The sequence below is a fragment of the Pholcus phalangioides genome, unplaced genomic scaffold (genome assembly GCF_987345545.1).
Source record: "Pholcus phalangioides strain wild (caught in Gottingen) unplaced genomic scaffold, Ppha-v1.0 ptg000008l_1, whole genome shotgun sequence".
NCBI classification, from domain to species: Eukaryota; Metazoa; Arthropoda; class Arachnida; order Araneae; family Pholcidae; genus Pholcus; species Pholcus phalangioides.
In genome coordinates, this window is record NW_028301601.1 from 11,512,300 (window position 1) to 11,570,158 (window position 57,859).

The following is a 57,859-nucleotide window of genomic DNA, read 5'->3' on the forward strand; positions in this document are numbered from 1 at the left end:
CACGTAATCCGACATTTTTAAGTTTGTCTAGCACGCAGTCTAATCTTGATGCTAATTGATCTAGAGAATTAGCCCTGATCAAAACGTCATCAAAATATGGAACTACTCCTTCCAAATTTGAAAACAAATTTTCGATCATATTTTGGAAAATTCCAGGAGCAACATTAACACCATATTGCAATCTGTTAACCTTGAAAGCACCCTTGTGAGTTACAATTGTCTGGGCCTCAGCTGAAGTTTCGTCTACACGAAGCTGTAAATAAGCCTGAGCTAAATCTATTTTAGCGTAATATCCTCCACCCTTCAGGTTTGACAGTAACTGATTAACAGCTGGAATTGGATAGGGGTGAGCATTCATGGCCTTATTCAAAGTTACCTTATAGTCCCCACATAATCTAACGTCACCTGAAGGTTTAATAACGGGAACAACAGGAGTTGACCACTTTGGGTTCGAAATAGGTTCAATAACTCCTTCATCCTGAAGTTTTTTCAAAGCAATCTCGATTTTTGGTTTCATTGCAAGTGGAACATTCCTAGCCTTGAGTCGAATGGGAGGAAATTGAGGATCAAGAGGTAAAGACACGACAGGTCCTGCAAATGTACCCAATCCAGCATCAAAAACCTCGCTATATTTTTGAATTACAAAATCCACAGGATTAGATTCAATCTTTTTGACTCCATTCAATGAAATACCCAGAGGCTCAAACCATGACAAACCCAAAATATTTGTGCATTTACATTTTGAAATTAGCAATTGTAATCTGACTTTCTTGTTCCCAAATTGTACTTCTACTATGCATGAACCTAGAAGTGAAATTAAATTTCCTTGAAAATCCCGCAACTTCACAAAAGTGTTTCTAATCTTAGGTTTGCAGCAACCAAACAAAGTTTCAAAAGTTTCTTTAGAAATTATAGAATAATAAGATCCAGAATCAATCTCCATTTTTAATGCATGGTTGTTCAATAAAACCTCGATACCTTGTTTGAAACCAGAAAAGTTAACTACAGAATTCGAATATTCATTTTCGGTTTTAATTTCATGTGTATTATGTGTGTATGCTTTTTTTTTCTGAATACTCTTGGCCCGGCATACAGTTTGTACATGCCCTTTCTTGCCACAGTGCCTGCAAGTCGCTGATTTGAAACGACAATTAGAACGGTCATGTCGTCCACCACAACCAAAACATACATAACTGTTATTAGAAAAATCATCCTTTGAAACATTTTTTTGTTTCGAATTAAATTTCTTTTTACACTTCACTTGATCAACGAAATCAGAAGTTCCTGAATTAGAAACTTGAGAATTTTGAGAATGAATTTGTTTTGATTGCGAAAACGCAGTTTCAGCTGCAAGGCAATTGGCAACAGCATCGTCAAAATTCAATTTTGGCTCTGCCAGTAACTTCCGTTGAGTTCCTTCATCTCGTAATCCACATACCAACTGATCGCGCAATCGTTCAGCAAGAGTAGCACCAAAATTACAATTTTCAGCTAATTTTCTTAATTCGGTAACGTACGAATTTACTGACTCATTGTTTAACTGTACTCTCTTATGAAATTGAAATCTGCAATAAATTTCGGAGGGTTTTGGGCAGAAATGATTCTTCAGTAGTTCGAGTATGTTATCGAAACTCACATCAGAAATCTGCTGAGGCGACACAAGGGAACGCAAAATCCCTAGCGTTTTTATTCCGCACACAGCCAAAAGAACAGCCCTTTTCTTTTCAGGAAGCGTTATCGCATTTGCTTCCAAGAAAAAAGTCAGCTGTTGTATATATAAATCCCAGGACCCCGAATTTGAGGTATCGAACTCAGGCATAGACCCAATAGTTGCCATGTTAGAATTTTATAAACATCAATATAAATAGATACCAGTGCCACGAAACTCGAGCGTGATAAGGAAAAGCAATGTCGAAATAAACATACCAGCTCTCATCAGGCATCGGTTTGGTAAACATCCCATAGTTCGTCGCCAGTTTTATGTTTCATTCTCGCTGAAACATTCGTCCGAGTGGAAGACGATAGAAGACGAAGTGAACTCTTTGACTTATTGCATTTAATACACATACACATGATATAGGATGAAGCACGAATAGAAATAGATGTTAACGCGTTGGCTACATGATTGCGAATGCTCGAGAGAGCGTGAGACACAGAAGCAGAACAGACAGCAATCTTAAATCACTTGAACATTATAAACAAAGCACAGAATAAGGTCTATTAGATGCTGCCATCTATATTAACGAAATAGATCACAGCACTAAGAAAAGGCTATGTAAGTCAAAAAAGGTTGAGAACTGCTGCCTTAATGAAAGAGAATGCCTATTGATGGAAAAATATGGTCATTATATATGCTGACATACTCAGCTTACCTTAGTCCAGTTCAACAGCAATACCTTGTAATATAACATACATCGGGGGGCAAAGAAATTGGATGGTGCAACCCATAACCTGACAGCTAATATAGGTTCCTCGAATCGGGGGGGGGGGGGAATGTATTCACCTACTCCCTCCCATCTATGCTGATAATACAATTTTTTTCATGGAACAGGGAGGGAGGGCATGTATCCACCAATGGTATAACCAATGACTTCATTTAAGTTCTATAATGTTGGTAAAATGTTTAACAACAATAATGAATAGAATATACAAAATGCCTGAATGTGTGTTATAATGAGGTGCGATGTAGCGAGGGACTATCAAACGGAGAAGGATTTCAAAAAGCCAGTCAGCAGAAAAGTGACCACAAAGGTCATGGCGGATATCAACCATCCGTATCCACCATCAGGAGCGACACGTTCACTCACAAGAACCATTGGTTCCTTCATATCGATAGCTACGGAAGTGTTGGGCACATCCGTAGCAACCGATCTGCTCGCCTTCAGCGAGATTGACATGCCAGAAAGAGGCATGCCTCTGAGACTTGCACAGTGGATACAGTGCCAATGTGTAAGTCTCCCCATATAATTTTTTTGGCCAATCAGTGTACAACAGCAATTAAAAATAAATTAAAAAAAACATCTATTAAACTCTCTTCTGCCCTAATTTGACTATATAACTAACCTCACCACCAAATATATATACGAGTAATATGAACATCAATTATTCTCAGATCCTTATGTAAATACACTATACTCTAAAAATTGAGATTCAAGAACTATCAACAAAAAACAAAAAAGGAAGACTCAGAAAGAAGATTCATAACTAGAAAAAACAAGTGTAAACATTTTCGAAAATACGAAAAACATAAATTCTAATTAAAACAATATATTAAAAAAATCATTTGAAAATTCATTGCAAAAATATATGAAGCCAAACTATTGCCAAATCATGAAGAAATATTTAATTTTAAGGGTAAGTAAAAAAAATCTGTTTTCACTAAATAACAAAAATCCATTTGACGATTTTGCCAAATAGAGTACAAAATTCGCTGCCTTGCTCTTCTAATTGGCAAAAAAATTTTCTGTCAGATTAGCTAAATGGCTTTAAATAATGAAAAGGAAATGGGACGAAACCTCGAGCCCTTGTCAAATTTTTCACTTACATTTTTATATTTGAAACATACATTTTATAAAAAAAATTAATACCACAAAGTATTCAAACATAGAACACTGGGGCTGCTAAGTTGCATGTGCGCACGGCTTCACACTCAAAATGATTTGCCGCACACAGAGCTGCTACATTGTCATATCATGCAGGGAAAAAATTCCACACCGGTAAAAAAAAAAAAATTGAGGGAATTTTGCTACCCGAATGGTATGTTTAATAATTTATACAGTGGAACCTGCTAAGATGAACCTTTTATGAAAGGAAAATCTGTTCTTAATGAGGAACCGTCAAATAGTCCCGTCAATGATGAATACTTTTTCATTACGATGCTTACCACGGAAATAGAGGCCATATTTGAGTTATGAGTAAAAACCCTGTTAAGTGGGACGATGTCTCGTCTTGTTTGCCATCCTTTTGTTAGCTACCCCATAGCTGCCACCTGTGGAGGATAAGAATTAGGAGTTTCATGCAGATTTAAATTCTGCACAAAAATGGATATTTTTCAAAAACAATGTAGGGATTTTTCCCCTCTTTCAAAAACAAACTGCAAGCCATTGCTGATAAGCGCCAAATCGCCAATTATAACTAGTAGTATTCAACTAGTAGGTTAAGTTGCCTGCAATTACCACTCAAAGCCAAATCTCACCAACAAAAAAAATTGCCATGAGGTTTGAAATGGGACATAGACATAACTGAACGTATGGTCAAAGACGAAACAAGTCATCTGGCCAATTTTGGATGTTCGAAGGCCGAATTGACTGACTGTTTGGCAAAAATTTTGCCTTCCCTCCAGAAAATTAAATATTTTTCTTGTGATTTGACACAAGGGGAGACAATATACTATATGCTTGTGACATAATAAAAATTATGACAGGTATAAAAAATGACATACTAACTGTCTTTTTTCGAAGTAAATTCATTGAGAATAATTCTCCCCCAAAAAGTAGGGATTTTTTTTACAATAATGGTCAGAATTCTGGAGATATAATAATTTTTATATTATATCCAAGAGATGGAGTAGAAATTTGGGAACCTCGAGAAAAATCTGGTGTATAATGGTTTTCCTTCTTATCTAATTTGGCATGGGAATGCAGCAAAGAGCTAATTATTAGTTAGCTTATTCGAACTTAGTGAAAGAACATTTTAGCATTTAATTTGGTGCATAAACTCATCTGAAACTGAGTTCCCACATTTTTGATTTATAGATTGCAGGAAATGAGTCACGGCAACTGTAGGTGAATTTACTCTGAAGCATTTCCATCAAATATAGGTCTCAACTATCAAAGAGCTGCAATTTGTCAGAGGACATGAGTTAGGAAAACCTTTCACATCGGTATAGTAGTTATAGGCACAATAATTCCCACATGAGTTGCCTGTGAATTGCTAGTCTGCTTCACGAGAATTCAGCTAAAAAAACCCGAATTTGTAATGGAAAAAGCAAAATTAAAGTGACCCGCAACAGTTCCAGAGCACTTAAGCTGTCTGTGGCACATTTGGAGATCCCTTGAGTGACATGTGGCAAAGTTTTAGAGCACTGGCCCCACAGTGCAGTTCTATATCACTCGTTACCCACTGCACATTCCCAAATTACTGAAGTGATCTGTGGCATAATTACAGATCACTTAAGCCGCCCGCTATACATTTCTAGATCTGGAGCAGCCTCCATTCTAATCTAGCAGCCTGGACACACTTCCAGATCACTAGGAAGAACATTTAGAGATGACTAAAGATAACTAAAGTGGTTCCGAAGAGGACTTATCAATAAGGAGAATGCTGGTTCAGGTACCCACAAACTAGTGAAAGTTTTTTTTTTTGTTTTTAACTCACAGAGTAAGACACCATTAAGAATATTTAATATTTTTATAAAGGGTGGTTGATGATGAAAGCATCATTCAACACTCCCCCCCTTCCCCCCCACATCATCAAACGTGAGCAAATCCAAAAATTTCTCCAGTTTCCAGATGTAAAAATTCCCTCAGGGTCTAAATTTTTAAAATAAATAATAAATGTATGTATCAGCTACACATATGGGAAAATGGTCTTAAAATGAAAAAAATGTGGGACAACAGAAATACGCTATCATTTCATGTGCACCTTTATAAGACAGGAAATAGTTTTAGTTTGTTGACATTCCATTCTAAGGCCAGGATTACACTATAAAAGTTTGATAAAAGATATTTTACAAAACTCGAAGAAAACAACCAATACCCTATTTGCTTACATTCGCTTTAATGTATGTAACCAATGCAATTATTATAGTTGCATTTCTCAAGTTTTATAAAAGAGCTCTTATAAACCTTTTATAGTGTAATCCCGACCGTATACAGGTTCCACTGTATAAATTTAAAAAGGGGGGAAAAAAATGTAACAAAAAACCTTGGTGGAAAAATCATTAAAGAGATCATAATAATATCTTATTTCAATAGGTAGCAAACTTTTGCCTTTATCACAGCTAGTCTAATACGTTTGATTGTTACATTGAACAAATGTGAATGAAAAAGATTGAAGGCTAATTAAAAAATCACAATGATGAAAAGAAATCTCATTTAAGGATATCTTCTTTTAGCCATTACATAGCCCATCTGGTTACATCATCCAACAGCACTCTAGGGAGCCTCAATTCATGTTTAAGAATCAATACTTTATGCAGAGGTGCACAATCTCCAGCCCATGGGACGAATTTGGCCTGTCAGTAGGGGGGGGGGGGTGTCTCCTTCGGCCTGCGAAAGTTTTCCCGGTAGAAAATTATCAATACACACAATGTGATAAAAAAAAATAACTACGCTGACTATATTTCTTTCATAAAATTACAGGATATTGCCAAAAAAAGTTATCAGGGCAAAATTGCTGAAAAAATTGTCAATCACGGAAAATGATGGATACTGCAAGTGAAAATGCAATTCGCCAAAAAAAGTATATGGTATATGTTTGACAAACATGTTAGATGAATATATTTATGTGACTATAACTAATTGTGATAATATAAGTCATTATTATGACATATATTAATTTATGCCACAAAAACAATCTTAATTGTTGATTTCAAAAATCCAACTAAGTCTTGTTGAAAATAGTGGGGGGGGGGGGGGAACAATACATTTGATAAAAAAAAGTTGGACGGCTAACATTACGGAAGTATCCCCATAGAATACTGGTTATATGGCCACCCTTCATATACAAGTTTCTGACCTGCTAGCATCAGAAATGCCTCATATCTCATACCAGACTGAAAAGGTTGTGCACCCCCCCCCCTTTACTTAAACTTTTCGCTAATAAACTTCATCACATTCTTTTTTTTTGCAAAATTGAGCATGTCAGTATATTTTTTTAATAACATGAGATTCCCCGATATCAGACCTTAAAATAGAATACCAAATTAGTTTCAATGGCAGAGCAGTTTCATGAAAAATTTGTCATTTCATCACTTCACTATGGAATTCGTCATTTTGATATCACAGTAAAACGGTATTGCAAATCATTTTTTTTTTCAAATCATAAATTAAGCACAATAAAAAAATATTGTTGCATGATACTCAAACTGCCGTTAAAAAAATATTGCCTCTTTCAGCATGTCATAAGAAACTAACAATATCGCTGTGTTACATTCCATAAAAAACTTTGTACTTAAAAAAATTCAAAAAAACTTGCGATAAAATTCATGATTGTTTGGACTCCATTTGCACATCGATAAAAGAAGATAATAAATTTTAAAAAATGGCGCGCATATAAAACGTACACTGATCTACCAAAAACACATATACACAGTGCAGTCAGATCTTCAAAGTGAAATAAAAGAATTAAAAACCAGTATATTCGAAACAAACATGTCTGCACACGCAGGTGGGTCAAACACTTGGGTCATAAAATACAATACACAAAATAAAATATCTACTACCACATCCTAGATTTATGTGAGCGAAAATGCATATTTTAGCATACTCAAGAACACCAACACAATAGTGGAGAATGCTTCGATGCCGCCATGTGATCCATTTGAAATATAAAGTTCCATTCCGCACGCAGGTGGACAAATGACATTTATAGTTTCTGAAATCAAGAAAATAACATTGATTAGGGAAAATACATATCTGTATGAAAATACACGTATAGGACATCCCAGAACTATACCCCCCTCTTAAACATACATGCACCTTGTAAACATTCCTCCTAAACATTCAGGAATCCCTAATGAATTGAAACATGACTTCTTTTTTTTTATGTTTTCCAGAGCTTAAAGACCCCTTTCCATGTTGGTGTTGACACACAAAAATTCAGAAAATTTTGCATTGTCCTTTCATTCAAATTTAGTAATACAACCTCAAAAATTTCAGACACCAGTAAAAATTTTTCAGTCATCAAGGTGACTTGGCTCCTGGGGTTTCTCAAGCCCTGCTTCAAAGCCCAATCAGCAGAGGGAACCAGCGATGCCCACACTATGTGATGTCATTGAGAGATTTGCTGAGCTCCCGCATAATGTGGGCAGAATGACAAGTTACAAGATGAGTGACAAATCAGCTACTTACAATGATCCATCTCATTTTGGTACATCAAAGAGACGTGTAAACCCTTTCAAATCTCATATAACAATATAAAATCATATAAGTACATAAGAATAGCGTTTAAAAGTATTCTAAAAATTTGTTAGCAAAGGGAAGCTAATGATACAAAAGAAACAATATAATCATACGCTCACCAAAAAATTCAATAACTTTTTCATGAGCTCCAAATTTATTCGTAGCCTTGCAAGTATAAAAACCATACTGCCGCTTCTCTGCGGTGATTATACGTAAAGTGGTATCTGTGAATTCATCTGCAGTTGGGAAAATCGAAATCTTGTAATGCTGATTGTCATTCAAAGTCACACCATCTTTGATCCATTCAACTGAAGGGGACGGAAATGCTTCGATGTGACATTCCAAGATCATATCATACTGCAAAGCTTGGCCATAACGAAGTTTGTCTATCGACACGTGAGGAGAAACTGAAACAAGGAAAAAAATTAAATTTACATATGGGATCAAAGAGCTGGCAAAGCGATGGCTTCAGACTGCGCAACGTAACAGATTCTAAATGTTTGGCCCCTTTTGTGACATCACATCAGCCACACTGATTCGAAAATCAAATTAATTTTACTTCAGAAACATCTTGAATGTCAGTAAAATTTTATGAAAAGTTTCGCTTGATGCAGTAGCAATTCTAAAAAAATATTTTGATTTCAAATGTGATAACAAAAACATAAAAAATTGGCACTCACATTCTACTTCTAGACCGATATTTCTTCGGTCTCCTTTGCCAACACCATTATCAGCTATGCAGTAGTAGGTTCCACGATCGTCCTTTGTTATATTGGCTATGGAGAAAATATGCCCTATGAAAAATGCTTGCCCATTTGGTAAGAGATCATTGTTCTCACGTCTCCATGATATTCTAGGATGCGGATACCCAGACGCATAGCAATAAAGCTGCACACTTTGACCGGTGCTGGCTATAACGGATCTGGTACTGTTATCGGAAATCACAGGCGGTACTATGGAAATAATGAAAGATGATATGGGTAAATCTATTTTCAAGTCACAAACAAGGCTGACATACATGAATAGGGGAAAAAATATATGTTGAACGAGAGCAGTTATGAAAATATGCATTGCATAAAAGTGTAAAACATGAAGCCATTTCTATATTTTTTTTACATGAACATAAATGGGGCGGGGGTGTCAAAAAATGACTGGAATTCTAAAGATTTTATTGCAGGCATATTAGCTGACACATGATCAGAAAATTTTACAAATACATGGGAAAAAATCACAATTTTTCTTTTGGCACATCACACAAGATGAATCTGAAGAGTATGGATGCCAGCAGTTGGTGCTGATCATGACTGATCAATCATATATTCAATGTGATGCTTAAAAATTCACAAAAAGCAGGATCGAAACATGGCAAAGCACCATCCTGTTGAAAGATGAAGCCCACATTGTTGGTCTTTTCCAACATGTCCAAGTACAATTGCTGTATGTAATGTATTTACAATGCAACACAATAATGTGAATAAAAAAAAAAGTAGAGTCGAGATTTTTTATAAAGTTCTCTGATATTTATTGTTCCAAATTGATGTGTTTCATTTAGAATAAATGATGAAATGATGCTGCTGTGGAATATTTCAATATCACCAAAAAAAAAAAGTGTATGTGTGTGTGTGTGTGTGTGTGTATATATATATATATGATATATATGACATACAGGGTGATTATAAAAAAACTATCCCGACATATGGGTCCCTAACTATCATACCATTCACAGAAACTGAATGAAATTTTGGTATAAGGTATTTTGATGTATGTGCTCAAGAATGATATAGAAAACAACAGTGTCACTCTAACAGTTACGGTTACAGTGAGAAAATTTCGAAAATATCAAATGGCAACACCAAGTTTTTTGTATTGGAATGTGATCTCCATTGTGAAAAACCCTAAATAGCGTTCGAACGGCAACTGTAGCATGAAAATCACCGGCGGTAGATGGGCTAAAAGTGAGGACAACCAATAAGGACAGAGAAGCAGCATAAAATAAAGCATTTTATTGTGTTTCACAAATTTTCCACATGACCTTGTGGAGGACAAATCAGGCTGGGATCTCAGCTGAAGAAACGGTGTGACGAATGAAACGAACATTAATGCTCTGGTGCACGGCAAAGTCCTTTTTACTTTTTCCTTGCCTAGCTCCGGGGATTTTCGTGCTACAGGTGCCATTCCAACGCTATTTAGTGTTTTTCAGTATGGAGATCACATTCCAATACAAAAAACTTGGTGTTGCCATTTGATATTTTCGAAATTTTCTCACTGTAACCGTAACTGTTAGAGTGACACTGTTGTTTTCCATATCATTCTTGAGCGCATACATCAAAATACCTTATGCCAAAATTTCATTCAGTTTCTGTGAATGGTATGATAGTTAGGGGCCCATATGTCGGGATAGTTTTTTATAATCACCCCGTATATGATATATATATATAAGTATATATCTATCTATATATATATATATATATATATATATATATATAGAGAGAGAGAATGTAACATTTACATGCACACAGCCACAAGTTTATTTTATGAAGAAATCTGCGGCAGTAAATACTTACACCTCATGTACACCCATACATGCGCTTTGATCTTGGAAGCCGGGCCAGTAATAATCTGACACTCATAATACCCTGCATCAATTTCTTGTAAATTGTAGATCTGAAATTAAAATCAGAATGACCTGAGACAGAAATTATTAAAAAAACAAACAAAAACCAGTTCATAGTATGGTAGAACTTGTTAAATAAGATCACTGTACAAATACAATATCAGAAAATATGAACATTTTTAAAAACCCATTTCTTTACTTTGCTGTTAGGCTACATTAGAAACGAGTGTAAAATCTGACAAACATGAGAGAATCTTCAAGTTCATTGAAGGAGTAATTATTGGGGTAAAGAACTATCGTTGATACGCAAGCTCATTTTCTTCTCAATATTTCTCCAATGCTACTTCACCACACACCCAACTCTGGTCATATCACTATACTGCAATTTACTGACATTGAGTTGGGTTGAAAATGAAGGCGTCATCTATCAGTGGTCGCCTCAAGCTCATTCTCCAATGCTGGTAGTTGCTATCATGAGGTGGTATCTAAATTGCATCATACATACAAGCTATATTGATTGTCATCGTGTAACAAGACAATTTTAGTACTTCATGTTTACGACACTGTGCCATCTGTTGACATTATACAAAGGTCAGACACTTGCTATTAGATAGATTATTTGAAACAAGATTTTAAGCACTTTCTTTGAATGTGCTGTCTAGAAAGCATTATTTTGATTTCAAATTTGACCTATTTCTTCACGCCCACCTTTTAGAACTGTCACCAAGATTAAGATGTCAAGTCTTAAGATTAAGATAAGATGTCAAAAAATAGATCTGATGGGGGAGAACCCTACTTCTATTATCACAGCATTTCTTGGCACAAGTGCCAAAATATCAATAAAAATATTTTATACAACATAAACAAGATTAATAAAACAAAGCTTTCATGGCCATCCCATAATGCAAAATTCATAGTTTTTGGGTTTTTAGGCCAACATGACAAATTAAGGAAAAAATTAAAACGTTTTTAACCTTTCGATGCTTTAATCACAGGGGCCATTCAAGTATTACGTAAGCAGATTTTTAGCCATTTTTGACCCTCCCCCCTTGTCAGCAAAACACTGAACCCCCCTCCCCCCTTGTCAGCAAAATTTCGTCAGCAGCTTAGAATATTTCATATCTTCAAAAAGGGTGATTGATGACATAAGCAACCTTCAAACCCCCCCTTGTCATCAAAAAGTTAGCAAATCCGAAACCTCCCCCCCCCCCATGCTGACGTAATACTTGAATGACCCCACACTGGTGGTGAACATTTTCAAGAAATCTTATGTAATGGTGGGAAAAAGGCTACCATTTATGTCTTCTCCCAGCTTCAGTCGCACCGTTTCATCAGGATTGGTCAGCTGCGAGAAAGATTTTCCCCATTGGCACTGAATAGTGTGTGGGTGTCAATTTCATCATCTTTAAGACACGGAATCAAGCATGTTGATCTTCATCCTCTCTATTGAAGCAGTTCTTGTGCTTTTGAATCTTGATTGCTTCTCTAAAAATGCGTAGAAAATATTTTATGCTACTGGATAACACTTGAGTGTTCGCGAAGAGAATTTTGTGATCATTGGTCAGGGCATGCTCAGCTACAGCCGATTTGGTAAATTGTAGACTGGGCCAGGTTGTAAAGTCGACCGCAGCTGAGCATGCCCAGACCAATGATAACAAAATTCTCTTCGTGAACACTCAAGTTTTATCCAGTAGCATAAAATATTTTTCATGCATTTTTAGAGAAGCAAGCAACCTAGATTCAAAAGAACAAGAACTGCTTCAATAGAAAGAAAGAGAAGATCAAGATCAACAGTGTTTCGTTTCCCATCTTAAATATGATGAAATTTACTCACCCATGCACTATCTAGAGCCTTGGAAACAACTTCAGCCAATGGGGAAATCTAGCTCAACTGACCAATTCCGGCGAAGTGGTGTGCCTCAAGCAGGGAGAAGATGTAAGCAGTAGCCCTTTTTCCACCGTTACGTAAGATTTCTTGAAAATGTTTGCGACACATGAAAATGAAATGTCGAAAAGTAAAAACTTTCTGTCCCGTCAACCTAAAAACTGAATTTTGCATGAACAAGATTTTTTATTCAAAGAATAAAATGTACCATAATTTCTGTATATAAATCAGCACTGGCATGTAATGCACAGATGCAAATTTTGCTACATTGAGAGCAAAAATGCCATAGTATAGTTTGCAATGCTGTACAATCTGAGTACAAAAATTTAATTCATCAATGATGAGATCTCAAAGAATAAAAGTGATTGAGAAATTGAATTTTATGGATGTTATACCAAAATGAATATTTGGAAAGAAAAGTGATTTGTCTCCTCCGGGAATTGAACCTGGGTCCCCTTGCATACCGGGCAAGTGCATTAACTAATACACAGAGACACACTTTTCAATTCCTAATAACACACATAATTAGCGTGAAGCAATATTCTTTCACTTTTCTCAAATCACTTTTCTTTCCAAATATTCATTTTGACATAACATCCAGAAAATTTAATTTTTCAGTATATTTTAGGCCGAAAAAATACCATCTCTTAATAAAAGTGAGTGTTTGTCATGTTTTTTATGGGGGACAAAAAAATGAAATTTTTTTGCTTCCATCTGCGAATCTTTGAAAAAATATCTTATAAAATTTTTTAAACTATTTTTTAAAAAACTCTGCAGATAATGCACAGCGATATATAAATCCGTAAATAATAAATTTCTATATATTTGTAAAGAAAATACGTTAAATTTCATATATTTTCTGTTTTTTTAGAAATTACAAAAAAATATGAAATTGCGCTCGTTATAAGGTCTCCTCCCCCGATCGTTACACAAAAAAATAAACGTTATATTGGGTGGGCGTTCCATCGAAAGGAAAATCTATAAGATAGTCGTTATATGAAAATACTTAGGACTTATCCTTCCAGTGGTCGCTACAACATGGTGCCATTCAGGGGCAGCTCGAGCTTACCTGCCAGCAGGGTGCGACCCTTCATACGCCACCCCTAAAGGCGACTCTGGTGGGAGGCTGGCAGAGCTTTAGTCAACGGGACCTCTAGATAAACCTGATTTTTTTTCAGAGGAAAGCCGCACACCATTGTTTATCCGGCAAAATGCTCATGACCATGCGTCCTGCTTTTTAAGCAGATTTTTCTCTGATACCCCTTGAACCCTCGCTTAAGCCACCCTTGGGGGCCATTATAACGAGCATTAACTGTATTTATTTTAGAAAATGAAAAACGAAATTCTGAATGATTGAAATGGAATTTGATTATTTGGTATCTCGGGATGTTATAAGATAATGTTCACACAGCCGATTTCTATAAAAAAAAATTTTGGAACCAAATTAAATGTAGGCATCACAAACCTAAAAAACATTCAATTTTCAAAAATACAAACGCCATTGCAAATAGGCAAAAATAAAAAAAAATATCCTAGTCTAAATGAAAAATTCATACTTCTAATTTTCACAGGGGGGAGGGGGAAATGAAAAAAACAAGGCATATATTACATACTGTTAATTTGTAGGTGCTCGTCTGTTTGTTGAAGTCAATGCGATGTCGCTGACCAGGCACTATCTGGTGAGTTCCTGAGGAGATGAAAACTTGATCAGATGGATCTTTTGGATTTGTCTTTTGCCATACAACCTTTAGAAGATAGGAAAAAAAACTTCATTGTTTTAATCTCTCCGCATGAAATAAAAATATATTTCATTCACTTTAACTCTTGTATCACAGTCAAAGTTAGAAAAACAGCGTTTTTCGTCATCACAATTCAAAAGCATCAAGTATAAATGTGAGTGTGATTAAGGAAAAAATAAGCATTTACAGGGATGAATTCAACAATAATGTGCTCAGCTGAACAGATACATATGTTGGACAGGAAGGACATTCCAGTACATACCAATTCATTAGGAGCGTGGTTAAGTAAAAGTAGTAGATGGCCACTGTGTTGATCGAGTGGTCATAGTGACAGACTAGCATCGTGAGAACCCAGATTCAACCCCCCCCCCCCACCACCACCGTCGTCACAGTGGTAATTGGCTGAAGTTGGTTTCCAACTTAAAGGAGTGAATGCGAGCCAATCTTCTTGTTAAAAGTCTTGCTACAGAGAGCAACAGGCCTTTAAAACGGTACAAATCTACAACCATTACACTTCGAGTTTTTCAATAGAAGTAAAATTGTTCCTAGAAATGAAACATGAAAATGTTTCACAACTAGGGCTGGGAATCGATTAAAATTTTTAACTGGTTATTCAAACATTTTTAATCAATTAATCGACCGATTAATCAAATTTTAATCAAATATTTTTTTGTGACCATATAATGTTAAGAGATGCTATAAATAATATGTATTTCATTCATTTCACTCACCTATTTCGTAAATTTAAACAAATGTAGGAATGGGTTAAGAAATTGAGGCTGCCCGCTTCAAGAAATTTAATATGCTGAACATAATTGCCATAACCTGTAATTTCTTCATTTGGATCTTGTAGTTTTTTTAAAAAAATCGGTTATCAGTTATTTTTAGTTATTACTCACTGACTTTGAAACTACTTTCAATTACACTGTTGCTTGTCTTTTTTAGAAACTTCTTCCAAATGGTGCTTGTGAGATGAACTGATGCTTCCAAGAATACAAGAAACTAATGTTCACAATGGAGACAATCAATTTTGGTCGTCTTCTAAAACTTCCATCAAACTCAATTTCTAACTGAGATCGTCAGTTTTCGTTGAATCTAGTTCGATCAAATATTGATTCAAATATTTTTAAATATGGTCACTTATCCAAAATGTTCTGCATAAAACATTATTTAGAAGACATCTAATCGATTTTTTGAAAAAAATCAAGTCAATTCACAAACTTTTAATAACAATTTTAATCAAATTGATAGACTAGATTAACTCAACTAAAATTTTCAACTGCGATTAATAATTGATCAATTAACCAACCCCATTAATCAGACCAACTCTACTAACAAAACATTTTTTTCATGTGCTGACAAGTTTAGAGTGGGAATCTGATTTGCTCAAAAGACGTTCAGAAGAGAATATCTTGAATTATTTTCCTAGGTGTCAACAGCTGATCAATAAAAATCGTGGTTGGTAGGAAGAATTAATTTTATAGCTTATTTAAACAATTTTCTTTAAATTTCCTTCGCGATTCCAATTGAACAGTTTTTTTAAATGTCTTTAACCCTTAACTGGTGTGGTGGGGTTACTTTGATCCCACGCATTCTTCATCTTGCCACCCCCTTGAGCCCCAAAGCAGAATGTTTAGTACTGTTCTGTGATGAGCCCTCGGCTGACTGGAAATGTTCTGCAGTAAAAATCCCCATACATGTAATAGTGTTTTTTGCACTTTTTCTTAAAATTCTTCCGAATTGTTCTGCAGTAGCGGTAATTGTTCTACGACGAATGTCGCAGATTACAGCACATTCTGCTTTGGGGCCCTTGAGAAAGAAATGAATCTCTGGACTTATGAAATAAAAATCTCCTTAATTTAAGTACCCTTCAAGCTAGTTGTTTATATGTGTTTGACAAACTTATGATGTTATAGACTTTTTCTTCCCTCTATATCATTGATCAAAGTTCTGTGGGATCAAACCACGCCACTTGCGTAAGTTTTTTTTTTTGTCTGACAGCAGGAGTGTTCAGATTGAAATGGCATATCAGAAGAGCATCATCAGTCTTCTCGATAACAGTTTCAAATTAGTCATGAAACATCGGATATCCGGTCATCACAAGAATAGTGTTGTTAGTGAATTACACGTAAGATCTGTGAGATCAACATGTCATGATGGCGTTTTCAAGTACTGTGTTTCCGACTTAAAATAAGACCGAGAGGGAGGGAGGGAGAATCAATTTTATATGTATAGATATTATTTTAATTTGCAAATTTTATTTTTGGAGTATATTTGAATCATATCCTGTTCATTTCTTAATCATGAAAATCGCGTTCAAAAAATTTAATATATAATTTTAAAAAAATAATTTGAACGTAGACTTTCCCTCTATTTTTTGCAAATGCATGTCTTGAAGAAAAAAAAATTTTGGGAAATAATTAAAGAAATTTTAAATTATTTAGTGAATTAATTGACAGATGAATTAAGTCATGTAAAAAAGCCCATCGCTTTTATGAAAATGCTACTTTACCGCACACTAACTCTGGTCATATATCGCCATATGGCAATGTCCAACCAGTGGAGTTGGGTGGGAAATGAAGACGGCCATCTATTGGTGATTTTTTGTGAAAATAAATCAAAGGAGTAGACTTTCTTTTTTTTGAAAAAAAAAAGATAAAAACAGAGATTGAAGGGTTTTTGTTTTGTTGTTGTTGTGTGGATGAGCGGCAATTCGTGTAGTTTTATTCCATTTTATATGTTGTCAGAAGCCTAGGAGCCGAATCATGGGGAGGGGGCCTCAAGCTAATTCTATCTGTGATCCCAAGAAATTAAAGAGTGTATGAATACGAATACTAAGGGGTAACAATACAGGATGACTTGAAATGGAATATTGTTTGCGATAAAATAACAAAAAAAAATAATAATTCAATTTTACACAGCTCTTTTGTACAAGCTCGAGTATTTGACAGGGGAGGATTTTTTGAAAGATGTCTTTTACGCAAGGGTTTTCTCAATTATAACTTATGGTTTGTGTGCGTGGGGTGGAGCATACCATTGTAATATCATGCAACTAAGTAACACATATAACAAGGTAAGAAATATGCTAACACAAGCCTATACTGGAAACGATAGAAAAATTAACTGCCATACACAAGACATCAGACAATTACATATTTACCAAACGATAAACTTTGCTACCAAACACAACTTCAGTTTCTTGCGGGAAAATTTTGTTTTTGGCACAAGATGGCACACAATTGAAGAATTTTGGTGTTTTTGTAGCAAATGAGGAAATTGTCAAAATTGTAGCAGTTTGTAGCAGATTTTCCACCCCTGTGACCCACTTATAAGAGGTAATTTTGAAGCAAATGGTCCAGTGCAGTTTGACACCTTTGCTTTAGATACGATAGCGCAAATAGGATGGAAATCAGGGCATGACAAATTTGAAAACATTTCTTAGGAGCCAAACATGGTTTTAACATAAGGAAAAACGGTCCTAATGATCCTACACTTTCCAGAACTTAATACTCCCCTTTTTGATCTTAAGGGGTGTCACAACCCCTGAAGTCGAATTTTATTTGTTTTTTCATAATAAAAGAAAGAAATAATGAATTATAGTGTAAACGTATACAAGAAAAAACACTTTGAAAGCGGTTTTCTCCGAATGCAGTTTCTGAGCTCATCCGCAAGATTAAAAGAAAAACAACTGCTCCGAAAATTCTGAAATTTCGTAGAAACGTTTATTTGACATGTGCTAGTAAAATGAACCTCGAACTTGAATATCAGACGTTTCGTTAGAATTTTATGAATTTTTTAAAGTTTGAGAAAATATATAAATTTCAAAAATCTAAATTCAACATTTTTTTAAAAATACTTTCCACCAGTCAATTGCTAAATCTGAGGTTCATTTTACTAACACATGTCGAATAAACATTTCTACAAAATTTCAGAATTTTCGGAGCAGTAGTTTTTTTTAAATCTTGCAGATGAGCTCAGAAACTGCATTCGGAGAAAATCACGTTCAAAGTGTTTTTTCTTGTATACGTTTACACTATAATTCATTATTTATTTCTTTTATCATGAAAGAACAAATTAGCCGATTGACACAAAATTTTTAGTATTTATTTGCGATTGAATGAAGTATTTTTTGAAGTCATGTTTGAAAATTCGACTTCAGGGATCGTGACACCCCTTAAACAATGCACTGTCATGAAATCAGAAAATTTCAAGTCATTCTTCAACTATAATTTAGCAATCATATACAAAACATTCCAGGCTTCAATGGATTTTCTAGTCGCCACAGAAGCAACCTGAGATTTGTCAAGCCATGATAAAAATTTTGAATTAATTTTCCAGAGAACATGGATGTTAGATCAATCGACATTGCATAACTGAATATAACTAGATAAATATGTGCATAAAGCCTTACAGAATAGTCCTCCGCATACAGCACGGTACATAGAAGCTCGACATCATCACCAATGTTCACAACTTTCTCCTTGGAAATAAAAGAAATCGTTGGGCTACGCTGTGCGAACGCTAGGAAGAAATGAAAACGTTTGTAATCACCAAGCATATTATGACAGGGATAGACTAATTGTGAAAAGATTTAGGTGTCAGAACAATTTTTCAGGAAACAAGCATTTTTCCCCCACAAAAACCGTATTTATTTATTTCTACTTTTTCAGGACATTGTTACATGGTTAGTCTTTAATATTGATAGGTATGGCGATATAAATTCAATGAAAGTCTTGGTGCAATTGCGCTGGGGTGGTGGAGTGGTCATAGTGATGAACTCACATCACAAGGGTTGAGTTCAAACCCTATTGTCCTCACAGTGGTGGTTCAGTGAAGTTAGTTTTTTGTGGTTCCAACCTTCATGGTGTGAACGCCAATCGATCTTCGTTATAGTTTTGGCACAGAAAGCAACAGGCCTACAACGATACAAATATTCAATCGTCACACTTCATTCACTTCTTAAGCATAGATGCCAACACCGAAAAATCTGACACACATGCTTACACTTCTGGCACAGCTCTCTCTCTCTAGTAAATTGCCCATGCCGATAGACTGGAGTCGTACTCTATTTGAAAGATAGCCTTGGTGCAGTCGTTGATATGCAATCAAAAGTGAATCAATGCCATAATAAGAGTGTCTTGGAAGCCTGTGTACCCTATTCCCCCCCACCACAAAAAGTGAACACATAATTATTGTAGATTGGGCAGCAACTAGATACTTTGTCAGCCGGGACATTTTGGTGCCCAAAGCAATGTAGAAAGAGCAGTTAAATGGTGAATTCTGTGCACCCTCTAGTCTAGCGCCCATGGCACCAGACTTGCCTGCTCCCCCAGTTGCGGCCCTGATATTTTACATGCTGTCACATGATTAATTTTAATTTAACTTTTACCCACTTTAATTCGCATTCTGTAGAGTATCTAGGCTTATACTACACGGCACCCGTTTCATTTACATAATGGGCTGAGAACAGTCACCTATCTCCCTCAACAGCCCCGCTTGGGAGCTATTTTCTGCATTTAAGGCTACTAATGCTTCAACTTCAGTGCCTCGCACACTTTGTGAAACAAGGACGGCAGGGTCATGTCTCCAGTGGCGTAGATCACAGAGATCTTCAACCTTTTACTAGTTGCGAGCATTGAATGCACTTATCATCAAAACAAGAGCACCCTTACAACAAGTTTGACATACGAATGCGAGAAATCACAATGATTTCAATCCTTGAATGCAATTTGTACAAGGCGTTGAATTGGAATGTTGATCAAGTGCTCACGAGCACAAGATAGGACACGAGCATCGAGCACACTGGGTACTTCAGGGAGCACCGTGGTGCTCACGAGTAACGGGCTGAAGATGACTGGTGCAGATGATAGCATACTCTTCCAGTTTGCAGGAGGACCTGGGGTTGATTCCCGGCAGAGACAGATGCCTTTTCTTTCCAAGTTCGTCCCGGCATAATATACAGAAAATGTTTCCTTGATATATTGGGTTGAAAAAAAGTCTGAAGTTAAAAGAGGCTCTTTTTTTTTTCAAACCGAGCACAACTCAGGTCTATTGCCATGGGCAATTTACTACCTAGTGAGTTGTGCCGGAAGTGTAAGTATGTGTACCTAACAGTCTGAGTGCGTATCTAGTGTTGTGTATGATTTTTTTAAGTGCTGCAATCTATATCTCAGAAGTGGAGTGAGTGAAGTGTAATGACTGAATATTTGTACCGTTTATAGGACTGTTGCTCTCGGTGGCGAGACTTTTTAATGGGGAGATCGGCTCGCATTTGCGCCTTGAAGTTGGGAACCACAGAAAACCAACTTCAGCCAACCACCACTGTGGTGACGGTGGGGCTCGAACCCGGGTCCCCGCGACGCGAGTCTGTCACTATGACCAATCGACCACCACAGCGGCTAAAAGAGAGGCTATTAATGCTACTTTCAATGTCTTACTAAACACATTGTACATTGTGAAATAAGAAAGGCAGGGTCGTGTCTCCATTGGTGTAGATCTTCCATGCCCCCCCCCCCTCCCAACTGAAGTGAACTCATAAGATCCTATGTTAAATCCATAGCTTCTATCACCCCACCCTGGACCATTCCATCGACTACCGGGGGATATTGTCCACTTTGGGAAACACTGGTGTAGATGGCAGCATGTTTGCCCGGTTTGTAAGAGGGGCCTGGGTTTGAGTCCCAGCAGAGAACAGATGACTTTTCTCTCCGAGTTCATCTCGTCAAAATATCCAGAAAACATCTGTTTCCTTCATAGCAGAGCGCTATATACCTACTAGTTAAAAAAGTACCAGTACCTGGAAACATTTAACTTACTGCTCTTAAAAATGCATTATGAAAACAATATAAGCGATAATATTATATTATTCGGTTATATTCAATCAAACTGAATACTTGATCATACAAAAAAATAAATAATATAAAAATAATTGATCTGAGTATCAACATTATAATTATAAAATCGTTAACCCATTGAATAAATATTTAGGTAATAAACAAATATTTGGATTGATCAGTATCATAAGCGTTGATGTGTATCAATTATTGATTATATTTTTTTGTATACAAGATCAATATTTTCAAGATCTTTGAGAGAGGAGGAGGAATAAAAAGAGGAATCAAAATCAAAGTTTCAAAACCTGTGCTAATTAAAGCGAGAGCTGTGATAACAAAAATGCTTGTCATCTTCGATAATGACTAAAACCTTGTTAGTAAAATTTGAATGGGTCACGCCTTAAAAAGAAAAACACAACATTGATCACAACGAAAAAAAAAACTTCACACCTACTTTATGTTGCCAAAACACTGACAAAAAAAAAATCTTGAATAAAATTCGATGACCATACGACTGATTTCCGAAGAGACAACCTTTTTTTTCGTTTCTGACCATATTTGTTTTGGAAAAATACGGGCGCTTCAGATCCCTCCACAAAAATCGCTAATTCTAGCCAAAAAAAGCTGCTGAAGAAGGGAAAAAAATTGCCAATTATAGCTTGAATTGCTAAAAACTTGCCAAATGAGTGGCTTACTACGTGGATCAGGACTTCCCGAATTTTTTATTGGGGGCCGTTCAAGTATTACGTCATCATTGATGGGAGAGGGTTTCCGATTTGCTGACTTTTGATTATAGCCTTACTTTTGATGACAAGGGGGGGGGGGTTGGATAATGCGTACGTCCGCATCCACCCTTTATGAAAATATGAGTTAAGCCGGGTTTCCCTAGGATTAGGTTTGTTGCGCAGTGTGAACCGAATTAGACTATTTCGAGTCGACAGAAACGAGTTACATAATCACGCGTTTGTGTTTTCCTAGCGAGGCGCATCAGATCGGGGTGGCTATATAAAGTATATGGCTTTGGCATCAGCTACTCTGTCGTCTGCATGCTCCGGTTTGAAGGGAAGGAAAAGAAAACACAAGAGTGAAGAGAATATCGGCAAAACCGCGGCGCACGACGCATTTGACTCCTCCAGAAGGAGTCAGCCAATAACGCCCAACGTAAAGCGCTGTCGTGAGGCGGTTTGCGCTCTGTAGGAAAACAGTCATGCTGCTTTTCTTACTGGTGAGTGGCTGGCGTGTCGCTCTGGGCGAATCACGTTGCGTGCAGCACAGGAAACCTGCTCCTAGGAATAGGTTTGTTGCGCAGCGTGAACCGAATTAGATTATTTCGTGCCGACAGAAACGAGTTACCTAATCACGCTACGCGTTTGTGTTTTCCTAGCGAGGCGCATCAGATCAGGACGGCTATATAAAGTATATGACTTTGGCATCCGCTACTCTTCGTCTGCAGCTCCGGTTTGAAGGGAAGGAAAAGAAAACACACAAGAGTGAAGAGAATATCGGCAAAACCACGGCGCACGACGCATTTGACTCCTCCAGAATCAGTCGGCCAATCACGCCCGACGTAAAGCGCTGTCGTCAGGCGTATTGCGCTCGGTAGGAAAACAGTCATGCTGCTTTTCTTACTGGTGAGTAGACGGCGTGTCGCGCTAGGTGAATCATGTTGCGCGCGGCATAGGAAATCTGCTCCTAGGAAAACACAGCTTTAAATACAGCCCGGGTTTTCCGGGTTCACGCTGCGTAACAAACCTATTCCTAGGAAAACCCGGCTATAGGATTCAGAGGGGCAGAGCTGATGACGAAATTTTGCTGACAAGGGGAGTGGGAGGGGGGTCAGAGTTTTGCTGACAAGGGTGGGGGGTCAAAAATGGCTAAAAATTTGCTTACGTAATACTTGAACGGCCCCTTGTTGAAATATGGTAATTTCACAATAATAATAATTAATACTGATTATTAATTAATAATTTAATTGCTGATCAATCTATTGTTTTTTTTTGGAAAAAAATATATCACACTCTGTAATGTGAAGCTCCTTGCAATCACGAACTGAGAGTTTTGTTGACACTTTCCCCGCAAGATATCGGGGTGTGAAAATTCATTTTTTGAATTTTTCTTATCTTTCCGGTCAGTCGTTGATTCGGTGTTATTCGACATGTCGGGGATTTGTCGGATCGGGAAACTGCTGCCGAAAACGACGGCCGTCTTCTTGTGCGACATGCAAGAGAAATTCGCCAGTAGCATCCAGTATTTTCCTCAGATCGTGAACGTTTCCTCCAGACTCCTCAAGGCTGCTAGAACCCTAGACATGGCTGTCGTGGTCACCGAACAAAATCCTAAAGGTATGTTTGAAAAAAAAAATCTAAACAATGTGGCGGAATAAATAAATTATGCTCTGCAAATGTACTTTTATCGGAAGCTAAGATTATGCATTGAAATCTCGATATAACAATACTATTTCTTTCCTTCAAACCGAGCACAACTCAGGTCTATCGCCATCTATGGGCAATTTGTTACCTAGTAATTTGTGCCGGAAGTGTAAGTGTGTGTATACCTAACAGTCTCTGAGTGTTTATATAGTGCTGTCATCTATATTTCAGAAGTGAAGTGTAGTGATTGAATTTTATTTGTATCATTTTGTAGGTCTGTTGCTCTCTGTGGTGAGACTTTTTAATGAGGAGATCATCTCGCATTTGTGCCTAGAAGTTGGGAGCCACAGAAAACCAACTTCAACCTACTACCACTGTAACAACTGCGAGGACCTCACTCTATGACCATTCTACCACCACAGCAGCAAAAAAAGTGATGCCAACAGCATGCGGTGTTCCCAGGTGGTCACCCTCCCAAGTACTAACTGCGACCGATGCTGCTTAACTTTGGTGATCGCACGAGAGCTGGTGTTTTCAGCAGAGTATGGCTGTTGGCTAACAATACTCTGCTGACCAAAAAGAAGTCTAATACATTTATAACATACACATTGGATATAACACAGTTGTGTAGTCCTTGAAATTTGGCCCATTCACTTCTATATATTTTTACCTCTTTCATAGCACATGTACTCTACTTAAAACATACACTGTGTATATGTTATTGCCGAACCCTGAAGTGTTGTCGATTCACGAATTGGGCAAAAGTTTTTGCCAAAGTCTGAATTGCAGAAATAATTCGTACTTTATCCAGCCATTTCGCAAAATGGCCAGAGATACCTTTATAACAATAGTTAGGAACCTTTGGGGATGTTGCACCTTTCCAAAGCTCAATGTACTGATGTAAAACAACCTGGTGGGAGCCAAATCCGTTTTTTTATTGCCAATGTGTGATACATGTCTGCAATGGATTGGCTCCATGTAATGAGAGAGTGAAATTTGAGAGGAAAAACTACAAAAATAATTAAATAAAAATGGTTTTTTTCGCCACATTTTGCAGGGAAAAAAACCGACTGTATCGTAACTGCAGTTTGATGGGTTCTCATAACTAACGTGGACATACTTATCACAAAAAATAAGCCAACTTGACGATGGGTCCCGAATCATGTCTTTTGTTATCAGACTTTGACCAGAGAACTCCTGGTCGAAGGGATCCCTGATATTAAACATTATCTTACCGATATTTAAAAAATTTGCCAATTTCAGGTTTTGGCAGTAATAGATATGACATACCAAAAGAATGGTCTGAAAACCCTGATTGGCGATACTAAGGTTCCAGCAAGTAGTCATAACTTGTCAACCCCCCCCCCCCCATCATTGCTCTGCTGATTCTATGAACAATAGTGCAAAGTACCATGGCTAAATTAGTTCAATGTATTGGTGACGCCAAAAGAATGGTCTTGGCGAAGAAAATAATTCGGATATAACATACTGCAAAAAAAAAAAAAATGCCTGGGAAAATATAGTGGGAAAAAAAGTTTTTTTTCGTACAACATTCATTGAATGTGAGTGATATCTTGCCATTTTCTCGCAAAGAGACCTAAATTCCTTCAATAAATGAGAAATTACATTGCCAAAATAGTTACAATTTCTGATCAACAGATGGATGGCACTTGAAAATTTTTTCAACTTTCATGCTACCTATCGGTAATAAATTTTTTTCTCCATTTAATAAAATACTGTCTTCCTGTGCAAACTGCATCGCCTATGCTTTTCAAATTATCGAATTTTTACTTGTTTTTGTCACTGTGTGATCACTTTACAAATGGCTGTGGCAAAAGAACAATTGCTGTGAATCCAGTCATTCGCTATTGAAAACCTATGCTGTTTCAAGTGTATATAGAAATGTCCTCTCCACTTGTCAATACAAGATTCATCGAAAGACTGGCTATTTGTGGAGATGAAGATTACAAGGAAGAAAATTCATCACTGCCCCCGGGCTCGAACCCCGGTCTCTCGCTTGCCGGACAAGTGCTCAGCTCTACCATCTAAGCTATGGAAGCAGAATATTTCAACCTTGGAGCGTATATATATATATGTTGAAAGGCACCGTACATGGATGGCATCAACAATCAACTAATAGCTCGTGAATGACATAGGCCAACCAGATGGCCACATGCATATAGAAATGTCCTCTCCACTTGTCAATACAAGATTCATCGAAAGACTGGTTATCTGTGGAGATGAAGATTACAAGGAAGGAAGATCTATTTCCATATCTTAGATGGTAGAGGACTCGTCCTGCAAGCGAGAGACTGGGGGTTGAGTCTCCGTGGGGGCAGTGATGAATTTTCTTCCTTATAATCTTCATCTCCACAAATAACCAGTCTTTCAATGAATCTTGTATGTTTCAAGTGTATTACTATTGACTTGTGACGTTCATATAAAACTTATAAACATCATTGGGGTTTTATTTTCTTAATAAATTGTATGCAATACTGTCAACTTCAAAGGAAAACCATTAACATAAACTCAAGAAAATCGTTAACATAAACTCAAGAAAATCGTTAACATTCTCAAAACATTTCATGTTGTTGTATATCTTGCATTTTTTTTATAAATTTTCGAAACTTTTCAGGTATCAATCAAAAACTATATTCATGCTATATCATATTTGAATTATGTGCTTCATACAGGGCCATAACTTGGATTTTTGCTGCCCTCACAACTTTAAAATTTACTAATTTTGTAATGGTGTTCTTTGTTCTCGCCTAAAACTGCCATCCCATAAATTTTGCCGCCCAGGGCAGTTGCCCTCACCCCTGTGCCCCTCTAGTTACGGCTCTGGTTGCATACGTTTATTTTGTCTGCGGCAATCTCTAATACTTTTTATACACATATGATATTGCTTCGTAAGTTAATTTCAACACATCACTTATAACACACACTTCTCGAATCACCTGGGGGGGGGGTTATGTTATAACCTGACTATAATTGTAGAGGGCTTCTCCAGAAGCGTATTTACAGGAGGGCTTAGTGGGCGGCAAATTTGGGGAATGAGTGGCTGAGAAAATCGGTAGAATGGAATTTTGTCCTCTTTTCCACACACAGGACAGATAGACGTAGCCACAGTTGATTAAGATATTTCTCTAGGTTAGCATGAGCAGGGAGGATTTGTATAATCTGTTAAATCTATTGAGTTCCCGATAATGTTTATTTTCTATCCATTGTTTGATGCCTCCTTTTTATAGTTGGCATGGAAACAGGATAGAAAGGTTCAGGTCCAGATAGCTTCAGGTTCGTTGTCTGTTTAACTATTTGATCTGCAAGTTCTTTTGATCTGCATTCCCTTTAAAATTTACTTGTCCCTAAACCCAGAAAATAATGATGTTGTCAAGTACCGCTAGGTTATTCAACAATTCTGTGCAGCGACACACTGTTGAAAGAAAGTTGTCAAAAGTCATTAATGCTGCTTTGCTATCGGAGAAGATAATGACTTGTTTATAATGAAAAATTTAACGAATAAAATAACCAGGCCTATCTGATTCATTTAACCAAAGGTTTGACTTGATTTCCAACATCAAATTTATTTCTCGATGATATGTATATTCATATTTAAACGTATGACAACCATATTTTTATGGGCATCTTTTTATCAGCCACCTCGTTGGGCATTTTGCCTGTTGTGGCGTTGTATTTGTATTTGTATTTGTATATTTGTATTTGTTATTACTTTTTCCACAGGCCTGGGTTCTTCTGTATCAGATCTCGGTTTGCACGAGTACCCGGATATCAAGCCATACAGCAAGACCCAGTTCTCCATGTTGATCCCAGATGTTATGGATCTATTAAAGACGCAAAACCCAGAAGTAAAAAACATTGTGCTTTGTGGGATCGAGGCCCATGTCTGCATACAGGGCACTGCATTGGCTCTCCTGGAGAATGGCTATGATGTTCATGTTGTGGTAGATGGTTGTTCCTCTAGAACGATGGTCGATAGGTGAGATATGTACTGACCCCTGTGTTGCGATATTGTGGTTAATAAAGTTATCAATATAGAGTGATTGTAAAACCCAAAAAAATAACATATTTATTTTAATGACATCTATTTTCATTGGCGGCACCTTTTTTGTTATTTGAAATTCTTGAGTCGAAACAAATTTTATTATAAAAGAGTTTTAGTTAAGAATTTTATCCCTGAGCATTGTGTGTTCTGGTTTTCTTTTAGGATGTTTGCGTTCCAGAGGATGAAAGACAGCGGTGCATACTTGACAACCAGTGAAAGTGTCATTTTAGGACTCGTCGGGGATTTTGCTCATCCAAAGTTTAAAGCTGTGCAGCAGATAATCAAAGAGCCAGCCCCCGATAGCGGCCTGCTGTCTCTACTTCCTATGAAATCATGGTAAATTTATAAAAAAAATTGTTTTCGATGTAAGTTATCATTCATTAGTTTTTCACATATTTTTACAATTTTCAAAATAAAATACACAATAATTAACTATAATTTTGGAATTTGTTTTTTGATGCATTTCGCACTTTGCGACACACATCTTTAGGTCCTATCTTTTACCTGTTCTGTGTGTGCAAGAAGGGCTGTTAGGTTTTCTGGGTCACATCGAGAGAGAGGGGGAGGGGGGAAACACTCAAAACTATTTTTGGCCACATCAAGGGAGGGAAAAAGACTACTTTTGGCCACACTGATAATAGAAAGAATAAGTGAAGAGATCACACATTGAAGCAAAATTTACACTTTTGTGTTGAAAAAAAAATTAGCGGAACTGTTTTGACTGGCAGAAAAAACTCAAAATCTGCCAAAAATAATATCATAGCTGCCAAGTCTCCCGAATTTCTATTCTATCTCCCAGACTTCTGAAAAATTCTTTCATCTCCCGAATTTTGCCTGTGATTCCCTACATTTAGGTAGAAAATCCCTACATTTAGGGAAAATTATTCCCTAAGAATTTATCCAAAAAAAATACTGCTTTTCATGTGTTGTGTAAATTGTCACCATTTCATCAAATCACAAAAAATATTTCATTTTTGGGGAGAAAGCACAAAATTTGCCAATCAGCCAGCGTCATTCCAGCGTTTCGAAATCCAAAATTGTCACGATCGTGTGTGTGTGCTTTATCCATATGCCCCGTTTCAGGCCCGACTGAGATTTTTTGGTTTGCAAGATTTTATTTTTGAGAGGTAATTTAACCCAGGGACTTTAACCTACTTGTTGGTCATGATTAGCGATGGCTTGCACAGTGTCATGGTTTTTGCAATGGGAAAATATTCTTAAAATTTCCCTTTACTACTGAAAAATCTTTAAAATGTTTTAAAAGATATTTTTTACATTTATTTTTGTACGGAATTTGGTTCTGCGCGAAAACCTCTCGAATTCTCATTCTACAGAGTTGGCAGCTATGCAGGTTCTATTTTATTTATTTTCTCTCTTTCCCACCTTTTTTCTCTCTTTCCACCAGAGGTATTTTGGATTCAAATATCTCGACAAATATTGCAGTTAGAAACGTGACTTTCCCCCCTTTTTTGTGGCATTAGAAAAGGCAGCGCAACAACTTCTCAATTTAGTTTTTAGGACAGTGTCCACGTAAAAAGTTAATTTTTTTCATTTTAATAATTGTACAACCTGTTGCAATATGAATGACGTATCTTAAATCTAGCAATTATTTGGATACTTTTTCTAACTAGAAATATGCCCCCTAAGGTATAGAAGAATATTGACAACGTGATGAGGACAATTGAGGAATATTGACAATTTACAAAACACCAACATATGTTTCGGCACTCATGGGTGCCATTATCAAGGTGGAGAAACAAACATGTTCTGTTCCAATGTAAAACATGGTAAGAATGGTTTTTGGTCCTCTTAGATTAACGGTGTGCCAGTAGTTTGTGGCCAAGGGATAAAAAGCATCACCCTGTATTGCGATAGTACTACACATTGGTTTTGTGGTTTTGCATTTGGAGCTAGTGTTTTAGGTGTCATTCTCTTTGGAATTTTGTGGTTTACGCATCCCATGGCTGCATTTCACATTATAGTAATCGGCTTGGATCTTTAAAGTATCTGAGCTTTCTCTTGTGTGATTCGAGCTTGCAAATAAATTTTGTTAAAGCATTTATAGGAAATATTTTTTGTTTGTAACTGGAATTAATCACTAATCAAGTCTTTTATATAACTTGGGATATTAATTGCATACGTTTTCTTTTGTTAAGGAATCAAACACGAATACTTTATTTGTCAGGAATTTTATCGATGTTTATGTATTGCTATGGCTACATTGGATATTTTTAATTCTTATTTCAGGTCGAGTCATTTATAATGGATATTTTTGTGTATCAGAATATTCAAAATAAGAAACTTTGCAGTTATGAATGAATGTTAGACTGTTTAATTATTATTATTTTTATAAATCCTGTGTTCCGGTTACAATTTTTGTTCCTTAAAAAAAAATTTCTTAAACGTTTTATTGCGTGTATTTCTTGCATGTTTGGTTTTTCTTTCATTATTTCTCACACCTATCCACATAATTATTAAAAATAATAAAATACAGTGATTCCTAATATTTTTCTTTGATAGGCTCAATCTCAATCGAACATTTCTTGAATGAAATACCTTAATGTTCGTGGCAAGAGCACTTGAAGGTGAACAGTATGAGGATGATGATGAGTGGCGATTTGATGCATGTTTTGTAACAAAACTCCATTCATTCGCAATAATATGGTCAAAATCTATAACACTGTTGGCATATATATTATCATACATGCGATATACTCTTCATTAGGTAAAAAAAAAAAATAACCATTGTTATTTTCCTTGATATAAGACACATACAACCAGTGTTTGAATCTAAATAACTTTGAAATAGCAACAAAATTTTAATTGTAAAATTATTGTGATGTATCGTTACACAGGCCGATCTTCTAACAGAAAAATGTGTGGCAACCAATCAGCTGGCACCCAATATGAATTCCACCTTTGATTGTTGTTGTAGCGCATTGGAAAAAAAACCTAAGAAAATCATCTATGAAGCGCAGTTCACAGGGCAAACTACAGGTTGACAAGAAATGGTTAGCTACTAGTGGAATGAATTAATTCTGAATTTCGCCCTCATATGGGACAATAGGAAATCTATTTTTGACTATACAGCAATTAATAGAAAATATTTTATTAACTAGATATAACGCCATCTTCATAACTCAAACTGATGATATTAATGGACCAGCAAAGGTGTATGTAATCAGGGAGAACAAAATCAAACCTGTTATCATGATGTACATAACTACAATCAAACTTGGTTAGTTCAAAGTTCTAAGGGACTGCCGATGAAAAAAAACTGAATTGAACAGTTATTTTCAATATTAAATTAAGTATAAAACTGAATGAGAATGTGTTAAAGTCAAATTTGTTATGTTTGAGTTAACGAAGTTATTATTACCCTCGTCAAGGCTGTAACTAGAACTTTTGTCTGAGGGGGAGGATAATTTTACCACCCCTCCACTGTAAAAACCTTATGACTTTTTAATGTTCCTTCTGAAGTTTGTTGCCCAGGGCCACAAGCCTCATCTGCCAGTTCCGACCCTGCACTGCATAATTTTTACGTAGCTGCCGTCTCCATCTTCCAGATACCCAAAGAATTCACATGGCCTTCGAATTCTATCAACTATTGAAAAAATCTGTAGTTTTGCTGGGGAAAAACTTTTTGATGGTGCTGTTTTTTTCCATAAAATAAATTTACTCTATCTTCGCCAAAGAATTTTCATTTCGAAAATCATCCCCAAAGAATTTACCCAGAAAAAGTGTGTTGCTTGTGTTTTATTTTTCTCTCCAAAATGATGTCACACGCGTTTAACACATTTTCGCCATTGTGCCAAATCATGAAGAAATATTTCATTTTGGCAAGAAAAAGACAATTCACTAAACAGCCACTGTTATTTCAGCCTCTTTACTGTCAGATCATTGAGATGACTGGTGTCCTGGATGACTATACGCTCCATTCAGTCTGTCTGTCCTTTTTTTGAGGCCCATTAGCTATATTTGTTGCTATGATTTTGATATTTGAGTGTAGTAATGGCAAGTTATTTGAAATGTTGGGCGATAATTGGCTATGGCTAACTTGATGTCATGTTTTTCCAAAGGGAAAAATCCCCCACACCCTTTTATTATTAGAAAATCCCAACCTTGTTTTAAAAAAAATCACTTTTTATATTTTTCTGCATACGGTTTTTGTTCGGAATTTGAACCCACTCAAAATTCTCCCTAATTGTTACCCTCCAAAGATGGCAGCTACGTTATTATAACAAATTGTAATGTATGGCAAAAATACCATTCATTGAAGAAGCTATAAAAAATATCAGCAATTTATCTTGTGGCAGAATTATATCTAGTGTATCCACACAGTGCACTTTTCTCGCAAGAGCAAACACGACACATACCCAGAGCCCCATGAAGTATTCCATTTACTTTATCATGTATTTGAATTTTTGAATAATGTTTGTAAAATTGAACACTGTGAAGAATTGTGTAAAATATGAAAAGATATTGAATCTATTTTGAAGTAATTATGCATAATTATGTATCACATAACAATACTCTGTAACAAATTCTCAAAGAATGCTAAATGGGGCCCAAATTTTCACGGCTTTAACTTCTGATACACCACTCTTTCTAAATCTGCTGGCTAGGTGAAGACAAAAAAAATTTGTACGACATCACCTTAAGAATGATGTTTTAACGACATCAACGTCATAATTTAATAATGACATCAACGTCAATTCAATTCTAGTCAATAGAGGATTAAGCAGCTGCTTCCTCCATTTTTCATAAGTTATCGGAACAGTTAGAACAATTAATCTTCAATAGTCTACGGCATATACCGAGAGGAAGGAAAGAAATTCGCCATGTTCAACTCAAAAAAAAAAAATGCTGTGGCAAAAAAAAAAGCAAGGTATTGAAAACTTATGTGAAAAAAATAAAGTCGTATTGGGAAAAGAAAGGCCTGAGTAATATATTTTTATTAGACAATTCAAAGATGCAGGAAAGATTTTAACCAAATCCTGCTGCTGGTTACTTAATGCACAAATTAATATCGTATTCTATTTACAATGTGTTAACAGGGGTGGGGGGGGGGTGGTCTGTCCAGCCAAAATTAGAGTTCATCTTCTGAACTCTTCAGAAAATATAGATTAGGGTCATTCTCAATAAATTGGACAAAAAATGAAAAAAAAAAGAAAAATAAATGCCAACCAAAAAAATTCGTAGGGACACTTCTTTACCTGCTGATAAATGGAATATAGTCAGCAGCGAAGTTTGTCCAAAATTAATGGTGAGGAAAATTCATTTAAGAGAGAGGCAAATCTGATGTGGCATTTTGCCGATTTCAGCACTTAACTTGATATTTATGTTTGACATAGAGTTGTAATATGTTCTATACATTTTGGTAGTTTGTTTTCAGCTTGGACCGATACTCTGAATAATTTTTTTGTCAATTGTATTTTTTTTATTTGCAAAAACAAACACAAAATACATTTGAAAGACAAAACATAAAACACATAGAAAGGACAAGACATGAACACATAGAAAGGACAAGACATGAACACATAGAAAGGACAAGACATGAACACATAGAAAGGACAAGACATGAACACATAGAAAGGACAAGACATGAACACATAATAATCATATTGGTCCCCAAGGGACACAACATCTTTCCATGCAGATTTCTTTTTTTGTGTTTCTGGCAGCGCCTTTTTCGTCAATTTTGTGGGAATAACAGATTTCTGAGTTTGTGTGTTTTGCTAGAGCAGAAGTTGCATTCTCAAAGCAAAGTCTTTATATGAAACATTACTGCAGCTTGATGTGCCAAAAAATAAGTTTGTATTTTTTTTCATTCTCACCGCCAATTTATAAGAGATCAAACCTTCCTTCTGGTTATCTAATGACAGAAGAAAGACATTTTTTCTTATTTCGCAACACTGATCAAAAACTAAGCATGTTGAAAACTTGCTTTTCAAAAATAATAGAAGTCTCTAAACTGAAACATGAGTTATGTGGAAAATAATTTTCAATTATACATTTCTCACAAAAAATGTAGCCAGGAGAACGACATTTAATAAAGACACTTACCTCTTTCTTCTGAATAAATCTAATTTCTTGAGAAATTCAAATTTGTTGAAGCAAATTTTAAAACTTTATTGATGAAAAAATTATAGCATGGTGACATGCAGGGCCATCTTAAAAGAGCATCATGGGGTCCCAGGCCAAGTGATTTTTCTGAGGTTCTAATTGGAAAATTCTTGAAAAATTCAACTACTTCTCGTTTTTCTCAGGCCCCCGGGCCATGCCTGGGTGAGCCCATGCATCCAGACGGCACTGGCGACATGGCAGAAATACATGTATAAATAGAAAGTGACGAAAAAAAAAATTATGTGCCAAAATATATTAAACGTGAACTGTTGGGGACACAATTTAAGTCAATTTCGTGAGAATCACACATTAACAAAACCATAAATATGAAATTTTGTACAAAATTAAGTATGTTGTTCCGTTTCCCCATGAAATTAACAGAAACATTGATTAAAAACATATGCTTTTCAAAACATTATGGACTAGTTCCACAAAAAAAAAAAAACAACAGACCCTATAAAAAGCGTTTTGACAGACCCCTGATAAAGTATTGCTATTATTATTACAGTATTTTTTTGTTTATTTCAGAGGCTTATGTGTTTATATTAGTGATTAAAATTGATAATTTCAATTTACTTTGACTGTTTATTGCCGAGTATTCTAGTGTTATGTTTATATTAACCACTTCGTGAGCCGTGAGATCTATACTTCGTACGCACTTCTTTGGGAGACGCATTTCCCATTATAATCGTTTCTGCAAGATTCATCGAAAGACTTGTTATTTGTGGATATAAAGATTACAAGGAAGAAAATTCATCAATGCCCCCACGGGGACTCGAACCCCGGTCTCTCGCTTTGCCAGAGGAGTGCTCTACCATCTAAGCTATGGAAGCAGATTGAATATTTCAACCTTTTAGCGTATATATATATATATATATGTTGAAAGGCACCGTACATGTAGACGGCGTCAACAATCAACTAATAGCTCGTGAATGACATAGGCTATAGCCACTAGAATAAGGGTAGTCCTATCCAGTCGCCTTAACATAGGCCAACCAGATGGCCACATGCATATACGCTCCAAGGTTGAAATATTTTATCTGCTTCCATAACTTAGATGGTAAAGCACTCGTCCAGCAAGCGAGAGACCGGGGTTCGAGTCCCCGTGGGGGCAGTGATGAATTTTCTTCCTTGTAATCTTCATCTCAACAAATAACCAGTCTTTCGATGGATCTTGTATTGACAAGTGGAGAGGACATTTCTATATGTATAATAGTTTCGCCTTGCCGTTGTATGAAGGCACAACTCAACCGGTAGCAAATTGCCTATGGCAGTAGATCGGAGTTCTGCTCAGTTTGAATGAATGAATGTCGTTATATAACTGGTATCTCTATTTACTACCTCAAGATTGTGCATTAAAGAACAACGTTCCTTAGAAAGGCACTTTTCCGGTAGTATATTGCGCTTTTAACTTGACATATTACACTGCACGAGGTTTGCTCAAAAGCATCTGACCATAATTTTTCGTGCGTGAACCAATGAAGCTAGGGAGGCGTGGTTTTGTGCACATATTTAGGTGATCCCTGTGCGCATGCTTGAATTCTTACCTGCCTGCAGAAGCTGCCAGTTGCCTGCAGACCGCCGATAAATGAAGAAGTATAAGAGTGCCGTCGACATTTTCGTTTTCGACAAAATGGCTGGACAAACTTAAACAATGCTACCGCATTAAATAATTTTGCGTGAAGCTTGGTTATTCTTGAGTGGAAAAAATCCGCAAGATGCAACAGACCTGAAATGAAGAAATGGGCACCACACCGATGGAGTAGTACCACCGCTTCAAAGATGGCCGCACGCTAGTGGGGAGTGAAGCATGTGCCGGTAGGCCCTCAACATCCAGAAATAAGATCGTTATTGACCAAGTGAGGACTCGGGTGATTCAGGATCATCGAATCAAAATCAGAGAACTTGCAGACGAGACGAGCATTAGAAATGGATCCGTTTATTTTATTTTGACTGGCGATTTGGGCTTCAGGAGATGCGACGACCGACTTCTTTGACTTCGGTTTTTCATCACGAGTACTCGCCGCACGGCACCAACCATCACCAAGGAGTACTAACAAGAGGTTCGGCGTCGTAATACAGCTTCATCATGATTAATGCGGTAGCATTGCTCAAGTTTTTCCTGCCATTTTGTCAAAAACGAAAATGCAACGGTCCTCACACTTTCTCATTCATCAGCTGTCTGTCGGCGACTGGCTACTTCTGCAGTCCGGAAAAACTTCAAGCATTCGCACTAGGATTAGAAATGAGCTTATACAGGATTGCCTTCATACGTAAAGCAAACCACGCCGCCGAAGCTTCATTGGTTCACGCACGAAAAATTATGGTCGGATACTTTTTGAACAACCCTCGTATTTCCATCTTTCAATTTATTCTCTGAATGGTATGTGTTTTCTAATTTACGTTTGTTAGCGTCGTGCAACATGAGGAATTTCATGTGTGGTTTCCGATAATACAAAAAAAAAACCTGAGAAATTCAAAGGGGAAAAAATTGCTCATAAAAGGGCAAATGTTTTATTATTGTTACAAGTAAGCGCGGATCCAGAAGGGGACGATCGACCCTCCCAAAAGCTGAATAATGTGGGGAAATTTTTTTCTGCCCTATAAATACGGGATGATCCAATGGGCCTGCACAATAAATCGCTTCTCCGGCGCCCTGCATTCGCAGCTGAAGATGTCGGCTTCCGCTTTATTCACAGCTCAGAATGTCTGCCTTCACCCCATTCGTCGCTGAAGATGTCTACCTCGGCTCATTCGCTTCATTCGAATCGGAGCTGAAGATGTCTGTCTTCGCTCAGGCGTTCATCCGGGAGTGGGGGCGATGCGAACGATCGGCCCTCTCAAGAGCCGAGTAATATGGGAAAATTTGTGTGTCCTGTAAAATACGGGACGATCAAACGACCTTACATAAAGGCGCGTATTCACTAGCGCGCAGATCTTGCAACGCACGTCCCCTGCAGCGGTTCTAATCCGCTCGTGGGTACACAAACTTCCTTTGTGTTCGTTGAAAAAACCGATTCCAGGTGGGTCCGGTGAAAACAGCTCAAGAATCGTTTGCAACACCGTACAAATTACCGAACAACCAATTGCGAATGCTTTCATTGCATGATCCGCGCGCTAGTGTATACACGCATTAATTCTGCAAGGGCGTAGCGAGGGGGGACTTCCTTTCTTTCAATCCAAGCACAACTCGGGTCTATTACCATTTATGGGGCGATTTACTACCTAGTGAGTTATGCCGGAGGTGTTACTGTGTTTGTACCTAACAGTCTGAGTGCATATGTAGTGTTGTGTTTGATTTTTCAGTGCTGCCATCTATATCGCAGAAGTGAAGTGAGTGATGTGTTATGATTGAATTTGTGCTGTTTGTAGGTCTTGCTCTCTGTGGCGAGACTTTATAACGGGGAGATCGGCTCGCATTTGCGCCTTGAAGTTGGGAACCACAGAAAACCAACTTCAGCCGACCACCACTATGACGACGGTGGGGGAACTTGGGAAGTCTGCCCCCCCCCCGGAATGTGAGAAAATGACCGAAAAAATATAAAAAGATGGCCAAATCTATTGTTCTATCACTTTGGTCCCCCGAACGAAATTTCTGGCTACGCCCCTGTAATTCTTTCTTCCCGACACATTGTCCTGGATTCGCGCCTGGTTACAAGATAATGAAAAGGAAGTTATACAAGCTGTCAAGGGCGTAGCGAGGGGGGGGGACTTGGGGGGTCTGCCCCCCCCCCGAAATGTGAGAAAATGACCGAAAAAAGGGAAAAAGATGGTCAAATCCATTGTTCTGTCACTTTGGTCCCCCCCCCGAACGAAATTTCTGGCTACGCCCCTGCAAGCTGTTCATGCTATATGAATGTAATGACATCGTCTCTGTGTTGTATATTCTGCAGTCTGGATTATATCGATAATTTTCATGTTTATGGAAATATTATCGTAATTCGTTAATTTAGAATTTTCATTGATTCTGTGAAATTACTTCAGAATAATTTGAAAGAATTTTAATTAATTCTTAAAGTATAATTCTGAAATTATTTCTTTCATTCATTCTGAGAATTTTGATTGATTCTAAAACTATCTCTTTCATGGATTGTAATAATTTCTTTCATTAATTCAGAATTTTCGCTTGTTGTACGATGATTTCTTTCGTCAATTCTGAATATTCAGTTTAATAATTACTTTATGGTTTTGATTTTATCTGAAATAATTTCTTAAATGGAGTCCTGAAGTCATAGTTTTCACTAATTCAAGTATTTCATCATTTTATAATCCTGTCTGCCTTTTTAGATGCTAATCCACAACCCCCCAAAGAAAATATGTACAGTAGTACTTTTTTTAAACTAGAAATAGGAAATTGGCATATAGAGAGAGAGAAGAGAGGATGTGTATATATATACACACACAGTCAAACCTCGTTAGTGCGTCATCCGGTTAACACGTCACTCCGCTTACCGGGTCACTTTTTGGAAGTCCCAATTGTCCTCAGGTAGGAATACGCACAGCTATTCCGTTTAACGAGTCACTCCGCTTACTAAGTCATATTTTTGCTCTCCCAAGAGTGACTCATTAACGAGGTTTGACTGTATATATTCAAGGGGCTAAAGGTGTTTTATTAACCAGACGTCCTTTTTGATGCCATTTCAAATGTCCTAATACGTTTCGGAAAATTCGCCCTTTTGTCCTCTTCAGGTTTTCGGAATTTTTTCTTAGAAATGTTTTTTCTCCACTTTGAGAGAGAGAGAGAAACGTATATCTCTTTATTGACAATGAGCGTTTTTGTGGTTTTTCCATTGACCAATAGCCGTCGAAATTCACAGAATTGTTTGTTTTTGCTTTTTTTTTGTGGTTCTGTTTTAGCTGGGAAAAATTATTGTTGTGACCGGTTTTATATATATTAGTAAGAATAGTGGCGTCATCTGTTGTGAAAATTGGTAACAGTGACGTCCTAACGGGCAGTTAGTGAAAGTTTTTGAAAAACTTTTTTTTTCAGTTTTAAAAAAACTGGTAACCCTAGTTTTATTAAATCTTTGTCTTTGATAGGAAAGATTGTTTTATTCATTCTATCTATATATTGCTGCCATCTGTCTACAGAAAAAACGGGGAGAATAACTGCGTTATTAGGGGCCCGTTCAAGTATTACGTCATCATCGATGGGGGGGGGGGGAGAGGGGGTTTCCAATTTGCTGACTTTTGATGACGGGGGGGGGGTTTGGATAATGCTTACGTCATCAACCGCCCTTTATAAAAATACGAAATATTTTTAATAGCATCTTACTCGGTGCGCGGTCAAAAATGCTTACGTAATACTTGAACGGCCCCCTTATCAACAAGAGATGGTGGCAAGGAGTTTCAATTTAATTCGTGGTGAATACAAGTAAACACAAATACAGGCAAAATGCCCAGCTAGGTGGCTGAGAAAAAGATGCCAAAGATAGGTATGAATATTTAGCGCGTGCGTCAAAAATTTGAAAATGAATCAAAAAAAGGAACAAATGACAAAAATTTGTGGTATGCACGAATGTGGGATCAAGAGATCGGGTGTTATCAAAAATTAAAAATACAAAATACGATAGTTTCCAAAATCACCGGTAGATGGCACGATGATCGAGCATAATTATGCAAATCGGACCTTCAACAAATCAGATTAATGCCGGCAGCCTGATTTGCATAATCTGGGCAATATACTTCCCGTCGGCGATGACTCGGTGACGCTAATACTGACGGTGACTTGGCATTAATCCAGTTTTCCCTCTGGCCCTATTCTTACAAAACCACAGTTTAATCATCATTTGCTCTTTGTTGATTCATTTTTGAAATTTTAACGAATTCTTGACGCACCTGGTATTAACAGTGCAAATTTTCATAGTAAAAAAAAAAAAAATCCATTTTAAGTTGTTACTTACGTTTTCTTTTAAGAGTTTCTTTTTTAAGTTCTTTTAAGAGTTTCGTTTTTTAAGGTATCCGACTACCTTTCTTGTTACTTTTCTTTAAAATGGTTCTGGAGTGAACTTTAAATACATTTTTTGATAGAAAGTGTCTCGAAATGGTGAAAACAGTGACAAATTTTGGTCTATCTATTATATTTTCTATGAAAAAGTCGTTTTTATGTCAAATTTTAGGCAAAATTCATGTGATATTCGAAACACGATTGCAAAAAATTTTATTAATGAAATGCTTTATGATTTTCACGGTGCATTTAGTTACTAATGTTGCAGGTTATGAACCAAAATTTAAAGGATTGCATGACATGTTCATAAGTTACACCAAAATATGTTTAAGTACGTGTGAATTTTTTAAAATTTTATCTTACACTTTGTTTATAAAACACTGTAATTCAAAAAATATATGTGGTAGACCTTAGATTTTAGTTCATAATCTCAACAATATATAGCAAAATATCACATTGAAATTTCGTAAGGATGCAATGAATTAATTTTTACAAATCATGTCACAAAGTCAAGTAAAATGTCAAAAATAGCATTCTCCGTAAAACACGTTTAAAGTCTTTATTCGCGTATTACTTGTATGTAAAAACGCAACATTAAAGTGAACGTAACTTTGATTCTAAGCATCATATAAACAAAACAAGGCCCGTTTTGGAATCACAACAAATAGGGCTTTTATAAAAAATGAAAATCTGTATTTTCTTTCAAAATGACGTTTTCAACGTAGTCGGATACCTTAAGTTCTTTTATGAGTACAAAAATTGCAATCACATCGAGAAAATCGAAACCATTTTTTTTGTAAATAACACACATAATTTTTTAGCGGAAATTACATGTACATAATTACGTACATAGTTACGCTACATTGGATATTTCCTCCCCCCCCCCCCCGAAATGACTAATTCAACGAAATTCCCTTGCGTAAATAGGTTCATCATTCTTCAGGATTTAACATAATGTTTCCCTTAATTGAGCTTGAGGGAGGCACGAAACATCAGCTGTTCCAGGATGAAACTAATCGTGGGTTATGTTTTACATCGCCTTGATGAGCGATTTAATCGCTTCCGACAGTACGCGGAATGGATAGTATTATTTAATCTCTTCACTCTGTGTGAATAACCTGATATTCGACATTTGTGGGTTGGGGGGTTGTTCCGAAAGCAGAATCGATTCTCCTTGTACGTATAAAAAACTGATAAAACACTACAAATAGTCAAAATAGGCACTAAAAAAAGGCATTTATAGTTAATCGAAGAAAGGAAAAATATAACCAAATGCTAAGTTATTAAGAATCCGAAAAACTGGCTAAAACATTGGTTGCACTCTTGCTTCATCCACTGTTCCAATTTCAGTTAAGTTAACTCAAGTTAAACTCAAATTTGTCAGTTGTGTTACTACCCCCGAGGTAATTATGCAAACGGTTGGCTGGTTATTTTGCATTTTATTACCAATCGTCTTGGTAAATCTATATATATGACATGAATGTCGCTCTCCACTTGTTAATACAAGATATACAGAAGACTGGATGTTGTGAAGATATTTATTATTTGAGATGTTAATTTTTTTAAGGAAGGAGAAAACTCATCTCTGCCTCTACCGGGAGTCGAACCCGGGTCCCTCGATTGCCGGACTAGTGCTCTGAACCACTAAGCTACAGAGGAGATAGAGAGCACTCGTCCGGCAATCGAGGGACCCGGGTTCGACTCCCGGTATAGGCAGAGATGAGTTTTTTTCCTTCCTTAAAAAATTAACATCTCAAATAATAAATATCTTCACAACATCTAGTCTTCTGTATATCTTGAATTCATTTTCTGTCTGTGTGTGTGTGTGTGTGTGTATGTTCTCTATAGAAATCTACAATTTTAGATCGATCGTCGCCAAATTTTGCATATATACCAAATGGGACCCGATTTGAACGATAGGCTACTTTAAAATTTCGTCAGAGCAGGGCAAATGCCCCAAACGGGCAAAAAAACTGTCGGGCAACAATGGTTTTTGGGTCTCAACAATCACTTTCCGAACGTTTACTTTGGTTACCGTGGTTCCCTAGCAATGCGTTTCAGACGAGTGTATGCCTTTACAACGGTTTGTCACTTCTTTAATCCTGTTAGTATATGTATGATAGTTTATGCCTTTATAATGGTTGGCCACATTTTCAATACTCCCAGTAATGAGGCTTTTTGAATACACGTCATAATCATCATCAGCATCGCTCTGAAGGTCAGGAAAAGGGTAATCCTCATAGAAATCAGTGTTAAAATTGCAGATTTTACTATAGAAATGCGGAAATTTGGCGGTTTTTTCCACCACACATCAATAATTTTAAAAAATTTTATTGAATTCTAGATTTTTGAAATATTGAGTTCGCTTAGAGATATACGAAGCCTAGGATATTGAATATGAAGTGATTAGCCAGACCTACTTTCGAGTTGGATATCCATGCAATAACATTGATTTCAACTTTTTATTTATACCTTCTCAAGTATGAAAATTAATGTCTCCTTATTGTCTAACTGCATAATTTCATATAGTTTAGATTGTTTTAAAATTAATTGTGGGCCCATAAAGTAATTCCACAGCTTTAACATTTTTTGAAGCAGAAACAGGCAGATGAATAACTAGAACTTCAGGGAAGGAAGGAAATCGAAATACTCGGCACCCCTTGGAAAAGAACAAATATATATATTCATTTCTACGTTTCTTTAAATCTAGATTTGTTTATTTCATGAGTCGCGCATTAAGTCGCCATATTGGTTCAACTTGAACACGGTTTGTATGTCCCTCAAAGAAAGAGGAAGATATCACGTGATCCAAAAAGCCTCATCGAAGAGAGTCCGGGGGCAACGCCGGGTATTATAACTAGTTTGATAAATTTATCACTTTACCAGGCAAATATGCATAATACACAAGTATCGCTGGTCAACCGATACATACTAAACAAATTATCATGTTCACCTCAGATTATGCATAATATACTCAAGCGTCATTGATAAATTTCATGAATACCGAAAACATCACTTTTCCCGGTGATTATGCATAATTGGCCGAGTGTCGTTGGTAAATTTGACAAATACTGGAAATGTAACACTTTTTTCTGTGATTATGCATAATACCGAGTGTAGTTATACACTGCAGTTATTATAAATTGATTTGATGCCAAAAATAAAGTAGTTTGCGGTCCCTCGGAATCAGGTCGATTCCAGGACCACCGTTATAAGACGCACAGTCCGTAGAAAAAATAATCACGAGGCTCCTTCGGATTACAAACGATTGTCGTTTATTTGCTGTATTATCTGGGATATTCATAATTTTTTATCGTTGAAACACAGCTATTATTATAAAGAATGTTATTATTATTATTATGAAAATTTCAATTTCTTTATATATATATATATATATATATATATATATATATATTGTTGCCACATATGCAGGACTCCTTCAAGTATTGAGCCCGTTGTTGCCGTACCTGTCACACACACCCATGAGAGCGGCTCTGGTCAATTTAATCGAAAACTAAGTATTCACCTAAAATGAATAGTCATGGTTGTTTGCGACGCATTTATAGTGTGGAAAAAGTCAAAACAACATGAGCGGCCAGAACTCTGTCAGCTGTTCTCCATCCCCGTGTGATCCATGACAACAACTGATGATCTCTTGTGACAGTCATCGGTCAGCTATACATATACTGGGCGCGGTAGCCCAGGTCGATAAGAAACTCGCCTAAAGTACCAAAGGATGTTTATAGGTGCCACTAGTTCGATACCCGGTTCGTCCTTGTCAGAAATCTTTCCTGACACAGGGGCACAAGATGGCAGATGGCGGCACTACCCATAACAAGCATTACGCAGAAACAAACTTCATGTCAGGTTCACAACAACACGTACACGCACATTCCAACATTCACCAATTCGCTAGAAGTTCCATGGTAATATCAATTGCTCTTTCCTGTTGTCTAAAATAGGATTCCTTGTCACACGGTGCAACACCAGGCCAAATAAATTATTTCATTCAGCTCACTTCAGGACATCGATTGGTCTTTCTCGTGCGATAAACAGATTTTGAATTTTATGTAATAGTTTACCTGAGGAATTTGATATATTTTCTAACACTTATATATTGGTAAATTCAAAAAGAGCTTCTTTTCTTCGATTGATGAGCGATTTTTCCTCCTTTAAATGATTTGTTGTATGTGATTGCTAAACTATTTTGTTTTTCTGTTTATTCATTTCTTATTTTAATGGCCACGTGCTGTTATTTGTTTGTTTTTATTTTTTGTATTTTATTTCTGTGTATTTCATTTTATCCGGTTTGATTCTATTGTATTTGCATTTCTATGTTTCACCCCGCTGTAAATGGATGGTTTTCTGTAGCTTGGTGTATTTAAATAAATAATGATGGGTAGCAGGGGGTTTTCAACCGGTGTGTGTGTGTGTGCTATGAGAGGATAGTAGGTGCACCGCGAAAAATTCCAAAATAAATTAACTACAGTAAAAAAACCTTGGTAAGTTCTCACCCTAATACTAAATCATCACTCCGGTTAAGTCGCCATTTTTTTTTTTTCGGTTCGGTTCAGCTTTCATAGATAACAATGTTCATATACAGGGTGATTATAAAAAAACTATCCCGACATATGGGCCCCTAACTATCATACCATTCACAGAAACTGAATGAAATTTTGGCATAAGGTATTTTGATGTATGCGCTCAAGAATGATATGGAAAACAACAGTGTCACTCTAACAGTTACGGTTACAGTGAGAAAATTTCGAAAATATCAAATGGCAACACCAAGTTTTTTGTATTGGAATGCGATCTCCATACTGAAAAACACTAAATAGCGTTCGAACGGCAACTGTAGCATGAAAATCACCGGCGGTATATAGGCTAAAAGTGAGGACAACCAATAAGGACAGAGAAGCAGCATAAAATAAAGCATTTTATTGTGTTTCACACATGACCTTGTGGAGGACTAATCAGGCCTTGTGGGATCGAAGAAACGGTGTGACGAATGAAACGAACATTAATGCTCTGGTGCACGGCAAAGTCCTTTTTACTTTTTCCTTGCTTAGCTCCGGGGATTTTCGTGCTACAGGTGCCATTCCAACGCTATTTAGTGTTTTTCAGTATGGAGATCGCATTCCAATACACAAAAACTTAGTGTTGCCATTTGATATTTTCGAAATTTTCTCACTGTAACCGTAACTGTTAGAGCGACACTGTTGTTTTCCATATCATTCTTGAGCGCATACCTCAAAATACCTTATGCCAAAATTTCATTCAGTTTCTGTGAATGGTATGATAGTTAGGGGCCCATATGTCGGGATAGTTTTTTTATAATCACCCCGTATATATAAACCTTGGTTATTAGTCGTTAATTTCGATTTACTCGTCAAAATGGAAAAGTTATTGAGAGAGGAACGGGGTGGTTTCTATGGGTCTCCTTTTATAGAAAGGGCCTGATAACAAACAGCACTGCTATATGTTCAAAAGTGACCAAAAGCCTTATGTTCCGAAACGGAAAGGCTCGAATAACGAAAGTGACAACACAGAGGAAGTTCATTTTTCTAGTAAAAAAACAGCTCTTGAAACGTTAGGGACTGTTCGAGGTGGGCCTGATTCGTGCATGGGGCTCTCACTAATTTGGGGATTCAAATTTAAACTAAATACCTGTGTTAAAAAAAACAGACATTTTTTTTCTTTCAAGTTGAGGTCTTCTAATGGTCTGCTTTGCCTCGCCCAAGGTCTCCGCCGTGGGTTCAAGACTACTTACGTTTTTTGCTCTTTCTGTAAAGTTGGGAATTTTCGGTGTGTGTGTACGAAGTTTTTATTGCAAGGTGACGATATGTAAAACTGATATGCATTAATTCTGTTGCAGAAGAAACGCTGTTTTTTTTAACAGTTGTTGTGATTAGTGTAAATTTAAAAAAAAAAACAATACCGGTATAAAATCGCAAGTATTTGAATTTGAATTCATATTTTGAAAAAAAAATAGGGTTATTATTTTAAATTTATACGATTTCCGCACATTAAACCCGACGGCACTTCACTTAAGCCATCATAATTCCTTAGACTACTTGAGTGACGACTTATCGAGGTTTTCCTGTATATTATTTCGCAAAGAAGACCAAAGATTATTCAAATTTTATGACAGTAAACTGAAAATTAAAATTAAGACTCTTATAATATTAGATTTTATGCGAGAGATAAGATGTTTTTTGCATAATAAGCTAGCATAATATCTGCGAGATATCCGTTCGCAGAGATCGTAGCCCAGAAAAATGGAATCTCAATACCGAATCCATTATTATTATTATTTTAAAAAACAAATCACAAAAATACAGACATATATACAAATACAAACATACACATAGATACAAACATAAAAACTCATGAATACAAACACTTTGTGACCCGAAGGGACTTAAAAGTCCTTCCAGCATTTTTATTTTATAACTGTCTGCTCTATAATTGTAAAATTTGAGTAGAATATAAGGAAAGAAGTTCGAAAAATACATTTCACTCTGAGATAATGATGAGTTGATCTCTGCGCACCATTTGAAAGAAAAAATGTAGATTTCCCCAAATAAATATCCCTCCCATAAAAAGACTAAGGGCCGTATTCGCCATCAGAATTTAACTACAATCGCAGGTTAAAGGATTAGAGATCGACACGGATTGGTTAAAATCCAATGTTAACCAATCCGTTTCGACAATAGGTCGGCTGAAATGTTTCTCGAACGGGCCGGTAGGAAATTTCCACGGAAAAGCGGTTGAAAAACACTGTGTGAGCTACAATACATCCAAACAACGAGAATATTTGTATCGATTCTAAGAAGCTGGAGGACGATCAGTTTGAAAAAGCTCTCCGAAGTAGTGTTATCAGTAGAGCCAGGAAGTTCAGGCAAAATACCATAAATGCTTTTTTTTGCCTATTTTCAAACTTTCTTGTAAAAACGCCTCATTTTCGGATTTATCCTGCCATAAATACCTATTACGACATTGCTTTAAGTTTATTCGTGAATTTCGGGAGGGTGGCCATATTTAGTAGAACTTGGATATTTTTAGCATTGGGAACTTTGAAATAATTTGCTTTTCATAATTTCCAACTCTTAGTAATAATTATCAAGAAGTCCCCTTCCCCCTTCCAGTTCCATTTTAAATTAACGGATAAGTGTAAGTGCCTAAGATATAAAAAACTTACTGCAGGGCCGTAACTAGGCAGGTGCACCCGCAAAGGGCCCACTTGGGGGGGGGGCAAAAATGGGCCAGAAGAGGCCTCAATTCAAATTCTTGCACAGAGCATTGGAATGGCTAGCTACGGCCCTGCTGACGTGCATTAACTTCGCTTTGGCCGAATGGGGTTACAACGATAAAATTTCGTGAAATCTTGCATGTCGTTATAACCGAGCTTGACTGTATGATTAATTTGTCTCTCACTTGTATCTTTGAGGTACATTGAATGCTTTTACTTCAGATGAACGCATCCTATGCATGAGAAAAGATGGGGAAAAATTAGACGTTCGTTTCTCCCAGGCTTTACGTAACATATCTTGCTCATGCATTGGACTTCATTGTATATGCACAGAGACTACAACCTCATTGTATATGCACAGCGACTACAACCTCATCGTACGTACACCTCGTCCATACTCCTCTGCGAAAATTTCTAATGTATTGGTACATGTCGGAATGTGCGCGTCCGCGTCGTGAACCTAACGCAAAGTTGTTTCTGTGTAATGCTTGTGTTATGTGAATTGCTGCGATCTACCTTTAATTTTTCTAACAATCAGTGAAGTGTAACGATTGAATAATTGTACCGTTGTATGCCTGTTGTTGTCTGTGTCGAGACTTTTTAAACAAGGAGATCGGCTCGAATTTTCGCCTCAAAGTTGGGAACCAAAGAAAAACCTTCTTAAGCCAACCACCACTGTGACGACGGTGGAGGTTCGAATCCGGGTGGGAGTCCGTCATTATGACCTCTCGAACACCCCCAGTAGCAGTATATGTATAGATCATTTGATCATTTTTGTCGCACCACGGTCATTTTCTACACACGAGGGGCTAATTTTAGACCGGGACCTACCAATTTATTGCCGATTATCTTAAAATACAGCTATCGCATAATGCATTTTGTATAATTTCAATATAGCACTATTGTAATGAGAATTCCAAACACAACAAATGCATATTCAAGTTTTGATCGTATTGTATAGAATTGAAAGGAACACAATCATTGTACCCTTTTTATTTTTATTACTTCGTAATGGACTCATCGTAAAACAATCCAAGAATCCGATTAGTGATGCATCAATCGGTTGTACATAAATTTCACAGTAACGGTACATTAGTTTGTCGTCTAGATAAAAAAGCGGACATTATGCACGTTTCCGTTCCCAACGTGCAACAAGTCACGAGATACGTGTATATATATTGGATGTCATTTATAGCGGAAGAGGCATCAGCCGTGTATGGCATGGCGCCTACGGGTGGATTTTCGTTCGCATCTCGAATCCGGGGGAAAGGATTTTAAAATGTAATTAGTGAGTTAGGATACACACGCGATGTAAATCCGCGCGCGTAATTTACTTGTGGCGCGGAAATTTCACCGCAACAAACTAATTAAAAGGTCGTTTCATCATCATCACTGTAGACACACGTCCGAGCAGACGACAGCGTTTGATTGTTGACGACGACGACGACGTACTTCTTCCTGAAATTATCGTCTGCATGGAAAAAGAGTACGTTTATTCTATGTCGTCTGCTAGGAAGGGAGAAAAACCGCAGGGGTTCTCTTTTCCTTGCGGTTAAAGTTAAAATGAAAAAATAAAGTTCTCTAATTGCCCTGAGATTCCGCGAGAAATTATTTTGTGGTTTGTTTGTAATTCTTGGACGTTTAAGACATTAATTTGACACTTTTTTTTTCATTATTTGCGGTGAGTTTTATGTATCAAAAATGTATTATATATTAATTTAATTTTCTAAGATGTTTTTTTTTTGTGGCCACCGGAGTCACCGCAAACTCTTGATGTGGTGCGAAGATTGAATAAGAGGTGGTCCAAGCCGACCGTAACTACTAATTTGATTATTTTTTTTATCCTTTTTTGAATTGAAAGTATCATGTTTCGTTGGTATTTCTTTTCACGGGAATCTGGAATTCTACGAATTCTTGATGGTGAAAAACATTCAGCATATTTTCCTCATGCGTGAAAGGTTTTTACCTGGAAAATGACATTTTTCGGATGTTTTTGACTATCCATTAATGAAAGCCATGAAGACTGGCTGACTCCGTGAATGATAATGGTACCGGTGGTTTTTATGTATTTACTTTATGGAAGGTGTTTCATAAATTATTCATGGAAAATATACGGGAGAAAAAAAAAAAATTGAAGATGAATATAAAGAAAATTTATTCAATTTCGTGTGAATGATTTTAAAATATCTAGTCACTGTTAGATGGATTCATTTTAATTCGCGCATTATGGCCAAATTAATGAAATAGTTTCAAAGAATTAATTCTGTTTTCATCTGGCAACCATTTTCTTATTCACCGCATTGTTCAAACCATCAAGAATAAAATTTTTACTTCAAAAGAAATACTGTAATTAGAATGAAAACGAAACTAGTTCTTCAATTATTTTCTTATGCAAGATCATAGTTCTGGGTTGAGAAAATGCAAAAAAATACAATACAGTACGTCACGCCTAGTCCTCATACCTTGAAAGTTGTTTAGGTTGTCGGTGCTGTCATCTATACTTTGAAGTTAGAAGTGACGACGATAGAACGGTGAAATGGAAGTGATTTCAATAAAAAAAAAAAAATCACAAACTACATTTGTTTTGAACTATAGCATTGTTTTAAAATGTTGAAAAATGTGTCTGGCTTCTTCCATAATTACTTTCATCTGTATTGAAAAGTTGAACATTTTTTCCTTTTGTTCGGGGAGTTGTGGAGGATGCAGACATAATGTAAAGATAATTGAGCAAACCCTTTTTTTTGAGTTCCCTTTTCCCTGAGCCCCAATTTAAAAATAGATTGTAAGGGGGGAGTTAGCTTCAGAGAAGATTTTACGTACTAAATAGAATCTATATATATGTGCCAAAACAAAAATATGACCACACTGAACAAAAATTAATGAGAATTCTTAAGGAATATGAAATAAATAAATTCGCGCGCGGAATCAATTTCTCTCTCTCAATTGAAATCAAGATGTAATTAACCAAATAATTTCAGAACAGGTGGAAGAAACTATTTTGGAATTGTTGAAGAAAATGGTTTCAGGATAAACGGAAATCCAGAACTAATGAGAGAGAAAATTTCAGAACTAACTGAAATTCAGAGTTGATCAATCAAATGATTTCAGAGTTGATCAATCAAATGATTTCAGAGTTGATCAATCAAATGATTTCAGAGTTGATCAATCAAATGATTTCAGAGTTGATCAATCAAATGATTTCAGAGTTATTCAATCAAATGATTTCAGAGTTATTCAATCAAATGATTTCAGAGTCTATCAATTATTGATGATTTTAGAGTTATTATTTATTTAAATCGAATTCAGAACTGATGAAGTAAGTTATTTCTCGAAATCAATGGGAGAAATAGTTTCAGAAATTGAAAATTGAGAATGCTTTCAACATTTGAGACCGCTGTTTAGCAGTAATCCGTTTGGCCCTCAACTTCGAGGTGCAACTGTGAGCCGATCTCCCTGTTAAGAAGTCTCGCCACAAAGGGTAACAGGCTTGCATCGATACAATTATTAAATCTTCACTCATGTTTAGAAAAGATGATGGTAGATGGCAGCACTATAAAAAGCATTACACAGAAACAAACTTCACATAGATTCACAACACGTACACGCACAGTCTAACAAGTACCAATTCGTTAGAAATTCCGCAGAAGAACATGGATGAGGTGCATGTGTGGTTCTGTAGTAAACCATTTAACCAAAAAATGTTAAGACGCCACTGGGTGCTGTGATGGTGATGTCGGGGTTAAAAAAATGATATCCTCATGTTGAATGACTAAAAGAGTGACTTTAGAGACACATATTTGCGTGGGGGAAAAGCAAGCGGGTTATAGTACAGGGTGGCGAATTAGAGGAAAGAGGTAGTTGTCAAGAAAAGTAGACTAGAATTGGAGAAGTTCGGCAAAATTTTGTGCAGTCCCAGGCTGCAAAACCATAAATATGGAGACCTACTTGAAAAGTATCGAAGAAGAAAAAAAATTACTCAGAATTTCACAATCTTTTTGGTAGACAATGATATTGATTACTTTGCTGTTCGGTGGTGCATGAGCAAACATTGAAAATTTAACTTCTTTTTGTTTTATAATTCGAGCTATTGCTTAGTTTCAGTAGTTTTCAAGTTGTTCAGGGGATAAACCGAGGTTGGCGTGGCAACATCAAATATTTTCGCTATTGAAGGTTCGACTTTTATTCGTTGAAAGCGTTTTTTTTCCTTATCTCCAGAAACCAGTTATTTTTACTGTTGAAAAATAACTGGTGAAGGGAACATTGTTCGTAAATTTATCTGATCAACCGAAAATATAGAAAAATGCTTTTTATAAATACTTTTAAAATTATTCACTAACTGACTGTACGTTCAAATCACAAATTTTGTTAAAATTTTCAAAAAATGATTTATTTTGGTCAAAAGCCAAAACTCTCCTGTTTTCGTACATGAAACAAAAAACGAAATTATAATCAAGTTAGTGTATTCAAGTATATCTGGTTTTTAATGCGATAAATAATTTTCAAATTCGTTTTCTGACTAAAAACACGGAGATGTAAAATCTCAATACATTTCATATTTTAACAGCTCTAAAATATTTATAAACATACAAATATTTTCGAGAGCTGTTAAAATATGAAATGTGTTGAGATTTTTCACTCAAAAATCACGTATCGTTTCACGAAAATTGACGTACAGTAGAATTTCGACAATCCGGCCTAGTCTCTTGGCGCCATGACGTCGCCAAATCATTGGAACCGTCGCCAAACTTCGTAAGTTTGTTGCCATTTTGGAGATATTTACACAGAAATGTGTGAATTTTCATTTTTACATAAGGTAATGACTATTTACAATTGAAAAATGACAATAAATGATAAATAAGAACTATTTACATATTTTTCGTAACTGTATTTATATTCTTGGACTTAATTTTTCTGTAATAAATTTTTTAAACGTACAGTACATAACAAACATTAACATTATGCATATGTTATTGCCATAAGTCCGAATTTCGCCGCTTCGCTAACTGGCCGGCCCAGTGGATCTGGCGAATGTCCGAATTTCGTGCTTTCGCTTGGTTTTGGCCTCCTTTGAATGTTAAAGTTTTCATAGCTAACCACAATAATTATGGTAAGCTATAGCTAATTATAAATGGCCATAATTATAAAAGAAAATGCGCCAACGTGGCGATGACCCTGAATCATAGAGATCGATATATATATATATATATGGGAAAGCCAGAGCACGGCGAAAGCCCGACTTTTGGACATTGGGCAGGTCGCGAAGTGACGAAATACAGGCTTTGGCAAAAACATATGCAATTATATATACAGACATTACATTTGTTTATAAAGTACCGACCTGTATCAAGAGGTCACAAAATATGAATACGAGCGGTTTTTGATGGTATGGTTGGGGTAAGAAGTGAGTGAAGCTCCGGCCTATCCGGCTTTTCTATTATCCGGACTGCCCTTCCCCCACATTAGGCTTGATAGTCCAGATTCTACTGTATTTAAAAGTATATTTAACTACTTTAAGATCAAGGACGTAATATTGCGTCCAAATGCCAGTGCAATAAATTCAAAAAGTTCCCTTTGTTTTTTTTCCCATCTCCTCATCACCGCGAAGCTTTGTTGCAACCCTACGAAAAAAAAGGTCGTTCTTTTTACCTCCGCGATGTATCCTTCTACTATATATATATATATATATATATATATCTGAAAGTGAAAGCGAACGTAGGTAGGTGAGGGTGAAAAGAGGAAATCTCTCTACTTTGTACCTACTCTATAATATGTAAGTATTACAGGTAAGAGAGAGTGGGGGGTAGATAAGAGTATAATAGATAAGTACATACATCTCTCTCTCTCTCTTATACTTATGTATTATACTGTTTTCCTTCCACATTTGTTTTTCTTCTTACTTTTCTACTTTTTCTTTCCTTTCTTTTTTAACATGCGGTTAGGTTAGGGCAAAGTTACCATATTTATCCCCGATTCGTCAAACAGATATCAGATAAACAGAGGCTAATGTATCTTTAAACCTTTAATTCCCATTGCACAAAATGCTGTCACTGCATATAAGAAAAATACTCGAATATATCCAGTAATTTTTAGTTCAGTGAAACATCTGGCGTAAGTATCAAATCAAGAACATAGTTCACAATACGTTTAAAAAAAAATGTTATCGGAACATTCCAAAAAGCTTTTATTTTATTACTTTATAACATGCAAAATTATTTAATTAAAAACACTTGTCCAATTGGGCTATTTTGAAAAATGGCGTCTCGAAGGTCGCCAGAAAAGCCCTAGGAATTATTTCTTGGAAAATATGTTGCATTTCGCAACCGTCCTTTTATGCAATGCGATTTCACCAGAACATGCAATTAAAAATTTCAGTAATGACTGGACAGTAATGAATGGCCAAGTGAAGATTTAAACAAGCTAAAACAAAACAATGCTGAAGGTTGCGCTAACCTTCATTGGAAATTGTTTTACAAACACAGAAGTTCTCACGCACACACAAACCGCAGATACCATATAGTTATACTTCACTGCATGGTACGTATTTTAACTAAGAAAACATACATCAGGGGTTAAATCCGCATTGGATTTAAAATCTTCTTATATACAGCAATATAATCTAACCCAGGGATTCTGAACCTATGGATCGCTGGAACTTCCGAGATACGTCGTCCAAATCCACTTGTAGCCAGAGATTATCGAGCTATAGGTCACGACCCTAACTTGGATCACAGGGGCTTCCGAGATGGGTTGTTCAAATCAATTTACAGCCAGGAGTTGAATTATGGTTCACGACCCAAATTTGATTCACAAGCGCTTCCGAGATGGGTCGTTCAAATCCACTTACAGCCTGAAATGTTTTATTTTGAGCTAACGGGTCACGGCCTAAACTTGTTTGGCGGGGGCTAACTAAGCGAGTCGTAAAAATACACTTATAAATACACTTAATCGGGTCACAGATTTCACTAATTTCGAAAACCAATGTGAAAATAATGTTGAATAATGATTTCGAAATTAATGTCCCACGGGTCGCGAAACCGATTTTGTTGATTTTTGGTCGCGGCTGGAAAAGGTTAAGAACCCCTGTTGTAACCCGCATTCGATTTCCATACGGACAAGGGTTATTGGGTAGTCTCAAAATTTCTCACCGTTTTTTTAGTGAATTTTTGAGTGAAGAAAGAAGGCTTAAGATATGTTGCATCTATATTATTCAAGTTATTCTTCATTTTTCTATCATCTGACTTTTAGTTGTTTTAAATATCAGAAAAACTGCAATCGTTATAAATTATAATCAATTCAAGGTTTTAGGGAAAGAATTGTTGAATAAATGATGAAAAATTTGACAAATTCATAAAAACTTTAAGAATGTTTCAAGCAAAAAATTTTAGCAAATTTAATTCATTAAAAAAAAGATTTTTGATTAGTTTTTTCGCAGAAAAATTTAGACATTTATTTTTTTCAAATGAAAAAGGTAAAAATTTATCTCACTCGAAGAAATTTCAAAAACTTATTTCGATCATAAAAAATTTGAAAATTAATTGATTTATTTTAACAAAAACATTAGTACAGTAAGTCATTTTAATAAAAACATTGGCAATTAGTTTTAATGAAAAAATTAGTAATTCATTTCGATAAAAAAAATTAGAAATTTATCTCAATATTAGGGAAAAATTTATGAGTAAGTTATATTTCAATTAAAAAACATATAGTGTACAAATTTATTTAAATCAGGAAAGTACTAAAAATTTATTAAAAAAAAAAAAACTACTAAAAAGATTTATTTAAGCTAAAAAATTTATATAAATTAATTTTTTTATACATCAGAAATTTATTAAAAAAGGATGTTTTGAGAGATTAGTTAAAAAAAAAAACAAATAGAAATCTGTTTAAATCAAGAAATTTGTATTATACTGTATATATATAATATAATTACATTGCTTAGTATGAAAAATTGAAAAACAAGATTGATGCTGAGAAAAACTGGAATTCGAAAGCATTATATGAAGATTGAAAAATTCAGAAATGAAATGAATCGGTTCACATTCCATTTTTGAGTTCTTCAATCTTCATATAATGCTTTCAAAATCCAGTTTCTCTCATCATCAATCTTGTTTTTCAATTTTTCATATTTAAAAAAGAAATTTTCAAGAAGAAATCGTAGAATTCAAAAATGAAAAAAGTCATAGCCAATGTCTAGGGCTCTTCATCAGGAATATTACAGCTGCCTATGGCGCTGGTATTGGTGAGTTTGGACAAAAATTGCGAAAATTAAGTTTTCATGTTTCTTTTTTGTGCATTTCTCTCTCTCTCTCTCTATATATATATATATAGAGAGAGAGAGAGAGACAGAAAATGCTATATGCTCAAAATCGACTAAATACCTATATGCAAAAATGCTCAAAATCTACAGAATATGCTATATTAAAAAAAACTAAAAATATGCTGTAAAAACCTAAAAATATGCTGTAAACACCTAAAAATATGCTGTAAAAACCTAAAAATATGCTGTAAACACCTAAAAATATGCTGTAAAAACCTAAAAATATGCTGTAAACACCTAAAAATATGCTGTAAAAACCTAAAAATATGCTGTAAACACCTAAAAATATGCCGTAAAAACCTAAAAATATGTTTTTGTAAATACACACACACATACATAGAGATTTTATAGATTTTCTCTAATATATAAATTTTCAATTTCTAATTTTCACGCATTAATCTTCAAGATTTCAATTCAATAAACATTTTCCGACACCAAAAGAATCATGTCTTCAATATTGAGGGATAAGAAAGAAAATATTTTTAAAACTCAACAATTTTTATAATAAAAAGAAGTAATTTTATAATTGCTTCGATGTTCGTTAAAATCGATTTCTATTTCCATTAAAAAGGGGAAAAAAATCAGTGAGTGAATAACCTAATTAGTAGGGCTATAATTTTTATGACCTCAAAATCGACAGAATATGCTATATAAAAATGTATTTATAAACTAAAAAAAAACAAAAAATATACTGTAAAAACCTAAATAATATGCTGTAAAAACCTAAATAATATGCTGTAAAAATCTAAAAATATGCTGTAAAAACCTAAAAATATGCTGTAAAAACCTAAAAATATGCTTTTGTAAATAGGCTGAGACCATATTTTCTCGAGAAAAATACGAGAAATTTCAGAAAATTTCCAATCATTGTCAAAAATAATGCCGAAGGTGCACAAATCGTCGAGAGTTGCTAATATAGTCGAAAAATCGCCAATTATTTCCAAAACGGTACCTAAGGTAAATAAAATAACCAATTTTATTACCAATATTACTGAAAAATTACCAATCGTGGGGGAAATGAAGGTAGGAAAGATCAAAATTGGGGGAAAAATTTCTCTCAATTTTTACGTCTGAAATATGCAAAATAACGCTCCAAAACATGAAAATGTGCCTTAAAATCACTGTAGATCATGAAAAATGCCCTAGAACTACTTCAAACCCATAAAAAAAATGCCTTAAAATTACTGAAAATCATTAAAAAAAAAATGCTCTATCGTACAAAAGTAACGAAATATGCAAGGCGCATAAAAAAAGTATGCAAAATCATAGAAATCCCAGCCCTGCTAATTAGGAATATAATAGCAAATAGATTTGAAACCAAAACACAGATCAAGACACAGAATGTTCCAGAAAATTGTTTTTTCCCATGTACTAATTAGTAAAAGAAATTGCGCACTCGTTGCGGCTAATTTACGTGCGATACTGATCAGAGCGGATAGTTTTTTTTCTTATTTCATTACTTTTTCCTTGAGAGAATCCTGCAGTCCGGTTGATCATGAGATAGATAAACCCTTGAGTTGAACGAACCGTTTGACCATTATCAACTCAGTCTCTTTGTTCTTCCACAAGCTTGTTCTTAATGACAGTTCCCCCTTTTTATATATATATTATCTTTCATGAAAACCACAAAACTGGAGATCATTTCACGGTACGAAGAACTAAAAGCTTGTTTGTCCGGAAAAAAAAAAATGTAACTCGACCTTCTTAATTTTGTTTGTTTACGTAACGATTAGGCATACGTTTTAGCTGTATACAGTCAAATTCGGTTGCAACGAACGACACTTCGGCTTTAGCGTCGATAATTGGTGGGGTCCAGTTTGATTCCAATGGAGAATAATGAATTTTCATGTGTAATTATCACGTTGAAGGTCTACCTGCTCTCTGCGGAGAGACATTTTTTAAAGCGTTAGTGGTGGTTGAACGTTGGCTTTCCATCGATTGTTTTTGATTATTTATTTAACCCTTTAACTGCATGATTTTTTTTTATTTGGACCTTATAATTTTTTTTATAGTTACTGACACGTTCAGAAACACGGAAAAATCATAAAAAAGTCGCATATTTCGCATTGTACTGCTTATACAAGGCCTTGAAGAGGCCGTATAGAGACTCAAAAATTGCCCATAAAACAAATGTATTGAAGCAATATTATACTCCATATATATAACTGCCTTCTTTGTAATTCAAACTATGATCAGAAAAAAAATTTGGGTTGCAAACTCCAAGTAAAACAAAAAAAGAAATGCAAGCAAAACATTTTAACAAATTATCAAAATCACCGACACACATGCTCTGCAATAAACAAAGAGTTGTTATCGTTAATTGGGACATCTGCCCAGGGCTATATAGTAAGGGCTGTCTCATCCCTTTGAAGTTGCTCTTGCCGCCTTGGCCCTGTGGGCGTGGTCTCGGATCAGGTGCGTGACGTCACTGCTCTAATACGGTACTTTTCAACTAAACCTCGACCTTGAATAACGAGGGTAGCCAATGGCAATCAAACGGTTCTGTCAGGGTGATGACGTCAGCTGGTACCCACTCGGGCGTGTCATGAGACATCTCATATATGGCCCTGACACCTACCAACAAAGGCAAG

General features: G+C 36.1%; 2 protein-coding genes, 1 non-coding gene and 1 pseudogene across 6 annotated transcripts; 2 read left to right on the top strand and 2 right to left on the bottom strand.

Annotated features, from left to right (window-relative positions):
- Window positions 1–5,369: 5,369 nt before the first annotated feature.
- Window positions 5,370–21,642, bottom strand: Lac (septate junction protein lachesin). The gene is made up of 7 exons (XM_089234173.1): window positions 21,500–21,642; window positions 18,773–18,882; window positions 14,236–14,367; window positions 10,688–10,787; window positions 8,804–9,076; window positions 8,243–8,530; window positions 5,370–7,596 (listed from the first exon to the last, which is right to left on the bottom strand). Exons 1-7 carry the CDS (start codon window positions 21,543–21,545, stop codon window positions 7,457–7,459), a joined length of 1,089 nt encoding a protein of 362 aa, XP_089090299.1. The 5' UTR covers window positions 21,546–21,642; the 3' UTR covers window positions 5,370–7,456.
- Window positions 21,643–23,232: 1,590 nt separating this feature from the next.
- On the top strand, window positions 23,233–30,434 carry LOC149083686 (isochorismatase domain-containing protein 2-like). Of its 4 annotated transcripts, none has more exons than XM_089234178.1 (4): window positions 23,233–23,536; window positions 27,305–27,560; window positions 27,789–27,991; window positions 30,147–30,434. In XM_089234178.1, the coding sequence occupies exons 1-3, from the start codon at window positions 23,350–23,352 to the stop codon at window positions 27,964–27,966; spliced, it is 621 nt and encodes a 206-aa protein (XP_089090304.1). In that variant the 5' UTR covers window positions 23,233–23,349; the 3' UTR covers window positions 27,967–27,991; window positions 30,147–30,434. The 4 variants fall into 4 exon arrangements, with proteins under 4 accessions (XP_089090304.1, XP_089090300.1, XP_089090303.1 ...); XM_089234174.1 differs by having other exon boundaries at window positions 23,235–23,536; window positions 27,789–27,962; XM_089234177.1 differs by lacking the exon at window positions 30,147–30,434 and adding an exon at window positions 29,874–30,034 and having other exon boundaries at window positions 23,244–23,536.
- Window positions 24,001–24,119, bottom strand: LOC149083687 (5S ribosomal RNA; annotated as a pseudogene).
- A 4,360-nt stretch (window positions 30,435–34,794) lies between the features above and the next one.
- On the top strand, window positions 34,795–34,866 carry TRNAA-AGC (transfer RNA alanine (anticodon AGC)). Its single transcript has one exon. It is a non-coding gene; the product is annotated as a tRNA-Ala (tRNA).
- The last annotated feature ends 22,993 nt before the right edge of the window (window positions 34,867–57,859 follow it).

What these genes read in the sequence shown, in the direction of transcription:
- Lac (XM_089234173.1), bottom strand. Translation starts at nt 21,545, where the DNA reads ATGACAAGCATTTTTGTTATCACAGCTCTCGCTTTAATTAGCACAG. An exon ending in TCTCGCTTTAATTAGCACAG is followed by an intron (nt 18,883 to 21,499) that starts GTTTTGAAACTT and finishes ATTTCTTCCTAG; the next exon opens with CGTTCGCACAGCGTAGCCCA. An exon ending in AAAAGTTATTGAATTTTTTG is followed by an intron (nt 7,597 to 8,242) that starts GTGAGCGTATGA and finishes TCTTGATTTCAG; the next exon opens with AAACTATAAATGTCATTTGT.
- LOC149083686 (XM_089234174.1), top strand. Translation starts at nt 23,350, where the DNA reads ATGTCGGGGATTTGTCGGATCGGGAAACTGCTGCCGAAAACGACGGCC. An exon ending in CACCGAACAAAATCCTAAAG is followed by an intron (nt 23,537 to 27,304) that starts GTATGTTTGAAA and finishes CTTTTTCCACAG; the next exon opens with GCCTGGGTTCTTCTGTATCA. An exon ending in CTACTTCCTATGAAATCATG is followed by an intron (nt 27,963 to 30,146) that starts GTAAATTTATAA and finishes TTTCTTTGATAG; the next exon opens with GCTCAATCTCAATCGAACAT.